This window comes from Chenopodium album, chromosome 1 (genome assembly GCF_948465745.1).
Source record: "Chenopodium album chromosome 1, dcCheAlbu1.1, whole genome shotgun sequence".
NCBI classification, from domain to species: Eukaryota; Viridiplantae; Streptophyta; class Magnoliopsida; order Caryophyllales; family Amaranthaceae; genus Chenopodium; species Chenopodium album.
Window position 1 is genome coordinate 83,296,154 of NC_137834.1, and position 69,448 is coordinate 83,365,601.

The window sequence follows — 69,448 nt, forward strand, 5'->3', positions numbered from 1 at the left end:
TAATCAACCCAAAATTAAACCCAGAAAAACGAGAACAAATCGAATTAAAATACAAAACTCATTAAATTCGGATAATTATACCCACAAAAATCGAATTAAAATCCAAAAATTGATTAAATAAACCCAGAAAAATCGATTAAAATCCAAAACAATTACTTAAACCCTAAATTCAATCCAACATAATCGATTAAAATCGAATTAAACTTATAAATTAAACCATAACCTTGTATAAATTATACCAAAAAAAAAAACACATGCATGTAATTAAAAAAAACCCAAAAACACATGCATGTAATTAAAATTGATTAATCAACCCAAAATTAAACCCATAAAAAACGAGAACAAATCGAATTAAAATACAAAACCCCATTAAATTCGGATAATTATACCCACAAAAATCGAATTAAAATCCAAAAATCGATTAATTAAACCCAGAAAAATTGATTAAAATCCAAAATTGATTACTTTAAACCCTAAATTAAATCCAACAAAATCGATTAAAATCAAATTAAATCCTAACCTCGTATAAATTATACCCAGAAATTGTTGTTGTTGCGGTGGTGTTGTTGCGGAGATGCTCGAAGAGAAAGAGAAGAGATTGGGAATGAAGGAGATCTAGAGGAGAGAGAAGGGAGAGCAGAGGAGAAAGAAGAGGCGGAGTGAGAGGAGAGAGAAGAGGCGGAGTGATTTAGGGTTATAAGTAATGGCCGGTTTTTTTTTTAAAAAATAATTAAAGGCCCGGTTCACAAAGGCACCGGTTCAAACCGGTGGCCTTTATGATTTTGGCACCGGTTTGAAGTGAACCGGTGCCTTTTACTCTGGTTCAGCTTCCCACCAATTTTGTAGGCCATTTTTGGCACCGGTTTGGACTGAACCGGTGCCAATTAGGGGGTGCCTTTTTGATATTTTCTACTAGTGTATAGTTCAGTTCAGCTTAGTTTAGTTCCGTTCAGCTCCAATCAGTTCAGTTCAGTTCAGTTCTTAGCTCCAATCAGCTCAGTTCAGTTTATTTCAGCTCCAATTAGTTCAGTTCAGCTCAGTTCAGTAAATGTGAACAGACCCTAAGTCTACTAACATAACGTTAGTTGGCAATTTCTGACATGACATGACATGGTATAAACGAGAATCAATTACAACTAACCCAAGCACAAAACTTTAAGTTTTTAATTTTAAATATACGGAGTATTTACTTAAATCAAGGATCACATCATCACACAATATGGAGTAGTGAGTACTGAGTAGAAGATTAGAGGATGCTTAGTAATCAGATAAATGTTGTAAAGTTTTTTTTTTTTTTTTTTGAGCAGAATAAATGTTGTAAAGTTGTTAATTGTTGATGCTTCGTTCTTTGTTTGTGTGGGTGAATTTCAATGGGGTGGTGGCAATCCATGAATTTCCAATGCTACAGCTAATTAATTATCACATTTGCAACTTAACACCTTTTTTTTTTTTTTTTTTTTTTATTTATTTTATTTTTATTTTTATTTTTTTACTTGGGAAGTCGTAATCTGGCCACTAATTACTTCCTCTCCGGGAATATGTACGTCTTTTTTTTTCCCTCAAGATTAAAAGGATAAAATTGAGTATTTGTAACAAGTAGTCCCATCTGTCCCTTTTTTATATTCTTTTATGCGCATTTTTAACGGAAATTAGTAAACACGAATAAGAATAGTTAAAGTACATTGAAAAAGTAAATTGACATTGGATGTGCAAAAAAGTAGAGAGATAAAGTAATAAAAGTACATGGAAAAACAAAATTTACATAAGAAATTTAAATTTGCACAAGTATGAATTGTTGCAAATTGAAGGGAATTTTGGTAAAAAAATTAATATTAATGGTTGTTGGAAAAAGCAATGAGGTAAACATTTTGAGACTAAAATTTGCCCATAATAGACTATCAACCAATATAATTTAAAGGAAAATGCTATACATAGCCCTTAGGGCTACATATAAGCATTAAAAATACTCTTGAAAATTGTTTAAATTTAGAAAAACATGACAAATTCACACTAATTACACTGATCTATGCGTGTTTTTGTCATGAATTCCTAATTTTATACAATTTTCAAGAGTGTTTTTAATGCTTATATATAGCCCTAAGGGCTATGTATAGCATTACCCTAATTTAAATTTCTAACTTAATACCATTTCAACCAATATAATTTATCCTTATCTAATGCCCCGGGGCGCTCGTTAGCAAGATCGTTTAAATAATTAGGAGTATCTATAGTTTGAGATCAAAATGAGCCTAGCTCTAACTCAATAGAGTAGTACATTAAATAACCTATGAGTCTTATACGGAGTATAAAAATAAAGTACTCCGTATACAAAGCTTTCGAATTGTAATGAAATTAGTGTATATTCTGTTCTTAAATCTTAACCCTAAACAATTAACTATTCTTGATATATTTATGAGGCGTAATTTTTTATTATTTTATTATTTTTTTCTTAAAATTATAATGAAAGAAGGCATAAATAGAGTTCACAACTTAGATTTATGGAGTACTTCTTATCTTGAATCTAGAAAGGAATTTTATGCTCCATTAACAACTTGGTTGTTTTTGCTAATTATCTTTTGGAATTTTAAACTCTTTCCAAAAATAAAAATAAAAATAAAAATAAAATAGTTGAGGGTTATTTCATGCTATATTTATATGTATTCGTACAAAAAAATAGAAATTAAATTTTTTCATACAAACCAATCAAGCTCAAGCTAGACAGTGTACATGTATTTAAGCTTGATCGAAATATTCTTCATTTAAACCAAGCTAAAGCTAGTTTAGTAGTTTCATAGTTTGTCAATGTATCAACAAGGCCAATTTTACAAACATAGAGTATGTTTGCAATGTTTAAGGATTAAGACATTATTATTAATTCAGCTAAAATAAGTTAATGTTTACAATTTGGTCCATTATTATTTCAATTCAATTGATTTAAATCAATCCTAAATAAATTTAAATAACTTATTTAAAGAGTTTTATTAAGAAATCCCCCAATGAATCTACTTAAGTTGACATGCATTAGTAGTCAGTCTATCCAGTATCCACTATCTCCCCATTTGCACACTTCCAATTTCCAAACGACTTTATTGATTTATCATTGTATAAGGAATTAAGTATCATAGTCATAACATGTTGGCTAGGTTAAAGGAACAAACACAACACAACTACACAAGCCTTTAATTTGTAAATACACTAACCGCGACTATGCATTAGATAAGCTAAAACTTTAACAACTATAAGAAGTACGTAGTAGCTCAAACTTTGATCTTAAAGATAGATGATTAGATGGTAGAATATATATTACATAGATGATAATTAAACTTCTCCAGCAAAGGAAGGAAAATAAAGTACTAATTAAACATAAATGAAGATAAGAAAATAAATCAAAGTCGAAAACAACCAAGGCCTAATTAATATTATTTCTTTCGGAGATTACGAAAATAGGTAGAAGGATCCTTCTCAAAATCGTCCCTGAATATCTTCTTCCCGGGTTGGCCGGGTGCCTTCATGGTTCTCCCATATGGACCTAACATAGCTAACAATTCAAGTAACATCACAATAACAGATAGCACTTTCATAGTAGTGGACAACATTTTTTCTCTCTTAAGATTTTTTATTTAAAAGTTTTCTGCTTGTAGTGTAAGAGGGGTATGAACTATGAAGTAGTTGTATAAATAGGCGCCTACTGAGAAGTCTAATGGACTATTTACTCCCACTCATTATTTTGTATAGTGAATGTACATTGATAATTACGGAGTAATTAATTAGGTAATTTAGTCTATGATTTCCAAAGCTAATACAGAGTAATCTGTTTTTACTTTGGTTCTCGGAACCACTAATTGTTGCCTCGTTCTTCAGTATTATGGAGTATCATAATATCAACAAGTCAATTTTTTATTTTTTTTTATTTAAGAAAGTATATAGTCACTTTATACTTTCTTAAAAAAAAAATAAGTCACTTTATCCATACAAGCTAAGAAACAAACAAAAATTCGTGCATGTGAATATAAATATATCAAGCTTGATTCTCTATTTATTTATTTACTCCGTATTTATTTATTTACTCGTAATTATTTATTTATTTATTTATTTTTCTAGATGGTAGTTTTATTTTTATTTTGGAAAAGTGAAATTTATCACCCAAAACTTCCTCTCACTTTATATAGGATAAAATTTCTATTAATTTGCCTAGAAAACTTACTCCCTCCGTCCCCGAAAGAACGACTCATTTGGCCTAATTTTAGTCCAAAAAAGAATGACTCATTTGCATTAAAATCCCCACCAATTTGCAATAATATTTGTGCAAAATTAGCTTCTCCATATAAAATTTTGTTTCTCTATGTACTTTTATTACTTTCTCTCTCTACTTTTTTACAAACCCCATGTAAATTTATCTTTCCAATATACTTTTATTTCTTTTTATTTAACTTTCTTAATACCCGCGAAATCAACCCAAATGAGTCATTCTTTCGGGGACGTAGGGAGTAATAGTTATTTAATATTAGGAAAATTTTTAAATTACCATCGAAAAATGTAACCATTTTCGAACTAAACACCTGTTTAATTTTTTATTTTAAATTACCACCCCTTAAATTAAATAAATGCTCAGATTACCACTCATTTCAAAAATGCGGTGGATTTTCCGTATGTGGGCCCACCTAACTAACTTCCCTCCTATTTTTTTTTTCTTTTTTTCTCTCGATTTAATTCTTTAACTGATATATTTCTTTCAACCAAAAAATCTTGCGTGGACCTGGTCCATAATAATATTATTGTGGACCTGAGATTTATACATACGTAGCTGGCATTATATTCAACATAGTGTCCTTAATTTTAATATAGTAACCTTATTTTTAACATAGTAACCTTTTTAAAAACTTGTGCGACCTTTAATGTTATTATGAAATTAAAGTACGACATTATGTTGATAGTAACTTAATTTTAACATAGAGGTGTTTATTATTCATATTGACCATTGAATTAAAAATTTCATTAAAAAAATTAATTAACCTCTTATAGCTTATGACACAGTACCTTTTATTTCAACATAATAACCTTTATTTTAATATAGTGACTTTTTTTTTTATTAACAAAACAATCATATTGTCTCTAATATTGGTGGTCCACAATAAATTAGTGTAAACCAGGTTCATTTAAGAATTTGTATCTTTCAACCTATCATCATTTCCTTCATTGAGTTCAACACACCAATTTAATTTCATTTCTAAAACCCCAAATTTTACAACTTCAGACAAAAAACCAACATATAACCACCATTACACTCTCACTGCACCCTTCTCATTCATTTTCACAATTAGGTAAAGTCTATTATTTCCAAAGCTAATACAGAGTAATATGTTTTTACAACTGAAATAGCTAACAGACTCTTTGGTTCTCGGAACCACTAACTGTTGCCTCGCTCTTCAGTATTATCATATCAATCTATAGTCACATTTTTTTTTTAGGAAGTATATATCCACTTTGTTCCGTATAAAATTTCTATTAATTTTCCTAGAAAACTTAATATTTACGAGTATTTAATATTATGACCATAAATTTACATTTTTTCATAACATTTTGGAAAAATGAAAAAGAAAAATTCAACCTTTGAGTGGTCAGACATTAAAAATCCAACCTTTCATTAATCTCATAAAAATCCAAACTTTATACTCCACCTTCTTTGACAGGTCCATTTGACCTTTAAGGTTAATTTTTTTTTTTTTTTTTTTTAAATTCTCACTTTCCTTCTCGCTCCTCTTTACACCACCACCTCTGCCACCACTTACCCCACCCTACCCAAACCCAAAACCGAAATCCTCTTCCTCCTCCTCCTCCTCCACCCTCCCTCCTCTCAAACCAACGCCCAACCACAAGCAGTCCCACGTAGTCTCACAGAGTCTTCCCAAACGACGTAGCCCCCCGAAAACCTCCCTGTTTCAAATCACGCAGCCTCACGGGTTTCAGGCAGTGGTCGAGGTGGAGAAAGAGTCGGTCTGGGAAAGAGTCTAGGGTCGGTTTAGGGTTGCCGCCGATTGGGGTATGATAATGGTGGAAGTTGGGGTAGGCAGCTGGGTTCGTGGAGGTCAAGGCTTGCGTTTGGGGTCAGTTTAGGGTCGCTGTCGATTGGGATTTGGTAAGGGCTAGGTTTCATGTAGGGAGGTTTTCGGGGGTTAGGGGATTTGACGGTGGGTGAGATGTGTGGCTAGCGTTGAGCGCAAGGGAAGGGGAGTTGCATGCCGGGGAGGGAGGGGAGGTTGCACGCAGAGGAGGGAGGGGGAGAGGGAGTGGTGTCAGGGGAAGGTGGGAGTGGTGGCAGGGGAAGGTGGTGGTGGTGGTGGTGGAAAAGGGGTTTTGAATTTTTTTTGTTTTGAATTTTTGTTTTAATTTTTTAAATAATCTAAAAAACAATTGACCTATTAGTAGCTGACATGTGACATATAACTTACAAAAACCGGTCATCAACAGGTGATAGACCTGTCAAAGAAGGTGGGGTATAAAGGTTGGATTTTTATAAGATTAATGGAAGGTTGGTTTTTTATTGTCAGACCGCGCAAATGTTGGATTTTTAGTTTCTATTTTTCCTAAAATTTTATATTTCAATTACTATTACACCCGTCAATTCCTAACCCAAATTCGAATTATTACTACTCCACCTGTCTCCAAAACTTTGACTCTTTTGGATTGATTTCGCGGTTATTAAGAAACTTAAATAAAAAGAAATAAAAACATATTGAAAAGATAAATTTACACGGGGTTTGTAAAAAAGTAGAGAGATAAAGTATTAAACATGAAAAAACAAAATTTTATATGGAAAAGTTAATTTTGTACAAATATTGTTGTAAATTGGTGGGTATTTTAATGCAAGGTCGATCATTTTGGGACTTAAATTAGGCCAAAAGGGTTGAAGTTTTGGGGACGGAGGAAGTAAGAGAGAATCCAATTTGGTCGACCTGACCCGACCCAAATGACTTGAAATTGACCCGTTTATCATAATTTGTAATTATCTAAACCACTTGAACAAAACGATCCAAACAAACCAAAATATGACCCAAACCTGACCTATTGACAGGTCTAATCTATTAACTATTACTAAAACAAAACATGCTGACATCACTAGAGAACACTTGTCAATTTCTTATGAAATTTTTTCCCGCCAAAGCTATTTTTGACATCATCATTTTTTACTCTATTTTTTTTTCTCCTATGTTCTGAAACAAAACCATTACAATATGTCTTTCAAAATTAATAAATAGGATTATGATTAAGGGCCTGTTCATATTTACTTATTTTCAGTTCAGTTCAGTTCAGCTCCAATCAGTTTAGTTCAGCTCTAGTCAGTTCAGTTCAGTTTAGTTCAGTTCAGTTCAGTTCAGTTTAGTTTATGCATTTTAATTTTTCAGTTCAGCTCCAATCAGTTCAGTTCAGCTCAGTTCAGTAAATATGAATAGACCCTAAACCATTTCGAATAAAGAATATTGACAACTATTTTAAACAAATAAAATTTAGGAAAATTTGATAATTACCACCAACTATTGTTGTCAAAATTGAAAATACCACCTCAAGTTTTTTTAAAAAAAATTTTACCACCTAGTTTTTTCCAAAAGTTTTCAAATTCCCACCTTTTGTGCGACATGACGTCATCATGCCGATTTCCCTCTTTCTTCCCACGATTTCCTTCCAATTTCATCTTTAAATTTGATTTCAAATACAAAAAATTCGCAAATTAGGTTATAATTGCTACAATCTAACCTACAACGAATTGAATTAAGTAGTTTAATTAGGGTTTGGGTAATCAATTTGGGGGTTTTGCTCAATTCAAAAAATTAGGGTTTATGAATTGATTAATTGGACAATTAAACATGTAATTGGGGGAAAAACATAATTTAAACTTGTAATTGGGGCGAAAACACTAACATTGTAGTGGTGATTAATGAATTCATAAACCCTAATTTTACATGTAATTGGGGCGATAACATTAACATTTTATGAATTACATGTTTAATTGCCCATTTAAATTATGTTTTTACCCTAATTACATGTTTAATTGTCAAGTTATTCATCCAATTAATGAATTCCTAAACCCTAATTTTTCGAATTTAGCAAAGCCCCCAAATTAATTACTCAAACCCTAATTAAACTACTCTATTCAGTTCGTTGTAGGTTAGATTGTAGAAATTATAACCTAATTTGCGATATTTTTGTATTTGAAATCAAATTTGAGAGATGAAATTGAAAGAAGGGAGTAGAAGAACAGGGGAAATCGAGGGAAGAAAGAGGGAAAACGAAAGTGTGGGTCCCATGATGACGTCATGCGGCAAAAAGGTGGGAATTTGAAACTTTTGGAAAAAACAAGGTGGTAAAATTAAAAAAAAAAAACTTAAGGTGGTATTTTCAATTTTGGCAACAATAGTTGGTGGTAATTATCAAATTTTCCTAAAATTTATTTAAAGGGATTAATCTAGTTACTATTACTACGTAGTATTTCAATTTTAAATAAAGAAAATATAAATTGTATTTACCTACCAGCTGATATTATTCGCACCCTAATGACGTGGCCTAATTTAACCGCCAAACTCTATCCACTCTATTAATAGCCCCTTTTTTCCGCCAAACTTATACTCCGTAATACCAAGAATTTTTAAGCAATTAACTGAAGGCACAACCGTCCGATCATCTATTAACCATGCAATCTTAACCGTCCATTACTTTTCTTGATCCACTATATTTATCTGACACTTTTATAAATTTCTGATTCCTTTTCTCTCTCCTCTTAACCATGTATTCTTCTCCTCGATCAGATTTCTCGAAACAAATTTTCTTTCTTCAAATTATTCAATTAATCGTGCTTCAAATTAATCAATAAATCGTTCTTCAAATTCATTGATTAATTCTTCGATGATTTATTTGGTTCGCGTCTATTCCCGATTATTTCTTCACTTTTTGCAGATTTGATTGATTTCGGAGGTATTAATTTATTATCTGATCTTATCTATTTAATTATAATTAATTTGCAGAAATTATGATTTCTTGAAATTATTGGAGTTTTCTCTTGATTTTGGTAGAATTTTATGATCGTTTGGCGTTGGAGATTTGAATCTGATTCGAATAAGTTGTCTCTGCCTTTCTTTGAATCGATTTTTCTGTTTGATTGTTGTTGTTCAAGCATATCTATTTAGAATAAGATCGCTGAATTTTCCAGATTATAAAAGATTTTATTGCAAAATTGCTTAATCGTATGACTTTAACGTTATATTTCTTTTGTTTAATTTGATTGAAATTTACGAATATTTAGGTTAATATTTCTGTTTGGATATGAATATATCTCTGTGAATTTAGGCTATATTGTCTGTTTGGATTTGATTATGTCGCTATTATTTCAAGAATTTGATTGCTGCATATATCTCTCTTTATTGTTGGAAAACTTGAAATTGGTTATTGTTTTCGTTCTATTGATTCTCTATTAGTATGTGGTGAATATTAATTTTTGAAATTGAAATTTAAAGATCATGTATGTAAATGATTTCATGCGATTCAAGAAGCTTGATTCATCTTTGCTTGTTTGGTTAGACGAATTTATGTGTTTAGCTTGGGCGTGTTGATTTCTAGTTTGATTGAAAATCTTACAGTCGCTTGATTTTTATTATATTGCTGGTTGGAACCAGGACTCTTGCAGTGCTCTGATGTGTGGACTAGACGACTAGTGGTTTGGTCTTGCTTGATTGTCGGATGTTCTGCGCGATTCAGCGAGCTGATAGGGCCATAGAAGATGATGGCTGCGCTGCTGTTTGGCTCTCCCAATTTTATGGTGTGTACATATAATATGTACTGTGTTATTGGTGAGTTTATTATATGTGGATGAGAAAGTGGCATTATTAGGGTTAGTGTGTTGGGGAGAACGGAGTGTTTTCCTTGTTGTTGTGAATTGATCTTGTTAGTCGACCTTTGCCATGTCGGGTGCGCTTGCTTGGCAGGTCACAATGTCAATAAAAGATCGTTTTTGTGGTTTTGTTGGGAGATGGCACGGGGTTTTTCCCGGCTCTCCCAACGGTGTGTGCGTGTGTTGTTTCTGTTTTTCTTTATTTGTCTCCCTTTCCCTGCACCCATTGCGCTTGAATCATCAACTCCATCGCATCGATCAAATCCACAATCAAATGATTGCGTTGGACAACATATATGGCCAATATCCAATTTTGCCAAGGTATAATTATCAAATTCTATATTTATCGAAATTCTTTCTAATTTCCCTCTTTTATTACTTAATACGACTAAATTGCAATGCAATCTGCAAAGGTTAAGTTGGTGTCATTATTCACATCAAAGCGTCTTACAATTGGTGTCTTCGAAATTGTTTGCATGCACAGAACCTTGCTCTTTGAAACTTTGCATATTAGGGCTTCTAGGCCTCCTACAATTGTCTTGTACAGAGTATATTTTGAGAAATTCTGCTTATTTAGAACTTAATTTATTTTGAGACTGTCGAGCATGTAGAACATCTCTTCATTAACTTACCCATACAAACTTACTCCATAACTTCCATGAACATTCACCCATACAAACTTACTCCATAACTTCCATGAACATTCTCATGTGGAAAGCTACATTCAGTCCCCATATTTATCCAATGAATAGGCAACCATGTTCTTGAATAAGCTACTCTGATTAAGCAACTCCCACACAATTTGTAGAGGGTATTGCAAATGTGATTACTACTTGCCAATTGCACAGATAGGTCATCCTTGTTTATATGTACTGCACCATCGTATATGTGTACGCTGCACCAATCCTCATATGTCAATATGTGTGTAGTTACCCCATACAGATTATAATTTTTTCAAAACCATATTGTTTGGGGTTGTTTGGCAATCTCCCAACCATGCAAGTATTTAGTTTTACAGCTTCATGCCACTGCAATCCTTGAAGTAGATTCTAGGTTTATTTATCATACATTCTGTTCAGGCAACTTGATGTTCAATTTTATTCAAACAATCTATTACCAACGAGCAATTTTTGATTTTTTTTTAGAATTAAAATTCCGTGTTGCTTTTGTTTTGCATTTTACATTACTTTGAACCGCGAACAATAGTGGTGAGTCTTGCAAGTGTTTAATTATTGATGTAATAGAAATTGTGTCATTCTCCTTGTACATTTTTGTATTAGAATTTCGGTTTTATTCATTTTAGGTGCCAGACTGTTGATACTCTAATGATATGTGGCCAAGTTGCTGCTCTGATTTTGAGGATCGGATCCCATCTGCACGTCTACAACTGTTGCCGCTCGTTAGTTTTGCATGGATGGTTATCCTAGCAATGAGGCACTGTCAAATATGCTCGTTAGAAAGCTTTGATATTTATGATTACAGTACTTGTTCACAGTTGAATGTAAATTGAATATGTTCTCAACGCCAAAGGAATCAAGAATAGTTGAAGTGTTGATGCTTGATATGTTTTGCGAATATCACAACTTCAACGATTCAATGCTGAGTTGCTGTTTTCAAAGTGAGATGTGCACCTATTAATAATATTTCTTGGTTGTTTGTTAACTATTTCTCTAAGATATGTTTTCCCTGCCTTACCTTTATTTATTCAATTTATAATAGTATGATTAATAGATTATAAATTGCTTAGTTTGTCTTTTTCTATTTTTTGGTTTATTACTTGAATAATTATTAAATTTGAAGTTCCTTTGTGTTACACTTCCTGGGAGTAGAAGATGATACTCATCGCAATCAGTTTGATTATTGTGTGATTATTTGATCTTTGTCTTTTGTTTTGCTTATTCAGTCTGTCTGTCTCACAGAGTGTTCAGTGTTCAGCTTAGTAAATTATTGGATATGGATGGTTGGAGAGGATGAGGGCTTGAAACAAAGACTTTTCGGCTATTTTGTGTGTTGAGCTGCGTTGTTAGCCTGTGATTTTTTTTTTTTTTTGGAGCTGTAGTATAGTCTTGTTATGAGAAAAAGCATGATGCCCCGGCCCCGTTAAAAATTCATGTTATGTGAGGTGAATCATGATCTATAAGCTCTAAATGGAAAGAGCGCCCAAATTATGTTTGGGGGGTTGGTGGTTCAAATCCATCTAGATCCATTCTTTCAACTCATACAATTGATTCTTTGATTATATGGCAGAGAGAGAGTATGAATTAGTGTTTATATTGACGTTTTGTGTTACGACTTACTACTTTGGGCTATAAAGTTTATTCCAATTTTAATCATCACCTTGAGACATTGTTTGAGTACAAAACTATTGTAGATTATTTATTCATAAGTAGCTTGAATATTGGTTTAAATATTTTATTATTTATTTAAAAAGGTGAAAATTCTTTATTCGAAAAATGTGCATATTATTAGCATGATTTGTTTAATATGTTTTAGTAATAGTTATAGATGTAGTTTTCAAAACAAACCTAATAGTGTTGGTTTTTTTATTTTTAAACCCTGTAGTTACAACTTTGAACAATTACTCTCGTCCTTATAGACAAAATCAGTTTTAAGTTATCAAGTTTGTTATCCAATTATGCCCACACAAAAGAGTTTTTAAGTTTGATAAATCAAAGAATTAATTTTAATAGTAAAAGCTATGCAATATTTTTGGATCTGATAAACTCCAAGGGAAAGATCTCATATTTTTTTTACCTTTATTATCAAGTGTAAACTTATTAATTTAGACTTAAAATGTTTCATACAGTGCTTAACAGAAATCAGTACTGCACAACTGCATTCAGAAGGCCTGGCCTAATATATTGTATATACAAGTATGTACTTGTACAATATTTCGAAGCTATATTATTTCCTATGTCCTGAAGATGCCATGAGGACACCAACAGCCACAACAAACATCAACAACATGCTAACTAGCAATGTATATGTTTTTCTTGAAGAATTTCTGTACTCGCCGAATAATAGTATGGCCCAAAAGGTGCTCACCAGAGGAAGTGCCTGATAAATACCATCCAAAAAATTATACAAGTGCATCAGTAAAATAATTGAATAGGAAGAAGAAAAAAATGAATAAAATGACTTGTTATATTTGTAAGGGCAGTGATTGAAATTTAACATACCTCAACAGAATCAGCTGCAGCATAACCAGCAGCCTGACCACCCATGAACTGTAGGCCATTCCCAAAACCACAGAGAAGCCCTGCAAGTAAAGCCCAACCCCTTCCTTTCGAGTCTGCCAGGTAGGCCTTAAACGATGATTTTGGCAATTTTAAGATAGGGCGGTATAGGAATATGATGTTAAGAACAACAGAAACCACGAAACTAGAGACCGTGAAGTAGAAGAAAGCAGTGTAAACCACCAAATGGGGAACTCCTTTCTTTAGGAGATGGAACTGGTCATTTGTTGCTATATTCAATGCTGGAGAGAATAGAGAGATGCACACTCCGGAAAAGAAAGTTATAGCAAGTCCAAGCCATATGCTTCTATCAAAAACCTACAAATTATTAAAAGATTACTGATTAACTGATGTATCTTACATAAGCACTACATGAAGGCAGAGTTTAAATCATGATGGTACTAACAGTTTCACAATCTCAAATCATATATACGAAGTATAGATATCAAATTGTACTTAGGTGCTAGTAAGTAGGAGTTGTAACTACTGTGATGTAACATATTATATGATTTTGTACTACCATAGGAAATATTATAGGTCATTCCTAAAAATTTGTTGCAGTTGTTGAAGTAGAATACCTTTATGGATCTCTTATTCTCTAGTTCGACGAGGAATTCTGCAGTCCCAAATTGTGCCTCTACCTTAGATTCTTTCCCCTTTTCGGGATCCATTGAAGCACCCTTGTAACTGTCAAAGTTGATTTTGTTACAGAATTGCATTAGAAGGCAAACCCACCAATTTCAATCCATTTTATAATTCTTCTAAGAAAAGAAGTGAAAATTACTCTGCTTTGTCTTCAAAACCAGTTGACAGATGCCTCAGTTTCTTTTTGTTATCAGAGGCATTAGATGAGTGAACAAATGAGCCTAAAATAACAGCAATCAGAAAACACGCTACACCGGGGAAAAGAACTGCAGCCTTGTTAATTTTCTCATCTAGGAAATAGTTCAATGTGGTTCCTGTAAAGAAAGATTGCAAACCATAGTAAGCATCTTGAATTTACAGCAAAAGGAAACTACCTATTACAACAGTAAAGCTACAAACTACTACCTCTACCACTGATAACCCTACTAATGCCCAAGCATATTGCGTGGATAGATTTCCGATACTGAGGACTACTCCACCCGCCATTGCGAATAACACACACGGCCAGTTATCCTGCAACAAGCTAAGCACCTTTACTATATATGAACGCAAGTAAATGTTACCAAAAGATTGTTAATTGTTGTACTAATATACATAGTATTACACCAATAATATTCTTACATTAAAGAAAATTCTCTTGTTTAAACAATAATATAAAGAAAGAGAAGAGGTGACCTGAGAAAGTTGGGTGAAGAAATTAGGCATGCCAGGCTTAGCATCACCAATCTGACCAAGAGTAAGAGCAATGATCACAGCAGCTAAAAGATTGGCAATGGAGTAATCAAGATAACTATGTTGAGGAAGACGGCCACGCCTTTCGAGTAAGGCTAAAATAGCTGTCCATGTCCCCAAGAACAACAAGGCTATTAACATACATACTATTGCTCCTTCTTTGCTCTCTACTACAAGCATCTTTCTATTTAAATATATACAAATATATACAAGTATTAAGAAGAATGTTTACAAGAATTTACTTTTAACTAAAATTTGATGAGAAAAATTACTTCCCAAATATTAAAGTTTCAGACTTTTAAAAATTTCAGCTGTTTCTGTAATTCCTAACGAAATAGTGATATTTTTTTATATACTTGATGTAATACAAGTATATAGTAGTGTGACATAAGATGTTGGACTTCGGCTATGTTGATGTTAATTAGGTTTTTGATTCGTTATACGGTTATAGGATTACTTGATGATCAAGGACATAAGAAGGATGCATAAAAGTTTTTTTTTTTTTTTTTTTTTTTTTTTAAGGTATGATAGAATACCTACCGTTAAATTTCCTTGGCTCCCAATTAAGGTAATCCTACAAATTACTTAGAATTTGATTACTAGTATGATGAATAGGCATGTCCAATGTGGTTATCTTTTCGGGCTCAACACAATTATGAGGAGGCCTATTATACATCTACACTTCAAGCCCAACAGGCTCTCGTGTGAGAGAGATAACATATTCTTGTCTTTTTGGGTGTCAACCATTAGTAGTCAAACTTTCATCCAACATGTTTTAATCTCTTATACTCATAATGAAAAAAAGCAAAAGAGAACCAAAACAACAACAACAACAACAACAAAAAAAAAAAATAAAAAAAAAAAAATAAAACGGGTGCAGAAGCAGCTGTAGTTCTTAGGGCAGGGAAGGAGCCAAATAGAAAATAAGTAACCTTTTTATTTATCAAAATGTTACAGTTGGTGTTCAACATAATCTGCACTTCTGTGTATAAAATGCCTAATATCCAAATTTATTCAACGCTTAATCATTTCCTATGTCCTGAAGATGCCATCAGGATACCAACAGCTATAATGAACATCAGCAGCATGCTAACTAGTAATACATATGTTCTTTTTGAAGATTTTCTGTACTCGCCGAATAGTAGTATGGCCCAAAAGGTGCTAACCAGAGGAAGTGCCTGATAATTACCATACAAAAATTTATTTAAGTTAATTTCATGTATTCAGAATTAATCCAAGGATTTGTACGCGCTGTGGATGAGATCTGACATACCTGAACTGCATCAGCTGCAGCATAACCAGCAGCCTGGCCTCCCATGAACTGAAGGCCATTCCCAAAACCACAGAGAAACCCTGCAAGTAAGGCCCAACCCCTTCCTTCCGAGTCTGCCAAGTACGCCTTAAACGATGACTTGGGCAAGCTCAAGATAGGATAGTATAGGAATATGATGTTCAGAACTATGGCAACCACGAAACAACAGGCCGAGAAGTAGAAGAAAGCAGTGTAAACCATCAAATGAGGGATCCCTTTCTGTAGGAGATGGAACTGGTCATTTGTTGCTAGGTTGAAAGCTGGAGAGAACATAGAGAAGCAGATCCCCGAAAAGAAAGTTATAGTGAGTCCAAGCCAAATGCCCTTATCAAACACCTACAAATACATGATGTAATTGAGTTCAAATATGATAGATAACTGATGTATCAAATATAACACAAGCACTGAAAGAAGGCTTTTAGGAAGTGTGATACTAATTGTTACACATACATAATCTAATCTATTATCGATATAGTATATGCTAATCGAGTGTATCAAGCCACTCAAAATACCTTTATAGATCTCTTATTCTCAAGTTCTATGAGGTACTCTGCTGTTCCGAACTGTGCCACTTCCTTAGTTTGTCTTCCCTTTTCAGGATCCACTGAAGCACCCTTATTACTGTCAAAAGTGATTTTGCTGATAAAAATGTCTCAGTTTAAAACTAAGCTATTCATATAAGAACAGAAGTGAATCATACCCTGCCTTGTCTTCGAAACCACTTGACAAATAACTCAGCTTTTTCTTGTTATCAGAGGCATTAGATGAATGAACAAGTGAACCCAAAATGACAGCAATCAGGAAACATGCAACACCCGGGAAAAGAATGTCAGCCTTGTTAATCTTGTCATCGAGAAAGTAGTTTAGTGTGGTGCCTGTAACAATCGAAAGCACACCATCATAGTGAGCCTCTAAGAAAAAAGTCTTGTATCATTGTAAAAAGAAGAAAAACATACCAATTACGACAGTAATGCTAGAACCGACCACCTCTACAACTGATAACCCGACTAATGCCCAAGCATATTGTGTAGATAAATTTCCGATAGACAGGACTACTCCACCCACCATTGCAAATAACACACAAGGCCAATTGTCCTGCTACAACGAACACTTTAGAAGTCCATAAATGACTACTAGTTCTAAAAAATCGGAATAGATTATAAAATAGGATCAACCTGATGAAGTTGGGTGAGGAAATTAGGCATGCCAGGCTTAGCATCCCCCATCTGACCAAGAGTAAGGGCAATGATCACAGCAGCCAGGAGATTGGTTATGGAGTAATCAAGATAAGTATGTTGAGGAAGCCTGCCTCGCCTTTCGAGGAAGGCTAACACAGCAGGCCATGTCCCTAGGAACAGCAATGATAAGAGCATACATGCTATTGCTCCTCCTTTGCTTTCCACCACAAACATTTCTTAATATTATTTTCTGATCAAATATGACTGAACTTTGTTCCTTTACTCCTGAACATCACATTACAAAAAAAAAAAAAAAAAATGATCATACAGAATTAAATAGAAAGCTCTTTCATTAAGATTTAAATTCATGCAAAACGAATTACTATACAATATTCAATCTTTATACATGAATAATAATACTTTAAACACACACTCTTGAATGCTGTCATATTTATTTATTTTTTGTAAAAGCATGGTAAAATTCTAATTTCCTAGGCCTAACAAGAGGGTAAATATACAGGAAATTTCGTAACAAAAACACATGTAGTAATTAAATAAACAAACTTGAGATTATTGTATAATTTTTTTTGTAAGTAAAACTTAACATGGAATATAAGTACTTCATTTAGGAAGTAAGCTTACCAAATACTCCGATATGATATGTTGACAATGGAGCAAAAAGAAGTTTAAATGAATAGTTTATTGGTTTCTTACTAGTTACTACTCCATATTATGAGCATATAATAGTGGGTAGGTTGAGTGATATTTGTAATTTGTCATTAGTATTGAAGTTTTTTTTTTTTTTTTTTTTTCTCTTTTTTGACAAGATTTTTTCTCCATAACTTTTGCATTACTTACAAACAGTAATATAAATACTTCCTTTTTTTTCACTTGACCTGTTTCATTTATCACACTTGGCAATGTATAAAGTTAATCATTAATATCTCCGATTTTTTTGTAATAAAATATAATTTTTTGTTTTAGTGTTTAAAGATGAGCATCAATCCCAATATTTCTTGGAATCGGGATGAAAGATCTAACCACTTGAGATAATCCTCACTCTTTATAAGTATATATTATAACAATTAAATTATATGATAAGATTTATTAAGACAATTTAAATAAGATTCTAATTGACTAGTTTTTTTTTTTTTTTTTTTTTTTTTTGTATAAATCACAAAAGAAAGTCAAAGGTACAAATATGAATAGTTTAAAAGTCAAATTAGGTCAAGTAAAAAAATAGTAGAATTTTTTTTTTCTTACCACATGCATGTTATTATGTTACTCATTTTCATTTCTGAATACTTTAACACTTTTCATTTTTTTTGTGTATTTCTAAAAGTTTTGAGCATTTTCCCTTTATTTCATCTCTAACAAATCCGTATTATTACCTTTATGTTACAACCAACAACACACTCACCATTATTCTTTACTTTGTGCAAATAGTAAATGTTAAGATTTAGTGAAAATGAAAGTTTACATATAGTGTTAAAGATATAAAATTGTTACTTTGATCCCTAAAGTAAGAATATTTAAAGACATATGGAGTGTTATGTTATTGGTCTGAATCAATTACATAATACTAAAAGCGAATCTGACATGACACTTGTCATGTTCTGATTAAAAATTTTCCCGCCACTTTTTTCTTTCCTTTTTTTTTCTTCCTTTTTGTACAAAATCTTCATTAATATCAATTTATATAATATGTAATATTTGACCTTCAATTTGGCATTCATATTCGTAATATATTCTATGCATATTTTTTTTATAATTTTTTATAATAGGTATTTTTCTATAATAAACAAACATATAAGGTAATATATTAAATTAGAATAATGTACTAATCCCGTACTTCGTATCATTCTACAATGTATTTTTTCCTTGAAAGTTCTTTTTTTGTGCTCCAACCAGGATTAGACACTTTAGCTTTTACTATAATTTTTTGATTTATTTATAATAATAACGCTACAATTCAATAACTATAAACATAAATATAAAACAAAAATTAAAAAGCCTTAATTATTAATTGTCATAAAATTTAAGTCAATTAAATTTGTATAAAATATTTTTCCGGTAATATACTATAAAATATTATGCCGGTCAAAACATGCCAACAAAATAGGGAAATATGGGGTATATAATTACATTGCACGGGTTATAATTAACATAAATTTTATTCTCATATAAAACAGTATAATCATTAAATTTGAGTGTTTTTTTTTAATGTTCAATAATCAATAACTTTTGATAACAACATAATATTAATTCAAGTTAATTTTTTTTTGAAGAGAAATTCAAGTATTTGTTTTAATTTTTTTTTATATATACAAATATATTAATGTTATAGTAACATTGTAATTCATAATTTGATTAAGTAAAACCGTGCATTGCACGGGACCTTAAACTAGTTTGTATTATGATCAAAGGCGTAATTGACAAATGTACCGATCAAATTATTTCAGTTTTGAAAATTACAAGATGCACTTGTTCAATTATGCTTATAGAATCTTGGGATGTGTTGACTATGGAATTTTTTTGTTTTTTCTGGTGCAATGACTATGGAATCTTTTGAAAGGTAGAATTCTATTTACCTTTCATCTACATTTACAATATATGATTAGTCAATTTAAGAAGTCCTCAAGATGCTTCTCAATTATAAAGTTAAGAAACAATTTTGTAAAACCACCTTATCATCATCCTATTTTTTTTTTAATTTTTTTTTTCACCAATATCAACTCAAATTTAAATTACTTTTTTTTTTTTTTTTACAAAATATTTACTTGTAATTAGATGGCTCTCTGCTTAATTTTTTGAGCAATCAAGACAAATTAGTAGAGTAAAAATGTTTCACTACAAAAATTTGGCCTTTTAGCAACAGGTGAAATCCGTTGCTAATTGCTAAAAATCCGTCGCTGGACATAGCTAGCTACGGATTAATCAACGGAATCACTCCGTTGGTAAAAACCTTGTCGCTAAATGAATTTAGAGACGGAAAAAAAATCTGTCGCTCGCAATATTACTGTTAGTAGGAGTCGAACCCGTGACCTCAATGTCAAATATTGAAACTCTTACCAACTATACCAAATATTATTTGTTTACTTTTACGCACATAATTGATAATAAATGAAAGAAATATTAGAGACGGAATTTAAAATCCATCTCTAGTTTAGAAACGAGAATTTCGAATCCGTCTCTAATTTAGAGACGGATTAAAAAATCAGTTTCCAGTTTAGAGACGGATTGAAAATCCGTTTCTAGTTTAGAGATGAAACTAACTTACATAATTCGTCTCTAATGTAATATTTTAAATAATTAGTTTAAAAAATTATCTAGAGACGGAATAAAAAATCCGTTGCTCATATTAGCAACGGAAAAAAAAAAATCCCGTCTCTAACTTAGCAACGGAAAAAAATCCGTCTCTAAATTTAGCAACGGAAAAAAATCCGTTGCTAGATTCATCAACGGAAAAAAAATCCGTTTCTAATTTAGAGACGGATTTTCAATTCCGTTGCTAATTTAGCGATGGAATTTTTAATTCCGTTTCTAAATTAGAAACGGATTTTTAAATTCCGTCTCTAAATTAATTTAGAGTCGGATTTTTTGATTCCGTCTCTAATTTAGAAACGGATAAAATTCCGTCGCTAGAATTCCGTTTCTATATGGACATTTTTTTGTAGTGTTTCATCTATTTTCAAAAGGGACTTTTTGACTTTTACAACAAAAAAAAATCACGAAATTGTTTTTTACTACAAATAATTTTAAAAGTTGTATTTTACCACCAAAAAAATTTCTAAAAATTGTTTTTTACCATCTACCGTCAAGAAAACCGTTAAATTTAACGGTTAAAATAAAAACTATTCGATTTTTGTGCACAAAACATGTTGTTCATAGGTTTAGGGGGGCATTTTGGGGTTTACGGGACCAATTTGAAGTCAGAATGGACAAAAAATAATCAGAAAGACCTCATTTTGCGTGCTTAACATAAAGTTTTTGACGGCAGGTGGTAAAAAACAATTTTTAATTTTTTGTTTGGTGGTGCAATAAAATTTTTAAAAATTTTGGTATTATAAAACAATTTCGTGATTTTTTTTTTTTTTTTTTGGTGGTAAAAGTCAAAAAATCCTTTGAAAGGATCATACTCTACTTTATTTTTTTAACAAAAAAATTGCATAATGTACCAGAACACTTGGCATAACCTGTAGTATGATGAAAATTGTCAATTTGATTGATGTTAGTGTTAAAAGAATTTTGACCGGTATATATTTTTGTCGCCAACAAAAACCTGACCAATTCCATTGGTTTGCCAGCTCTAATTTGGATCACTTTGTAGTATAGAACAAATTCTAAAAGATGGTTGAAAGATTAATAAAAACTACAATTCAGTCATAATTTTTAGAGGAATTTTTATGATGTATGGATGCATGCTTTTGATCATCCGGATAACTTGAATTTAAAACATCTATGTGACTACGTAGAAAGCTGCTCCCTCCGTTTTTTTCCCATATTCGTATTTTATTTGATTAAATTATTATGAACAGAGTTAATAAGATATAAGAGAGAAAAATAGTGAGACCTAAGATAAGTTTTGTGAGAGTAAAGTTACGGTTTCTATATTAGTTAGTACGTATGGGGCAGTACATAAACGACACCTGAATTAAATAAAGAAGGACAAAAGGAGGGATTACGTAAAGGAATACACAAAGACCCAAGTTAGACAGTAGACATAGTGGGATACAACAAAAATAAATTGTATTAGATCCTGCATTTTTAATCTAATAAGCTAAAGTTTATATTTTTTTTGCTTCACACTTTTTAATTAAGTTATTTTAAAGATGGCAGTGGGTTGGGCCGGGCCGACGGCACTGCACGAGCATGAAAAAAGCACGGCATGACACGGTACTGTGCGTGTGGGCTGTGGGCCGATCCTGGTCGTCTTTATTTGGGAGAAGCATAATAAATCACGACACGACCGCGCTGAAGGATTTATGTCTTCGTCATGTGCAATTACTAGATATATAAATGAATCAAATTATGGAGATAACTAAGTTCGTACATCTGGATTGTCATTATATCATAACTAGAGATACTAACGATCTTTGGACTAGTAAAATAGGGCAAATCTAAATTGGACATAACCTATAAGGTCACACAAAGGGCCTAGATCGAGCACGAGAGGATGAGGCCCATGATGGGCCTCATCCCCTAGCATGGTCGACCATATGGAGGAATAAGGAGGGTTTTGGGCTTCGTGACTTAGTCTAATTCTAATGAGATTATAAATAGACTAAGTGCCTAGGGTTTTCAGCAATTGCAATTCAGTGATCAGTTGATCAAAACCCTAATTAGCAAACACGAGTCCAACCCCTCTCAAACTCTCTCTCTCTCTCTCTCTCTCTCTCTCTCTCTCTCTCTCTCTCTTTCGTCTCTCTCCTCCCCTCAGCGCCGGTGGTGTGTTGGTGGTGTTTTAATTAGCAAACACGAGCCCAACCCCTCTCAAACTCTCTCTCTCTCACGTCTCTCTCCTTCCCTCGGCGCCGGTGGTGTGTTGGTGGTGGTCGGTTGTCCATTAAAGGTGGTGATTGTGGTTTTCCACTTCACTCGACCAATCTAGTATTGGTGGACGGCTCATTCGAATCTCGTGGACTAAGTAGAGGAGCAAAGCTTGGGGCGGCTCTGTTCTCTCCCTAATTTGCTTGTCGAATAGCTACGTGGAATTTACGCTTTAAAGGTATGATCATATGTCTTGTGTGTTATGCATGTGATCTTGGGATTAGGTGTTTAATGAATATGATTCATGTTTTTCCGCATTATAGTACCTATAAACTCCTACACGCGCGTGCTAAAATCAATGCAATTTTGCTTAGGCATGCAAGTCTGGCACAGCCCGACACGATGGCACGTGGCTTGGGCGGGCCGTGCATGGGCCAACCTTTTGAAAACTTCGGCCCGACATGGCACGATACGAAACTCGTGGGCTGAATCATGGGCCGGACCTAACTAAATCCCAAAGTATGTGCGCCAGCACGAGGCATAGCCCGATACGGCCTAGGCCATCTTTATTATACACTTGTATAATTCAAATTTCATTTTCCATGAAAATAACTACTTGAACACCAAGTCACCAACCAATGGTTAAGAATAACAGAAAAAGTAGCTAGTAGAATAAAACAAGACCTTTATTATTCATATTTCATTTTCCATTTTTCTTCATCATTGTGGAACAGCTAAAGATTTTCTTGTTTAGGGAACAATAATAAATACCAGATTATTCTTTCCACAATTATCGCTGGAATATGAACAAGTATCATTTTCAAAAACATCTCCATTAGGGGTGCATGGTGAAATTTTGTAACAATTCAGGAGTATATGGTGAATTTGAAATTTTTAAGGGGTTTATTATGAATAAACAAAAAACTTAAAGAGTATAAGGTAAAAAAACCTATAATCATTATAATTTTTGAATAACCATGCATATGACAAGAATATATAACCTTAATAGACTAAACCAAATACATAAGTAACGCAAAAAAATTTAAATTAAATTAGAGTAACTATCTAAAACTCTAAAAGTCAAGGTTGGATTAGTTTAGTTTGGTTACAATCCCAAAAGAGCTGAAGGTGGGCACTGGCACATTGATTGAAAAGTGCAAGATGAAGTAAATTTGAAGAATTGTATGGAACCCATATACTATTATTTTCCCTAAGAGAGTATCATTCATGCCAAGTCTGTTGACGTTTTATGTAGTCAAACTCTCCTCCAACATAACTTAATTAATTTAACACACTGATGATTTATAAAGTTAATATCGTATGATTTTAACTGTTTTGCATGATTTTATCCCTAGGAATGACTTGTATGTTTATAAAGAATATATAACATTTTTATTTATCCAAATGTTTAAGACAGTGTTCAATAACATTAATCAGCACTTTTGTGTATAAAAACGCCTAACACCTAAATTCCTTCGAAGCTAAATAAATCATTTCCTATGTCCTGAAGATGCCATCAGGATACCAACTGCTACAACGAACATCAACAACATGCTAACTAGTAATATATATGTTCTTCTTGAAGATTTTCTGTACTCGCCGAATAGTAGTACAGCCCAAAAGGTGCTAACCAGAGGAAGTGCCTGGTAATAACATCCAAAAATTTATACAAGTTAGTGTAATGTATTTAGAGTTAATCCATGGATTTGTACGCGCTGTAGATGAAATCTGACATACCTGAACTGCATCAGCTGCAGCATAACCTGCAGCCTGACCTCCCATGAACTGAAGACCATTCCCAAAACCACAGAGAAGCCCTGCAAGTAAGGCCCACCCTCTTCCTTTCGAGTCTGCTATGTAGGCCTTAATCGATGACTTGGGCAAGTTCAATATAGGGTGGTATAGGAATGTGATGTTCAGAACGATGGCAACCACGAAACAACAGACTGAGAAGTAAAAGAAAGCAGTGTAAACCACCAAATGAGGGACTCCTTTCTTTAGGAGATGGAACTGGTCATTTGTTGCTAGGTTGAAAGCAGGAGAGAATAGAGAGAAGCAGATCCCGGAAAAGAAAGTTATAGCGAGTCCAAGCCAAATGCTCCTATCAAACACCTGCATATGATGGAATTGAACGATTTCAATGATAAATAATCAACAAATGTATGATACTAAACACCGGAACCATTCAATAAAATTTATAATTGCTAGTCAAATATTACATGTAATTAAAGTCTGCTAGTCAGCTTTTAACTAGTAACTATCAAATTTGATGATGTTTGATAAGTATAACTAGTACCTTTATGGATCTCTTGTCCTCTAATTCAATGAGATATTCTGCAGTGCCAAACTGTGCCGGTACCTTGACTTCTTTTCCGTTTTCAGGATCCTTTGAAGCACCCTTATTCCTGTTAAATTTCGACTGTGTTAATAACATTGTGTATGAATGGAAACCAAGCTACTGACTACTGTTACTGTATGATGAAAAAAGCAGGACAAGAAAAGAAGTGAGATATACACTACTTTGTCTTCATAACCACTTGACAAATGACTGAGCTTTTTCTTGTTATCTGATGCATTAGATGAGTGAACAAGTGATCCCAAAATGACAGCAATCAAAAAACACGCGACACCAGGGAAAAGTATGTAAGCCTTGTTAATTTTGTCATCCAGAAAATAGTTTAGTGTAGTTCCTGTAAGTATCGAAAGCAGACAGTAGAGAACATCTCAGTAACAAACATCCTCAACTTGTAAAATGGAAAGATTGAGCTCAGAACAGAAGGAAAATACCTATTACAACAGTAATGCTAGCAGAGACCACCTCTACTACTGATAAACCTACTAATGCCCAAGCATATTGTGTGGACAGATTTCCGATACTGAGGACTACTCCACCAACCATTGCGAATAACACTGAGGGCCAGTTATCCTGCAACAAATAGCCTTAAAAATGTTTTAAATCATCACTAGTTCTGTAAAAAATACACAGACTATTTATCAGTTAATTGCATAAGGTTATGTTTCTACTGATTCTACTGTCTGATGCATCAGTTAGTCAAATTCTTAAATTAAAAGTCGTATTACATCTTATTTGATGAAAGGAAAGAACCAAAAAAAATTAAAGAATTCCTCCCATCAAATCTTCTAATGAATAAATGTGCATTCCTTCTCGAAATTAATTACAAGCTTGCAACATATTGACTTAGCAATGTTCTCCAGAGAAATCATGATTTTGTTTTGTCATGAATATCGTAAATTAATTCAAAGTACGGAGTATCAATTTTGAAAAGCCATCAAATGTTTATTAGTAACCATAAAGGGCTACATATATCATTATCCAAATTTTAATGGTCATTATGTTGCGATTCATCCTTTACAAAGGCACAAAGCACAAGTATTCAACTCATTTTGATCTCCTCATTTGTCATATATCACAAAAAAGAGCAAATATCTTGCTTATAAACAAACAGAAGTTACAGAACAAGGTCATGTACAAGTATAACCATTCAATTTTCAAATAACATCTAAAAAATTGCATCAATTTATATTAAAATGAGCAGAATAAAACAAGTTAGGTGACCTGATAAAGTTGGGTGATGAAATTAGGCATTCCTGGTTTGGCATCCCCCATCTGACCAAGAGTAAGGGCAATGATCACAGCAGCCAGGAGATTGGTTATGGAGTAATCAAGATAAGTATGTTGAGGAAGCCGGCCTCGCCTTTCGAGGAAGGCTAATACAGCAGGCCATGTCCCCAAGAACAGCAATGAAAAGAGCATACATGCTATTGCCCCTCCTTTGCTCTCTACTAGAAACATCTTTAACCCACTTACAATTATCTTCTGATCAAATACTAGTAAACTTGCTTCCTTAAACTCCTCCTGATCATCATATTACACATTTATAGTCATTAATCATCAGAAAATTATAAGCACATACACTTTACAATTAAAAATTTAATCTTTTTCTATTTAGAATCAACAAAATTCAATCTTGAAATCCTTGATAAAACACACAATGATCCAGAGTGCTTTTTTTTTTTTTTTTTTTTTTTTTGAGCATTGTATAATAATTCAAAATTCCCAGATCTAAGAAAAGAAGGAAAAAAAAGATATACACACAAATTTCCAAAAAAAAATCATGAAATTCAGCAAGCAAAACAAAAATAAATAATATAAATTCTATGATAAGAACTCAATCTTATGAAACTTACCATTTTGAGAAAAAATGAAAAAAATAATTATTCAGTAATAGGAAACAAGCATTATAATTAGAAAATGATAACCCCACAAAAAAGAAAGATGACATGATACATTTCATAGAAAACAAACATCAATCAATTCACAACAAAATTAAATATCCAATGAAAACAAACAAAATTATATAATTAATACTTTGTACTATAATTTAAACAAGAAAGCTTACCCAAAATTGATGTGATATTGATTGAAACAGAGTATTATTTACTAAACCATTTTTATTTTTCTTTTTTGTGATGATGATAATAATGGAGTTTTGGATATAAAATTTGACTAAAATAGTTTTACTACTGCTGTATATAGTGGGTAGGTGGATTGTAAATTGGTGATTTTAAAAGAAATTTAGTTTGGAGAAGTAATTTTGTAATTGGATGATCATTGCTATGTAATGGGGATCCGTTGACTTTGGAATTTGACTGCATGGAATCTTTTGAAAAGGTAGAATCTTTTTGTTTCCTTATATTTACTGATTCTCAGTATTATTAGTAACAGCCCACTTATTATGAGTCAATTTAAGTGGGCATTTATGAGTTTTTGGCTATTATTGTAAGATTTCACAACATGCCTTTCAATTATTTGGTCCCACTTGCTTAGACAATCTTGAATAATTGTTGCATACTTGCAATGGTGGACCCAACGTTGTTCATATATGAAGTTTTATGGTTCCGCGGTAAAAACTTTGACAATTTTTTTTTCTTTTCATTAGAATCAATTAACTAAATTAAATTATCTTATGCAATGTTCGATAACTCCAAAAATCTGAACCCATGAATCCATAATTGTAACCTATATTATATGAGTCCATCACAAAATCATCCTTTACAAAATCCAATTTTTGGATCGATGGATGACGGTGACTCAACACCCATAAAATCCTAGATCCGTCACAGTATACTTGTATATGCAAGTGTGTGCAAGTAATTTATGGTCAGCGGCTAGATTTGATGAAAACGTCTCATATTTGATTACGTATTTGATTTGAAATAGCTAAAAGTAGAAGTAGAACATTATTTGAAATTACATGATGAATTAATAAAACTTTGAAACGGATATATCTAGCATACAAAGGCTTTATCATAATATGCTAATTGACAATGACATCAATTATAACAAACTCAAAGTCTGATAAACAAAACTCACAATAAATGTGGAGTAGCATAAATTGACATGACTCACTTATGTTCCGTTTTTTTTACTTTAATTGCGAGTTTTAAAAAGTGGATGTTCGAAGTGGCACGTCACATATAATCCTATCACTTGCAATACGTAACTAACAAATTAAATAGAAAAACCAAAATAAAACAAAATGCAGTTTCAATTCAAGTATATTATGGGACTATGGCCCTTCTTTCACCAAAAAAAAGGTAAAGAAAAACAATATACATGTATTTCATTATTATAAGCTAAGCATACAAAGGGAACATGTATTTGCATCAAAACCAATGGATTTTAGAGTTACCAAGGAGTTTATGCAAATTACTTCAGTATTCCTCTAATTTTCAAACAACTACTACTTTCAAAGTAAACCTTTGGCAATTCTTAGCTACTTCCAACCAATCTATCCACCATTTTCCTTGGCAAGAAACTAAGTAAGAAAACATTTAAACAAATTTCATCTAAACTTGTTACACATTCCCATACTAAACACTGAAGAACCGCCAATGAATCATTATTTGTGCATCATCTTATTCAGTATACTCTAGACTGCAACAATTTAGGACATTGTCTGATGCCAGATTATGACTTTCTGTGCCCAGATGATGCCATGAGGATTGCAACCGTGATGATGAACATTGACAGCATGCTAAATAGTAGTGTGTATGTTTTCCTTGAGGATTTCCTGTATTCTCCAAAAGCTACTACACCCCAAAAGGTGCTCACCAATGGAAGTGCCTGATAATTGACACACAAACAATCAAAGAAATTGTTAATACAAAATCGTAATTAGTATGAGGCAATAACAAGAAATCAGTAATCCTGTCTGATCTGCATCACTAGCCTTTGACTGACCTGAACTGCATCAGCTGCAGCATATCCTGCAGCCTGACCTCCCATGAACTGCAGACCATTTCCGAAACCACATAACAAACCAGCCAAAAGGGCCCAACCTCGACCATTCCAGTCCTTAAAGTAAGCCTCAAATGATGACTTTGGCGAGCCAAGGATAGGGCGAAATAGAAAGATGGCATTCAAGATGAGTGCAATAGCAAAAGAGGAGACAGAGAAGTAGAAAAAAGCGGTATATACAACCAAATGAGGCACCCCTTTCTTCAATCTGTGAAACTGATCATTGGTTGCCACATTGAACAGAGGAGAGAAAAAGGAGTAACAAATTCCAGAAAAAAAAGTTAATGCTAAACCAATCCAAATACTCCGGCCAAACACCTGCAAACGGATCAAACAACAAGTGAGTTAACTGAAGCATTAGCTGTTAGAAATTTAGGCTAAATCATCATCAAAAACTACCACAATCAAGACTAATTAATTTAAGCCACTGACCTTAATGGATCTTTTTTCTTCGAGTTGAATGAGGAACTTAGCAGTCCCAAACTCCGGCTCCTTTGTACTTCCATTTGCCTTTTCAAGGTCCATAGGAACTGAAAGCAAAGAGGAAGTTGAGATATTCTATTCCTAGTCCTAGCTAGTCTAGTGGCATCCATATATGCACTATATGTAACACAAATTATCCTAACTTGTCAACCTTTATGAGCAGAAGATGCTCCATCTGAGGCTGAAATGTCGGATTTCCTGTCAAAAGTCGGAGTGGATGACATCACAAGTCTGAAATATTGTTTCATGTACACAATTCGACAAATTGTTACTACTAGTACACTACTATACCTCATAGCAAATGAGCGAATGTATAAAGTTTCATACTTCTTAAATATTGTCCCAAGTAATTCCTAATGGAATTGAATGAGTTCTTTATCATAGTGCAGACAATATATACCTTTCCTCTTCATCGAGTTTACTATCCATATTTTTAAGTTTTGCAGTATTATCAGCATTATTAGATTTGTGAACACCCGAACCCAGGAAGACTGCAATCAAAAAACACCCTACTCCAGGGAACAGGATTTCTGCCTTGTTTATTCTGTCATCCAGGAAATAGTTTACTGTGGTTCCTGTTAATTTACAGGACAATTTATTAATTTCAGTTGTTCCAATACTAGACTAAGGGAGTAGAATGGATATAATAATACGAACCTAAGACAACGGTGATGCTAGCACTAACAACCTCGACAACTGATAATCCAGCTAAAGCCATAGCATACTGTATAGATAAATTTCCTACACTAAGAGCAACTCCACCAGCCATTGCAAAACACGCCGAGGGCCAATTATCTGGTAGCTGTCACATTATTATATACAAGATTAAAACATCTAAAAATATGTGCTGGCAAACGTGCCTAAATGAAATGTGTCAAATAATATGAACCAGTACTGTAAGATCCAATGATCATAGACACAGTTGCTATATGAAAACAGGTTTCTGTTGCATATATTTTTGGAAACTCTTATTATAACACAAAAATGTGACCAAGTTAAAAAGCAAAAGAAAGTTTGTTACCTCAAACAATTGAGTTAAGAAATTAGGCATGTCTGGTTTGCTCTCTCCAATCTCACCTAAAGTAAGTGCTATAAAGATAGCAGCTAAGAGATTGGTGATAGCATAATCAAGGTAAGTATGCTGAGGAAGACGGCCACGCCTTTCGAGGTAAGCCAGTATAGCAGGCCATGTCCCTAGGAAGAACAAAGAGAGTAGCATGCAAAATATAGCTCCTATTTTGCTCTCTACCAGATACATCTTCAATAATCTCACCTGCACAAAATATATTTTTTAAGTCATGAAAAAAACAATATAATGCAACTTAGAAAATTCTTCATGAAATCCTTTTATTTGCCTGACTTTATGCACCAAAAATATCGTTTTGACTTTTATTTTTTTCTAAGGATAAGATCATTATTTTGAATATGGAAGATTTGAAGGTATAATAGATAAACATTAGCTACCATTTAGTCCATTTTTGTAGATCTTCATCCTATAACAACAATAATAGATACAATACATTGAATCAACTGATCTTGCTTTTATTACATGGATTACTCAATTTGGATAAGTTGATCTATCTTCTAATTTGTCTACCCTATCTTAGAATTAATAATCAATGCATATAATACCAAATATAACAATAACAATAATCAACATTAATAATATAATAATAGTCGCGTCACTATAATAATAATAATAATAATAATAATAATAATGGGTATTTTAGTAAAATCATAGACATAACAAAATTTACAACCTCCCTAAGTTTTTGAATTCCAGACACAAATGAAAGCTTCACAGTTTTTTCTACATAAAGAACAAACTAATTTCTGACTCAAATTCGACACGTATGAAATTGATGAAGATAACAACGGATTAAGAATTACTAAACTTACCAATAATTAAGATTATAAATCCCCAAAAATAAAATGTTCTTAAAAACATATGGTCAAAACCCCAGATTCAATAAGATTAAGATAAGCTTATCTAAAAAAAATAAAAAGAGGAGAGAGAAAATGTTGCATACCAATAAAATTTGTTGAAGAACAAGATTGAATCAATGCTTAAAGGAAGAACACAACAATGAATCAATAAAAAGTACGTAACTTTGTTTCTGAAATGGTGAGATTCTATAAATGTAGTTAAAACAGTAGAGAATCAGGAATAAAACCTTAAAATTAGCAAAAACACCCAGAATCTAGATCTTTTTTGAGGTATGCTAATTGGCAACTTTGGCTATTTGTAAATCAATTTATATATAAATGGGTTTTTTTGTCTTCATTTAAAAGGGTGTGACAAAATAAATGAGGTTGTATGTTTTGAAAAGTATAATTTTATAATTATATTATGAGTTGTTATGATTGGTTAGTTTGGCTTGAATTATGGACAGTTTTACACGTTTTAAGAAACAGTACTTGCTTAAGTAATTTATAATACAACATAAGTACATAATAAAGTGTGATTAGTCGTTGATGATTTGCTTAATTTTTCAAAGTCAAACTTTGATAATATGATCATTGGTACGTCATTTTGAAGCGATGTTTAGAAAAAGGGGATGGTTGTTTTAAACAAAAAGAAATAGGGGCATTCCGAGAATTGAACTCGGGACCTCTCGCACCCTAAGCGAGAATCATACCACTAGACCAAATGCCCATTTGATGGTAATTTATAACTGGTTATTTTTATCTACCTTTGTTTTTCATTCAAATATTATAAATTTGAGAAAATAATTTTTAAAAAAATGAGAAAGAAATAAAGTAGACTTGGTATTTATGTTTCTTACAAGCTTTTTCATTGATTTACAGTAGATAACACAAGGAAAATGACACACTTAAGTACTTTACAGAGTGTCAAAATTTGAGGATAAAGAAGAGAGAATGTGCAAAACATATGAAAGAAAGGTACAATACCCCTTATCATTTTATGTTCCTCCTGTTTATCATTACTAGCCTATGCATATCACTCTATTCGTATGAAACTGTCAAACCACCCTTGAAAAAATTATAGCAAAAAGAACAAAAGAACATTTTGAAGTTTTAGATTCGCGTATGAGCAAAGCAATCCGGAAACTAGAGATCCATATCCCTTCGATAGTTAATTTGATGCATGATCCAATTGGTCGATAAGCTCTGCTGCACCCAGGTGAATCTGACCACACTGATGGTCTGCTTGCTTAAAAAGCTTCTTTCCTTGGCATTTTAGCCACGCTTTCCAGGAAGTTTCCCAGCAACTTCTGGTCGAAAACCATGTTTGGAATCTGCAGAGCAAACAATGAGTAAAATTTCATATATAATTAAGGCAAAGTAAAGTGATCTTTAGCTGGTATAATTAGACTACCTTATCTCCAAAATACATTTTGGTATTATTTGCTATCGCTTCAATAAATCTGAGCTCAAGATACTGGGGTGTTAGCTTCAAAGTGTTAGCTTCAGCCTCTTTTACCAATCTGGGAAAGCAGACATCAATATCAGTATCAACATTAGTGGTACTTTGTAAAATTAAAATCATGAGTGGCATAACTGACATGGCATGGGAATTTCACCCCCTCGGCAAATGTTCCGAGGGCTTCCTGGAGTAGAGAGATTCACCTGTAGTAGTAAGCATCAGCCATGCTCTTTTCCCGAGCTAAATTCATCTCATTATCAATTTGTTGCTGGCTTCTGGCACTTTCCTTTTCCATCAGCTTTTGCTCCATGATGATCTTGCTCACAAATGAGTTCTTTTCTGCCTCAGAAATAGCAATTTTTTTCTGTGTCTCTGCCTCCTTCTCAGCAACCTTTTGTTTCTCAATAGCTATTAAAGCCTGAGCGACAGGAGAGATTAAAATTTAAAATAATAAAATGCATGAAACACAAAGAGCTAATACGATATAGCAAAAATAAACCATCCATTGCAAATCAGGGAGGAAAATTAAAAATTTGCAACAAATTTAAGATCCCTCTAAAGTTTAACCAAGGAAAAACTTGACAAACAAAAGAACAGCTACAATTCTTCAATCATGATGACTCTTATAAGTTTAAAAAACACTTTTTCTGCTCCTAAGCAAGGGACCAAACTATCATAAAATCTGCCTACAAATAAATCTGCATCATATTTTACCCAATCCCAATATAACAGAAAATTTCATTCCAGCGATGAAGTCATAAACAGATCCAGTTGATGTACCTTTGTCCTTTCTTCCTCCATCTGTTCATAATTATGCCTTATACTCTCCGGAATGGTAGGTTTTGTGACGCGGACACTGATGATCTCAACACCAGGAGCGTAACGAGTACAGTCACCCTGGAGAGCATCTTTCATCCTCTCATCAATCTGCATAAGATTAACAGTGTGTCAAAAAAATGCAGACTTTCAGCTGAACTTACAAGTATAGGTAAAGAATTACATATAGAATCAATTGAAAACAGAAATTTGACAAGCAAGGAGATGTATCAAAATTGTGAATTCCACAAACATCATTGAAATAGGAACAAGCATAGCAGAAGAGAAGTGATGGGTCAAGAGTTGGCACTTCTAGCTTGCAGCTTACATATAAGTTGGTTGTTTTTTAATGAATAAATCTAGGTTCTAGGAAGTGGATGACCCCAAGATACTTCATGCATTTTCTGTGTTTACATTTCTTCAACTGCAGCTTTCCTAAAAAGCATCACGGCTATGTTTTTATGGTAAGAATTTCTCCACATTTAGTTCAGGTGCTAGCAAAATAAAACCTCTCTAATGATTCCAATGAGTTAAGGCCTTATGTCCATCGACCTCCAAAATACTCATCATTAGCAATCTCCTTAATGTATGGTCATTCTTGTTGTTATATATATATAGCTTGGGAAAGCGATTTAAACAGAAAGACAAGAGGCCCTCTTCCCAAAACCTCTCTAATGGTTCCAATCGATTAAGGCCTTAATTTTGAAGCAGTACAGCTACTTTCAAATTTTACAAAATAGTAGTTATTATATAGCACCAAAAACATCAGAAGCGTCATTCTTGTAATTACGTTGCTCACCTGATCAAACATATCAATATAAACTTGTTGAAGAGCATGGGAACTACAGAATTGATTGATCTCATGATGAATTTTGTCATATATCCATGTCTTATCATAGTGCACACCATAATTCAGAAGAGTATCATATACAGCGTCCTTGTTCAGCCTGTTGACAACCTGAACATAATATTATAACTAAGTTCCACATAATATACAGCAATACAACTCAACTTGAAAAGGCAAAAATCAGTAACACCAATTGATTTGGAGCAATGATACTAATGCAAAGAACCTCCAAGTAATTAAGCATACCTCTATCCTGTTGAAGTTGATCATAACACCTCCTTTTGTGCCACATGGAATATTTCTAACCTACAAAGTACAACTTGAAAAGTCAATACAATTATATATTCTTTTTGTGCCACCTTTTGATATCAAATACTTGCACCATTCCATAATATCGTGCCAATTTCATTTTCCTCGTTTTTGAAGATGTAGCTTTGACCATCAATATCTTTAATTATGTGTTAACAAAAACTATTAAAAAAATAAAAAATAAAAAAAATTAAAAAAAAATTAAAAAAAAAAAACTGATATTATAAAATTACATATTAAGACGAATCTAACAATATGACACATGAGAATTGTTCGCCAAAGGTTTTAAGGTATGTCCATGAAATGGAAATGGACACTATTTTATGGGATAGAGGTGGTAGCAAATTCGACTGGAAAATAAGAAAGCATAAGCACGCTGCTCAATCAAGACAGACAAAAGACCAACGAGGACTCGTAGAACTACCTGGTCAGTCTGAAGCGTCACTTGTATAGGTTCATAATGAGTAATTATAGGCAGCTTCCAGTGAAAACCTGTTTCAAATTAATCAGATGTTTTGCACAAAACATTAATGGAAAACATAAAATGTAACAAAAAACGCAAATTCACACCAGGATCAGTAATTGTTTTGAGCAGGGCACCCCCTCTCCAGTAAACACCAACATGACCTTCAGGCACTTGGTGCAAGATCGTCAAGCTGATCTTGTTTGTTGACGTAGAAGAAAGCACAACCTGCCAAGTTTCCACAGCATATCATACAAATTACTATTCCAAACAAACACAAGACAATCCCACACAAGTGCGTAGTATGATATTTTTCAATAAAACCATGTCCCTAAGTAAACCTAACTGAAACCCGACCATGGCCGATCAATTTCCTTGATGAACACAATAAAAACAATCAAGATTTTGCTACTGTATATATACTTGTAATATCCAATTAAATCTCTGATTGTTGTTGCTTTAGTAAATTTTAATACCCAATTAATGAATTCCTCATTTTCTTCCTTTGAACATGATCAAAAAACTAATGATCATTATATTTGGTGCAATTATACTGAAAAATTTTACTCATTAGCAAACACAAGAAATCATTGAAGATTTTCAAAAGAATGATTAAAACAATTACTATTGGCTCACTTTAACCAAATTTAACTTTGCACCTCATAAAAAGATAAATAGAATAATTAATAAATAAGCATCTAAACTCGATTACCTTTATATATCTGGTCAATCTTATGAAGCAAAGAATTTATTCAAAAAATAACCCTAGAAATTGAAATTGTAGAAAAGAAAAAAATACAAAGAATTTCATGGATTTGATCACTCAATCAATAGATTAATTGATCAAATAAACCTAACATGGCGAAATGAAATCAAATTGAAGCCACATTTCATCAATTTCAACAAATTATAATCGAAGAATTAACACTGGAACAGATTTAAACTCGAACAATTGAAATGCACAGAATGTGATCGATAAAAGTCCGCAGAGAAAAACTAAAGTAAACGATGATTAAAGAGAGAGAAAGTACCGCAGTGAAGGCAGCAACGATGAAGAAGAGCAGAGGTAAGATGCCGGAGAGACCGCCGCCGCCGGAAGCACCACCGGCGGGAGGCTGAGGTGGGCGTTGCTGCGGTGTTTGCTGCTGTTGTTGCTGCAGTAAAGGGTCCATGTGTTAATTGGTTTTTGGTGTATTTCTTGGCAACTTCCTTGAATTGGTTACTTGTTAGGAACACTCACAAAGTCACGATTTCTACCACTCAACTTTGAGTCTATTTATACTTTATTTCTATATATATATATATATATATGCTGACCAAAGACTCAACTTTGTGTGTGTTACGGAGTAAGACGAGTGCTTGTACTCCGTAACAACTATGAAAGTTACAAACAATTCCAATAAAATACTCGGGATGTATGAAATTTGGTTATGAATTACGATAATGGTAATGAATTTAAGTGTTCTAAGCGCATTGTGAATGTGGTGAATTAAGAAGTAAAGCTTGAGTCACTATTTTCATGATCCACTTTTAGAATAATGCAAATTGATTCATGTAACATTATATTTTTAAAGTTGTTTATTTATTTGGTTTGAGACGTGAAAATTTTTATCACTCTCCCAAACTAGCATCTTACTCCTTTTTCAGTTTTTTGTGACATACAAAGTATGTAGCAACAAAACTAACGAGAGTAAGGCCCCATTCTTTTCACCTTAATTTTACTGAACTGAAATTATTTTTACTTAACTGAAATTATTTTTGCTGACCTTAAATTATTTTTACTGAACTTAAATTAATTTTACTAAACTGAAATTATTTTTGCTGAACTGAAATTATTTTTACTGATTTTCTATTATAATTCTTCTTTAAGAAAACTGAATTTTACTAAACTGAAATTATTTTTACTGAACTAAAATTAATTTTACTGAACTGAACTTATTTTTACTGAACTAAAATTATTTTTAGTTAATATTATATTTGTAATAAGGAAAAATCCTTGCCTATTCTTTGCCCTGTATTCTCTCTGCCAGCTGCACTGTGTGTGTGTTGTCATAGTGTTGTAGGAATATTTGTATACCGTTAGTTGCAGCCTTGTTTTCAGTGCAATGATTAGGTGTAGGTAATTCTGTAATTTGTCCTGTAGTGACTATTTATTGTCTTAGGTTGCTTTCTTTGTAAGCTCAATAGAGCAGATATTTTTCCTAACCTAATATCACCTCTTCCTCCTTCCTTCTCTACTCTCTTTCTCTCTTAATCTGCTGTCCTCTTGCATCAGGCATATTTAACTCTTCATGGTATCAGAGCCATTGGTGCAAAATCAGGACATTTAAAATCATTAAATTTGCTCTCTATATTTCAGTCATCAGATCCATAAAGCTTTTATCTTTTTCTCTTTCTTTTTTTCTCAAAAATCGAAGCTTTACATAATGGCAACTGATGCAAACAGTGTGCTTTATTTTGGGCACTGTCATTCGTTCTACATATGCAAACAGTGTGCTTTATTTCATGCAACTGATGGTTCTTATTCCATCTCAGTGGACAAGCTTACTGGAGCCAGTGACTACAGATCCTGGAGGAGATCCATGGAGATTGCACTCACATCAAAAAAGAAGATTGGCTTTGTTTTGGGCACTGTCATTCGTTCTACATATGCTGCAGATGCTGTCAAGGCATATCAATGGGACACTTGCAACTCTATGGTAATATCTTGGATTCATGCTTGTCTTTCATATACAATTAAAAAATCTGTGCTTTTATGTCAATACTGCTAGAGAAACATGGGTACAGCTTGAAAAGAGATTTTCTATGGCAAATGGGTCTAGAAAATATAAGTTAAACAAAGATCTTTATCAACTGAAACAGAATAGTAACACTATTAATGAATATTACACTGCTATGTCTAGTCTGTAGGAAGAATTGGATTCAATGAGTGCCTTGCCTATTATTAGTGAAATATCTGCTGAGGTGAGAGCTTTGCTAAACACAGTAGCTAGGAACCAGGAAGAAAGTCGCTTGTTTCAGTTCTTAAATGGCCTAGATGATCACTATGGTGCCATGAGAAGTCAAATGCTCATGCTCACCCCTCTCCCTACAGTAGAGTCTGCTTGCTCTATGCTGCAGCAAGAAGAAAGTCAAAGGGAAGTTCTGATATCTAAAGATGAATCAGACATCTCTGCTATGTATGGCAGACAATTTCCAGCAAAACCAACTCTTATCTGCTCTCACTGTGGTGGAAAAGGTCATACCCAAAATAAGTGCTGGTATATCTATGGTTTTCCTAAGAAACAGGATAAGCCAAGATTGAATCCTGTCAATACAGGTAATAAGGAAAAATCCTTTAATCAATCTTGGAACAACAACAACAACAAATTCAAGCCAAAATTGGCTGCTCCAGCTCAGTTTCCAGTCATAGAAGGAAGGAACATAACCCTCACCTCTTAGCAGTTTGAACAGCTGTTGAAACACATGCCAACTTCCAGTGCAACAAAGGGAAGTGAAACTGATGAAGAAATAGAAAACAGTTTCTCAGGCATGGTGTCCTGTAATCATGCAGAATCTGTCCTAAATGGGTGGATAATTGACTCAGGGGCTTCAGATCATATGACATATGATCTGAGTAAGTTTACAGACCCTAAAATAGTTGATGCTCTTCCCAAAATAACTCTTCCTACAGGTGACTCAGCCTCAATATCTCACACTGGTAATGTTAGCTTGTGTAACTCATTGAATCTGCACAATGTGCTGTGTGTGCCTAAATTCATATACAATCTCTTATCTGTGCCAAAATTGACCAAAGATTCACAGTGTGAGGTGAATTTCTGTGGAACACATTGTGTAATTAGAGATGCTGTTTCAAAGAAAATAAGAGGAATTGGGAAAGCCAAAAATGGGCTGTATTACTTGGTTAATGAACCTCTGGGAGCTGACTTGATGTCTCAAGCACAGAACACTCATAATTATTTGGCAGCTCAGAGTGATACAGGTCCTGTTCCCTTCGCTGTCTGGCATCATAGATTGGGGCATGCTTCTGTGAAAAAACTGCAGTATATTCCTTGTGTGAAGAAAACTATCAAGGAAAATAGCCAGATTTGTGTAACCTGTCCAATGGCAAAATTTACAAAATTGCCATATCAGTTGAGTGAGTCTCATGCTGCTGAACCCTTTGAGCTCATTCACATGGATATCTGGGGTCCTTACAAGGTGTGTACCAGAGAGAAGTATAGGTACTTTCTCACTATAATTGATGACTACTCCAGAAATACTTGGGTGCACTTGCTCAGCACAAATCTGACTCATTGAAACAACTGAAAGCTTTCTCAGCTTATGCACAGACTTATTTCAACTCAAAAATAAAATATTTGAGATCAGACAATGCTTTGGAGTTCCATGACAAACCTTGTCAAGGATTTTTTGCTGAGTTGGGGATAATACATCAAACATCCTGTGTGGATAGACCACAGCAGAATGCAAGAGCTGAAAGAAAACACAGACACATCCTTGAAATATCTAGAGCAATTAGATTTCAAGGTGGATTATCATTGTCTTACTGGGGTGACTGTGTCATGACTGCTGTCCACATTATTAACAGACTTCCTACCCCAGTTCTGCAAAATAAAACACCATTTGAAATGCTGTTCAAAATCCCACCTAAATATGATCATCTGAAAGTTTTTGGCTGTCTGGCATTTGCTGCTAACCCTTCATTGATCAAAGACAAACTTGAACCCAGAGGCATTTCATGTGTGTTTCTAGGATACCCAGCTACACAAAAAGGTTACAGACTCCTTGACTTGAAAACAAAGAAAATTTTTGTGTCAAGAGATGTAACATTTCATGAAACCATATTTCCTTTCCAAATTCAATCTCTTGAAAAATATATGACACCTTTTCCCAGTTTTCTAAACCAAAACCAAACCACAAATTTTCCTGTAAATCCTCATGATGATGAGTGTGATCATACAGTTGCAGAAAATGACACAAACAGTGCTGAAACACAGCAACTCTCACTTCACACTGATCAGAACACCACCCAACCTGAACCAGCAGCAGAACTAGTCACTGAACCTCAAACTGATCCTGATAGTCTGATACTGAACACAATTTGAGACACAGCACAAGAATCTCTAAACCACCATCCTGGTGGAAAGATTATGTGCAGCCTCAGAAGAAAAGAAATTAGGAAATTTCAAACCTTGCAACTCAGCAAATAAATGCTGAATTTCATTGTTTCTTGACTACACTTACTGCTCATAATGATCCTACACATTTTAAACATGCTGTGAATGAAGAACATTGGGTAAAGGCAATGAATGAAGAGTTGGAACAATGTGAAAGGAATGGCACATGGATTGCTACCACCCTTCCACAAGGAAAAAAGGTGATTGGTCACAAATGGATTTATAAAACAAAATATAAATCCAATGGTGACATAGAGAGACACAAGGCAAGAATTGTTGTGCTGGGAAATAGGCAAAAATATGGGCTAGATTATGGAGAAACATTTGCTCCAGTTACCAAGATGACAACAGTCAGAACTCTATTGGCTGTGGCTTCCTTAAACAACTGGATAACAACACAGATGGATGTGACCAATGCTTTCTTACATGGTGACTTGGAAGAGGATGTGTACATGTCATTACCTCAAGGGTATACTGGATATGGGAGCAGAATAACAGTTGGTGCAGATGGCACAAATACAAAAAACAGCAATCTAGTTTGCAAACTAGTGAAGTCCTTGTATGGACTTAAACAAGCTCCTAGACAATGGTTCTCAAAATTGTCAACAACATTGATATCTTTTGGTTACAGACAATCAAAATCTGATTACAGCCTGTTCATCAAAGAAAACAACAGTTCAACCACTGCTATTTTGGTTTATGTTGATGATCTTTTGATCACAGGAAATGACAAGGAAGAAATTCAAGTTCTAAAATCTCTTCTCTCTTCTCACTTTCATATGAAAGACCTTGGAAAATTGAGGTACTTTCTTGGATTGGAAGTTGATCATTCTGATAAAGGAATATTTATCTCTCAGAGAAAATATACCATGGATTTGCTGAAAGATAAGGGTATGCTGCAAGTCAAAGCACTCAAGTTACCCATGGACACCCACTTGAAGCTCAGTGCAGACAAAGGCACTCCCCTTCCTAATCATGTAGTGTACCAGCACTTACTGGGAAAACTGATCTATCTCACAGTTACAAGACCAGACATTGCTTTCACAGTGCAAATCCTGAGTCAATTCATGCATTCTCCAACTGCAACCCATTTGCAGGCTGCAAAGAGGTTGCTGAGATATCTAGCTGGGACTGTAAACCAAGGGATTCTTCTAGCTTCTTCTTCTGCTGCTAAGCTGGTAGCCTACTCAGACAGTGATTGGGCAAGTTGTCCAAACACTAGAAGATCAACCACAGGATACTGTATGTTGCTAGGCAATTCTCCCATATCTTGGAAAGCCAAGAAACAGTCAGTTGTAGTAAAGTCAACTGCAGAAGCAGAGTACAGGGCCAATGACATTGACTGCTTGTGAAGTAACATGGCTCAAAGCTCTTTTGAAGGACTTAGGCATCTGCTCTGTGGCACCTATTCTTCTGAGAAGTGACAGTCAGGCAGCCATTGCCATTGCAGCAAATCCTGTATTACATGAGAGAACAAAACATGTGGAGATTGACTGCCATCATGTCAGGGATATGGTTAACAATGGCTCTATCATTACTCAACATGTGGCATCAAAAGATCAACTTGCAGACATTCTCACTAAGATACTCACTGTGAAGCAGCACAATGACATTCTTCTCAAGCTGGGCGTTCAAGCTTCACCCCACACTCAGCTTGAGGGGGGGGGGGTAATAAGGAAAAATCCTTGCCTATTCTTTGCCCTGTATTCTCTATGCCAGCTGCACTGTACGTGTGTGTGCTGTCATAGTGCTGTAGGAATATTTGTATACCATTAGTTGCAGCCTTGTTTTCAGTGCAATGATTAGGTGTAGGTAATTCTGTAATTTGTTCTGTAGTGACTATTTATTGTCTAAGGCTGCTTTCTTTGTAAGCTCAATAGAGCAGATATTTTTCCTAACCTAATATCACCTCTTCCTCCTTCCTTCTCTACTCTCTTTCTCTCTCAATCTGCTGTCCTCTTGCATCAGGCATATTTAACTCTTCAATTTGTAAGGTGAAGAGAACAAGGCCTAAGAACGAGAAGAAAACGATACGTATAAGAACAACTTTAACAAATGAACAATGTTTCTTACTTGCATGTTAGATACTTAGATTATTTATTGTTAGGTTTGTGTATATAAAAATAAAAATAAAAATAAACCTCAGAAGAAGATGTTGCAACTTCTTTTTTTTTTTCCTGTTGGTTACACTTTTCGTTTTTTTTTTTTTTTTTTTTTTTTTTTTTTTTTTGTAGTTACACTTTTGCTTTAGCACTATGAACTTATATTCCCATCTTAACAAATTTACAATTGTATAGCTTATTTCATTCAAATAAATGTCTCTTTCACGAGCAATATCTAATTATCTTCTACATTAACAAAACCTTTATTTTCATCATGATTAAGGTTACTTTGAGAGGGATATGGTCTTTTTATAAACATTTTGGGGGTTACTTTGGAATAGTTGTAATATTAGTACATTACGTATGCAATTGTTGACATCACAACTATTAAATGGTATGATGATATATGCTTCGTAGTTTATCCAAGTACGGAGTAATTGTTTACTTGGTCAGCACCTACCTAGCAATATAATATAAGCTTGTCTTCTTCGGGTCAACATGGAAAATTTATGTAAATTGTGTTGTGTATGCTCTTTCTTTGTTTAAAAAAAAGTGTATGCCAAACAATAATTAAAAGCCAAAGGCATTTGATTGATTGTCTTTTTGCACTACAATAATAAAATGCAACATGGGTTCTTGTAAATTATAAAGTAATTTCTCCATCTCATTATTGAATTGTCTATATCCCCATAATGTATCATTGAAAGTTTAAAACCATGTAATGTAAATTTATTATAATAGATAGATGTCATGAATGTTATATTCATTTATTTTTCTACTCTTAGCATTTTATATGTAGTCCTAAGTACTACATTTTATACGTAGTCCTAAGTACTAAGTATATCTTGTCAAAAAAAAAAAAAAAAAAAGTACTAAGTATATAATTTTCCTTTTTTTTTCCATAAAACGAACAAATATGCTAAATTTATGTGTATACGTCCTTCAAAAGCTATGGACCATCATATAATAATATAATAGGACACATTTTTTTTTTCATTCCTTTCTTTTTATCAAGCTAAGATAGTAAGATTTACCATGATATTATAAGAGCATTAGTTGGATAAATAAAAATAAATTAAATTAAATTAAATTAAAAAAAAAAAAAAAAAAAAAAAAAAAAAAAAAAAAAAAACAGATGCACAATGCAAACAAATTAAAGTCATGTGCTCCATACCCTAAAATTGATATGGCTTGCTAAACCGTTGCAGTAGGTTTAAATGTAAACGAACCACTATGCAAACTAGTACGTTAATCTGAACTAAACTGAGTCGAATTGATTAAGTTGAAGTGAATGCAAATGAGTAATTTGAAATGAACTACTCTATATTATTTTTCATTTAAGTGACTTGAACAGAAATTATTGAATTCATAGTGAATTGAATTGAACTTGTAGTGAATTAAATTGAATTGATACCCTAATAATAATGGTGTAAAATCAAAATTTAATCAAAGTATATTTATTTTTTTATTTTTGAAGGGAAGCCATGATATTATGTCTCAAAGAATAGAGTCTAACTATATCCTCATGTGATATATTCTTAGGATGATATTAACATAATTATTGATATATATATACCAAAGGAATAATGAAAACTGCAAGTTTGCAAGTCTCCCACTAAACTATGAGCACCTTGATCTTAATTAATTTGTTGCACCCGTACTGTTTAATTATATTAAATGACTTTTTTAATTTCCTTAATTGAAATGATTATATTGATTTATCCTTGAAAATTATAGTCGTATTAAATTAAAAATAATAAGTAAAGACTTGTTATCTGGACCTAAGTTTCAGTATGATCTGAGATTCTGAGCAACCAGTAATATATTTGTTTTATTAACAGGCAAATTAAAGCACATAAACATAGTTCCCCTAGCAAAGCCCACCTTTTATCATTGGGCTCGTAATTCCTACATATCGTTGCCCAAGTACAGACATCCAATTTAGCAAAGTCTTAATCCAACCATCCCAGATTTCATGAAATATGAATCAAGTATAGCACATGATCCTTAAAAACGGTATAGGAAGTATGTATAGTTTGGGTCATCTCATTATTAGAGGCAGATTAATGTTGGGACTTGGGAATTTATATCAACTACCAATATATATATTTCAAGCGATACAAAAGTCTAATTCAACACGAGTATTATAGTACTAAGCACGCATACACGTCACATTTTGTACTTATGACCAAGTAATTACACAAAAGTCTCATTCAACACGAATATTATAGTATCTAAGCACACATACACGTCACATCTTGTACTTATGACGAAATAATTACCCAAAAGTCTCATTCAATATGAGTAGTATATTATCTATGCACACATACAAGTCACAAATTGTAATGTACGCTAAAGCCTAACTATTCAAACAGCTCACAAGTTGATCATTAGTGTCATCAACACTGCAGATCTCCACAACTAGAGAGTCCCACTTCTCAGGATCAAATCTCATGCTCTATTCTCCATCTCTTCCAACACGATGACTATAAAGAATTACTAATTACAAAAAAAATACTCTAGCTTTTTGTACATAGAAATAACTGTCTAGAAAACTTGACAAAGAATTAGTGTACTGACTTTACTGTGCGTGTTCAATGTTCATAATCCAAGCCTTGCATTGCGGTGTTAATCTGCGCTATAACCTGCAAGGACGTATCGTCTGGATAGCGTGTTCTGAACCTCCCATTCCAATTATATTGATGCACAACTCTTCTAGCCAAACGCGCGGTTGTCAAATCCACAACATCAAGCACGTTGGCCTTCCTTATCTCCATTAAAAACAGCGTTCGAATTCGCGCCTTAACGTAATCATGCCTTTGAAGATGCATTTCCCTTAGGTGGGCGTCGTTGAGACCAAGAAAATCGTTCTCGACATTTGCCAGGTTGGGTTCTTGCGACGACTGTAGAATAGCGTTTAGTAGCTGTAACTTCTCTTCAGCGACTTGACGTCTCTGCTGATTGTTTCCTTCTTCACCAACACTTCTCTCCCACGCGGCAAACGCCTCCAATAGGCGGCCCTGTCTCTGCCGAAAAGTCTCTTCCAGTTGTTGAAAATTAGGAGGTGGGTTTCCTGCCATTTTTATGCTAGATGGAAAACGGCTTCAATGATGGCGAAAACAGAGTATTCGAACTAACAGAGATATTTAGGATTCTAGATGATAGGGTTTCTTTACTTTCTTCAATTGCTGGGTTTTTGAGGATTCTTGGATGTAAAAGATTAGTGAATTACTAACCTGATTTTAGATTTCCCCCAATTGTCAAAAACCCTAACAATTTTAAACGAGCTTCGACCTGTTAATGTTTCTCTTTCTTCTTCTATCTCTCTGCTTCTAATTCTTCGAAACCTTTTTTTTTTTTTTTTGAAACAAACGTCTCTTTTTTCGAACCTTCTATTTTCTTTTCTCTCTTTTTGTTTTTTTTTATTTTTGGTTTTGTTGGTTATTTATGTGAATTGATTATTACTGGTCAAACTAATTTCTGGTTAAAATGGTTATGTACTTATGTATGTGAATAGTTTGATTAGTTTCTGGTTATAGTGGTTATGTATGTGAATAGTTTGATTAATTTCTGGTTATAGCATGTGATTTTTTTTATTTTATTATTATTAATTTTAATTTTATTTTATTTTAATTCACTACAGAAATGTAGATGGAGAAGTCACTATAATTTGTGTTGTATGAATTTTTTTTAACATTTCATTGAAACCCACAACCCCGAAACCCACCACCACAAACCCAGACCCACAATCGCCGAACCACCACAACCCACCCTGAAACCCCCAACCCACGAACCCAGACCCACAACCCCGAAACCCACCACCACGAGACCACCCCCCAAAATTCGAACCCACGAAACCCAAACCCAGAACCACCTAACCCTGAAATTCGACCCACCAAGCACCAAACCCAGAAATTCGACCCACCAAATGCACAAGGAACCCAGAAAAAGTTAGATTTAGAAGAGGAAGAGAAAGAAAATGAAGGTGTCGACAAGGAAGAAGACGACGGCGGTGATTTCCAACGTTAGTAGCGATCGGTGGTGGTGGTGGTTGTTGCCAAAGAAGGTGATGGTGGTGGTGGTGGTGGTGATGAAGAAGAATTTAGATGGGAGGTGATTAAATCAATGTTAGGGTTTAAGTTAAAAAGATAAAATCAGTAATTTAATTAGGGTGTTTAGGAAAAAAAGCAAGGGTAATGTTGTAATATCACACAAAAAACTTACTATAAAAGAAAAGAAATAAATTTGTTGCAAGTAATGTGTACCAGCCATTTTTAGTAATTGTTGCGAGTAATTCGTAATGGAGGAGCATATAATGGAAAACTCTAGGCGCATAGTCCCTATGTATTAAGGATGCAAATAGGATGACATTTTTGTAAATAATGGGAATCTGAAGGTGAAAAATATGATGACAAAAATACCACTACTTGCATAATAGTATATAAAAATACTATTCAAATAACTTATACTTTAATGGTACATTATACATATATAGTAGTACACAAAAATGTACTACTATACTAAAATAAAAGAGAAAATGTACCACCGAAGTCCAAATTGTCTTCCTATGTGCATGCCAAATACATAGGCCCTATGCGCCTAGATGCACTCGCATATAATTTCTGGCGGACCTACGGAGTCACAACTCACAAGGGGTAGCACGTGCTTTCTCCTTAACGGCAACTGCTTTCTCTTTCTTCGCATTTGCTTTATTCCCTAAAACCCCTCTTTGCCTCTTTCTCTCTCTTCTCCCCTTTCTCCTTCCTCCGAACTCTTATTGTACTCCAGTCTCCAGATCCGGCGACCGGAGACCGGAGACCGGCGAACGGCGACCGGCGACGGCTGGTCATCTCCTATTCTCCTTTGTGTTTTGTTGAAGACTTGAAGTTCCTCTTCTCAAGTTCTCTACTCCTCAAGTTCCCTGCTCAGTGCTCAGTCACCAAGTCACGAGTCTCACGACCCAAGTTCTTCTCGGCGACCTGAAGGAGTGACGTTTTTTAGGGGGTGCTCACTGTTCTCGGCCTCCAAGGCTCCAATTAAGGTTCCCTTCTTTCCTTTCTCTTTTGTTTCAATGTTTCAATAAGGTTCTGTTTTTTTGTTGGTTAGAATTTGAGTATGAAATTATTGAATTGAAATATTGAATTGATTAATTTAATTGAAGATTTCAAGTATAATGCTGTTGTTTGCCTGTTTATATAATAATTGAATTGACCAAATTTGCTATATGTTGAATTGTTGATCAATTTAACTTGCTGATTTATGATTTCATGAATTGAATTTGTTAATTGTTATGTTGATGAATTATATGTGCTAATTGCCTATTGCCTAGTTGAAGTTCTATTTTTTTTTTTTTTTTTTTTTTTTCTAATTCAATTGAAGTTGTAATGATGATTGAACTTGCAAATATGATAATAATGATATATGTTCTGATAAAACATAATAATGCTACAAATTTCAGAAATCTAATTCAATGAAGAGATCCCGAGAAAGAAGTATTTCCAGTTTTTTTTTCAAAAAGAACACAAAGAGAACCACCTGATAACCATCCTTCCAACCATCAAAACCCACCAAATTATGAAAATCCCCCTTTGGCCCTTTGTTTCATCAAAATCCACCAAATAGCATGGGATATGGTTTGTTAAATGACACTTTAGTTACTTATTTGGAGAAAGATTTGTTCTTGAATGTAAGTCTTGATGCAGTTGTAAATCGATGTCATCTTAGCTTATTGTTGATTTGAACTTTGATCGTACGCTACTGTTGACAGTGCTCTACAAACTGAGGCATGGACTTTACTAAGGAGAAAAACTGCGCTTGTCAAACTTGCTGTGAATTTATTCACCCTGCACTTAATGTGTCCAACATTAAGAACCTCATTCCTCTTGTTCTTAATACTAAAAATAGTTTTTACAGTCGTTGGTCTACCCTTTTCCGTGTCACGGCCCGTGCCTACAATGTTCTTGATCACATCGACTCCACCATTCCTACTCCTTCACACATTATTATTAGTGACCGTGACACCACTCTTTGGGCCCGACTTGATGCTGTCGTCCTCACTTGGATTTACGCCACTATCTCCACCGATTTACTCATCACTCTTCTTGATAATAATTATACTACTGCCATGGATGCTTGGACATGCCTCCGAGATATGTTTCAACCTAACACTACTACCACCATTCACAAGTGCTATAAGAGAAGAGTACGTTGCTTGTGTCTTAAGTAACATTTAGTTCTTTCTTTTAATACAACTTTAATTTCTATATGTTTTTTTGGCAGAGGAACAACAAAAATCTTGAAGGTGGTCAAGTGGATTTGATTAGCAACTTACCTGATGATATACTAGTATACTTGCTATCTTTTGTAGGGATTAAAGCAGCAGCAAGAACTAGCCTTCTTTCGAAAAGGTGGAGACATGTATGGACTTATATCACGGACCTAGATTTCGAAGATCCTCCAAGGCTAGCCATTGCAATGACTAAGCCATATGAGAATTCCGAAGTGGGTAATTATGCTGATTGGGTTAACCAGGTTATCAGAGCAAATCAAGCTCCGTATCTTAACACCTTCAGAATGCATTTTCCTATTCCTATCGATGATAACATATTTGCTTCTAATATTGATAAGTGGCTTGAATTCGCCTCAACTAAAAGGGTTCGAAATCTGGAGTTGCACATGGAAACTATTCCTACGATCCCTTTTTTTAAGAACTCCACTTTTGTCTTGAATACTAGTCTTGTATCTCTTCACTTGACAAAGGTGGCTGTAGATGGACCTCTGCTTCAATGGGTTTTATCTAATTGTCTTAAACTTCGCCGCCTTTTGCTTCACTCGTGTCTGACCACCGATGATGTTTTTGCTTCTTCCAAACGCCAAAAACTTGTTATTTCATCCCTTACACTCGAACACTTGGAGATTTTTTCTAGCACCCGCCTTCTCAATGCTGAGTCATTGCACATTGTTGCTCCAAATCTTGTTACTCTTTTATTTTCTGAGTCTCGTACTGTTGATGTGGAGTATGTTAGCGTTTCATCACTTGTGGATGCTGCTTTTGGAGGAAAATATTCTACTAAACTTACTAGCAACGGGAGTATTCTATCCGGTTTATCTTCCCAACTTAAGAAACTCTCGCTGCATTGGTCCATGGTTAGTATTATTATTGTGTGTTATAATCAATATATACTTAGTAATTAAGTTGCTAATCGGGTATAATTGTATAAAACATGGCTATGGCGGTATGGCCTATGGGTCTGTACATGTTTTGTGCGCATCAAACTGTCAAAATCTAACTTTGGACATATGATGTAACATGAAGATTCCTAGTAGTATTTGTTTATTAGTGTGCAAATGTGCATGATATTAGTATAACCACACTTGTTTTTATCCAATTTTGTAGGTACCACCCTTTCAAGCTTGTAAATTTCCATCCTTTGATAATGTTAAGGTTTTGGAGTTATCTTTCATTAACGATCATGGTAGATACCTTTTAGTATCGACATTATCCCTGATTACAGCATGCCCTCAGTTGCATACATTCAAGTTAAAGGTTAGTACATCTGTACAAACTTTTACTGAGTACAAATTTTGATTACTATCTATATATGCTCTTTATGGGTTTAAATACCTTTATACATGATGTACAAATTGGATAGTTTGGTTTAAGCCAGTTGATAACTCCAAATACAATGTTTGGTATAGGCCATTAGAAGTAGCCTATAGTGCACTTCTACATAGAATCAAAGAGCTCGCGCAAACAGCAGGCTCTCTGCAATCGATCACTCTCCAAAACAGATTTTGTATGTCAAGAATGTGTCTTTAGCTTTTCTTTGCAAGCAGTATTGACGTGAATCTTTTGTTTGCAGATAATGCTTTGGAGGCAGGATGACTACACAAGGTTAATACCAATTAATGTTGCTCAAACTAATGCAATTCGTACCCTCCTGAGACTTGAGGCGCTAGAATTTGTTGGATATGCAGGGTATGAATATGCTGGTGCTCTTGCGTATCAACTCACTCAACATGCTCCCATGCTTAAGAAGTTTATACTTGATCCTCGTAAACCCGAGCATGGAGATCTAAGCATTTGGTATGGGAATAATAAAAGGGATAACATGGAAATTGGCAGAAGTATGGCAAAACTGCTTGCCAAACGAATTAAATCAAGTGTTGATGTGGTGATTTTATGATGTTTATAGTTTATGCAGCTTCTTGTTCTCATATATTACTGTTGGAAGATTTTATTATATTAAGGATTTTGATCATGTGGATCATGTGGGTATTATCCTAATATTTATTGGAAGTACATTAAATTGGGAAATTCCCTGTTTTGAGAAACGAAATATGTTTTTCATGGGGTATTTTCGTGAATAAATCAACAACTTTTTCATTATTATGGGTTCCACAATTGAATAAAGTTTGTTGGTTTATTTACGAAAGTGTCATGTGAGAAACAAATTTTGATCAGTATATTAATCGAAACTAAATTCCCAGTTCTTTAGACCTCAAAAAGCATCATTTCCATCGGAAATTTGATCGCTCAACAAGCAAGATTAGGAGTTGTGAGTTCATTCTGAAATGTTACCAGAACTATATGTAACTATATAAGCAGCATACAGTACTACAGAGAATGGCAGTAAGAGTTGACACTTCAGCAAACTTTTCAGGCATAATCACTTCAACTGTAAAAGCTAGCGCCTTTTGATTTAAGGGATGCAGTGATTACTTAGTATGCAAAGTTGTACAAGACATTCTGGATAGATGTTTATACAAACCAATCTCATCAGAAATTACCAAAAGTGAGTTAAACCAAATCATGACCTAAAGACTCCAGCTGAATAAGGTGTTTCAGTGATTTGTCCTCTGCAATCACTTTTTCATATTTGCAGCTTCTTCCTCATCCACTGCAAGCTCTCTGTTAAGCACATTCCGGCTTTCCTTGAGTCGTGGGTGGGGGAAATGGAGGGGGGTGGGGTCTCTGGCGCGGGGGATGGACGTGGTCGCCGGCGCCGGCCACTGGCAGTGGTTGTGGACTTGTGGGGAAGGGTGTGCCTGGTTTTATATATATATATATATATAATTTGTTTATTTAATATAATTATATTTAAATACTTAATTTTGGATAAATCAAGTTGTGACACGTGTAAATTAAATTAATAAAAAAAATTGCCTCTTTAATTGGAAATTGGTCACTCGAGACCATTTTGAGCGTATTGAGTATAAATGTCAGATTAATTACAAATTACCCAAAGATGGGATTATTTCGGGTAATTTTTCATAAAATTTAATTGTTTCAGTTAATTAGATATGAACTCAATTTGTCAAAAATTTCTCATATTTAATAAATCTTTCTCCTCTTCATCAGAATGAAAAAAAAAAGTTCTTAATCCTCAAATTAAAGATTGATTTATCATTGCTCGTACAATCGCTCTAGTCAATATGGGTGATGTAACAAAATACTACTGAGTACCTCAATTTCGTCTTATCAACTTTGAAAAGTTACACGTACTCATTAACAAAATTTGTTTGTGAGTGTTAAATGAAGACAGAAAGATAAAGATGCATGTAATGAGAAGAGGCATAAAGAGAAATGACAACTTAAAAAGAATGAAAACCTTTGTGTTACAAATAAGGAGTAAAACATTCATTTATTTTACAAATGTTGCAAATAGTATGAACACAAATTTTTATGTGGGTGGCTGCATAATGTAGTCAGGATTAGTCACTCAAGGTTACTAAGGGTCTGTTCTCATACGATTATTTTCAATTAAGCTCCTAATATCCTTCTCTTATAAAATATTCATTTTAGTTCAATTCAGATCTAATAAATTTAATTCATTTCAGCTCTAAAGTTCTGTTCAATTCATATCAGTTCAGTCAATGAGAACATGCCCTAAGTCGTTTAAATATTTCTCAATCAGACAGGGGTTAGTCGATCAACTAGAGATTACCCAAATCACTATATAGTGTGTGTCAATTTGCGGCACCAGGCAGACCCGCCGAGAAAAAAAAGAAAAAAAAAAAAAGACACTACTTATGCGTAGTTGCTACCCCTACAAAGTTGAAAGCATAGAACAGGAGTAAAGCTTACCACTTGGCTAACTCATATCCGTTAGGCGTTAGCCACTACTCATCTTCAGCATTACCCTTCAATTTTGACGCCGGCGCCGGTGATCACCCAATGTTAACTCTTACACCAACCTACAGCTTTCCATTTTCAGCAAAACCCTTGAATATTAGGACCCATTTTAAGGTTTGTGCAAATGGGTTCCCTTCATTTTTACCCAAACAAGTTGATAATATCAAAGATTCATTTGCTCGGAATTTGGCTCAAAGAATTGAGAGGTTACCTGTTCAGGTTCTTCCTTTAATCCCCATTGGAGTTTTTTTGTTGCAATTTTACAATTATATTTCAATTTCACTTCATTTGTTGAATGAACTACTTTATGTAGTATTAATTCATGCTTTTGTAAAGTTTAAGTTTGATTTTGATGGAAAAAAATAGTGTATGTTGCTGATTTTTGAACTAATTTGCTTGATATACTTAACCTTGAATCAACCCCACCTTGCATTACATAAATTTTCAATGTATTAATGTGGTGTCCTGTTTCTTATATGACAATTATATCATTTGTACTTGACTGCTTGCTTAGGAGATGATAAGAAGTGAGGATTGTAGTAGAATAGAGTGGTTGATTCGGGTTCGAGTCGTGTTTAGGCTTTGGAAGAAGTGATTGTCTTACTAGGGGTAAGAGAGGAGCCCTTTCAGGATACAATTATGCTCTCTAATGAAATTGTGGTTGTCTAATTCAGAATAATCTCCTACAACCCAATTCGGGGTACCACATATTAATATACTCTCTCCAATTCTCCGTACTAGAATAATTGACACGCTGGACTTTTTTCACTTTTCATGTATTAACTTTGACTATAGTTGTAATGACTTCTTGATGTGCAGGTGTACTGCCCATATTAGATTTCGATTTTCTGTTATTCAAAATATCTTGAGGATGTCATTGATCTTGGGGGCAAACCTGTTTATTATAGTCATTGAAAGAGATTAGAAAAGAAGTAAATTGGCATTTGAAGGAATCAATAGAAAAAGTGGGAAGGCAAGCAATTTTTAGATTTTAGAGCTTCCCCCTCCTTATTTATGCTTACTGTGGAGTGTTCCTGAATAATTTGACCTTCCCTGATAAAGTAAATAAATTTTGTCATGTATAGTGAGTTACCTCATCCTGGAAAGCATATTGATGATAATACCCTATAGTACCAAGGCATTACACACCTATACTAATGTTTATGACCCATACATATTACGTTTTATGAAACTGAAAGTTGTGTATTGACTACTTTTTGAATAGAAAGGCTACCTTATGTTGAGGTAAAGAGTTACTCTTGCTATTAGCATGGTCATTGTTGCATATCTTGCAACTTAGAAGGTTTTCTGTTCTTTTTAAAGAATAAATAGAAACAAACTATGTTAAGAGTTTATTAGTGAAATTCTTTGGATATATCCATCAGTTGGCATGATCACTCACACATCTTAAACCAATGTCCATTTACTAACGAGTGCAACTTTGATGTTATTTCAGTTAACATCTTCAGAGACTTCAATCATGAGTAGTTGTGTAAGGCCAATGATGCAAGGAAAGACTGATCCAATTGTTCTCCTTCATGGTTTTGATAGGTAATCATTATTTTTCCCCAGACTGTTGATTTGTAAGCAGTTTTCCATAGCTTCTCCATAGTTCATTGCATTCATTCTTCAGTTCTTGTTTAGAATGGAGATACACGTACCCATTACTGGAGGAGGCTGGCTTGGAAAGCTGGGCTATTGACATTCTAGGTTGGGGGTTTTCTGATTTAGGTATGCCATTGCGTTTGCTTTGTACACATACAATTATGGATACTCTTGTTGCTCTTCTCTTCATATTTCCCCTCTTCCTCCATTGAGTAAGTTATGTTCTTCATTTCAACTTTTTTTTGTGGTTTTAGAAAGGCTTCCACGGTGTGATGTTGTATCCAAGCGCAATCATTTGTACCAGGTATTAGAACCTTCTTTATCTTAATTTGTTGTTTGTTGTCCTCTGTTTCTTTTTATAATGATAAGAATTTGAACAGTGTTGCTGAGTGTCTCAAGTGATTCATTATTAATGGAATTGTTGGTTTCCACATTTTTCTTCTATATGGAGGCTACTTTCAAATTGTCATTCCTCTGTGACCTCTTTGTGTCTCTTGCCTGTCACAGTTCTGGAAATCCTACATCAAAAGACCCATGATACTTGTTGGACCAAGTCTTGGGGCTGCTGTTGCAATTGACCTTGCAGTTAACCATCCAGAAGCTGTAAGTAGTTCCGCACCTTCATCTCAGATATACGTCGTATGGTATAAACTATAAAGATACATGGCTACAATTGGAATTTTACGCATTTTTTCTTCTAATGCATCAGGTCAGCAAACTAATTTTGATTGATGCAAGTGTATATACAGAAGGTACTGGGGAAATGGCCAACCTTCCACGTCTATTTGCTTATGCTGGTGTGAGTGCTAATCCTAATAGAAAGTGGACCCCTTCCCCCATCAATATAATGTTTATCTCCTTTTGTATAATTGTATAGTAAGCTCTTTTGTGTCTTTGCTTTCACTGTTTCAAAGTATGTTGTAGGTCACTTTAAACTTCCATACTTTTTCGGTTGGCTAAATATTTCCCATGTATAATACTGAATTCGGATGCAATTGTCTAACTATTTTGTTTGAATAGGTTGCTTTACTGAAAAGTGTGCCCCTACGACTTTACGTAAATCTTATAGCCTTTAATGATGTATCCTTCAGTACCAGTGTGGACTGGATGAATGTAAGAATACTCGTGTACAACTTAGACTCTTTAAATTGATGGGGTGTTTTCGGATTTAATTTTTTTGATATTATGTAATTGAACAGATTGGTCGTTTGCATTGCCTATTCCCTTGGTGGGAGGATGCAACTGTTGCTTTCATGACAAGTGGAGGTTATAATGTTGTTCCCCTAATAAAGCAGGTACATGAAAGATGCTTGTTTTTATGGCTTCACAACTAACTGTAATATTGAGTTACATTGCTCTACACGCTTTTTAGAAAGTTCTTTGGGATATTGACTGATCTCTTGTGTGAATAATTCCGGTTTGAACAATGCTGAATCAGAATATGGCACACTATGTTACTCGGACTCTTTTATTTACCTCACGTGTCTGTGTCGACACGACTCGTGTCGGACACCGACACTGACACTTGGACACTTCATTTTTAACTAAAAACAAAACTTTTTTCAAAAAAATGGGCGAGTCCAATACTTGGACACCCGTGTCTAATTTGACACTTCATCCGAGTCCAAGTAACATAGATGGCACAAGTGAAGTGATATGAGTACAATTTCTGTAGGATAAACTGTCATCAATGTGCCTCTGACATAACTAAATTACAGTTGACCAGGAGAGCCGGGGAGGGAGGGGGAGTATTTTTTTTGCTTCATGCAGTCAAAAGGTGTTGAACTGGTGGCATGCAGATGAATTAACTCCTTTAGTGGAATAAATTACATGTTTGCCTCTTAGATAGTCGTTCTGGTGTACCATAATTGAATATAGAAGTTTCTATTTGGTGGACAAAAAAGTTTAAATTCAAATTGTTGCTCTGGTGCGGGTGCTAATCCTGTTAGAATCTGATGTGATAAGAACTGCCAAATTGTTTTGTAATTGATTTGGAAGAGGTTTATTAATCAATGCTGTTTCTCTATGGTAGTTGTGTATAATGTCATACAGTATAGCTTAGCTAGAGTAGTTATGTTATTTTATTGGTTCAGATCACATTTTCAGTAGATGAGAAATTTTAGCCACTTTATTTTCCTGGGATGACATGAGCCCATGATGCAACCAAGTTGACATGAAAAACCATGAGCTCCGTTTCTAAAACTACGTCAACTTGTATCTATTGTTTTAATTATTTGTAGGTTTTAGCTATTGTTACTGTAGTTTTGTTAGAAAGGATGATTGATGAATGATGATAGTGAATAGGTTATATTATTAAGGACATGGAACGTGAAAACTTATAAAAAAAATTACAATTACGTTTCTATAACTCACTTTCACAGGTAAAACAGCAGACACTTATAATATGGGGCGAGGATGACAAGATTATCAGCTACAAGCTAGCATTGGTGAGCATGTCATGTATATCTTATAGTTACATACTTACAGTCAGCTAGCTATTCCATGACCTGTGTCTTTGATACTGAGTTTTATAGAATTAGATTCAATTATATGTGTATCCATATTTGTCCCTTAAATAACTCCCACCTCTCTGCCTCTTCAGAACTCTTTGTGAGTGACTTCTATGAACCAATTATTTTGTATGCGCACCTGTATACAAGGGAACTAAATGGATTGCAAATTTTCTTGTCCTTTGTTTGGTTTTGGGTGTAATCTTTCATAAACATGACTCCAAAGATGATTCTGACAAATATTTGGAACTTGGTGGATAACTTGCAGAAACTGCACGGTGAGCTGCAGGATGCAAAATTGCGTCAAATACCAGATTGTGGCCATATCCCTCATGTAGAAAAACCCAACTCAGTTGCTGACTTGATCATCAAATTTGCTCAACAGAACTGTGGTACATTGTCAAGAGTTTGATTTATGTGGGCATGTTCTTGTGACATTGTCCTTTTCTGGAAAGTCCAGCTCTCGTTCATGATCTAAGGAGGTCCCAATGGTTTGCCCTTTTCCAACCTTCAACTTATACACCCCCTCCCTCTTTCCTAATTATAGTGGTTGATTGATTTGAGTGGTATAGATTTGTTGTATACAAATATAGATAATGTATGCTCATATCTTTTTTTTCGTGTAAAGTTCTTCAATGAGAAAATCATTTTCTTTTTACTATGCTTGGGTTTTATCTTGGTTCATCCTCCTCTATTACTCTTTAAACAATCAGCATTCTGTCTCCATCATAATCTGCCTTAGCTCCTTGCCTGTTTGCCCTTTTGTAAACAATGCGTCTTCCTCTTCGAGGGTTATCGTGGCCCTTCGAGGGTTATCGTGGCCCTTCATCTAGTTTAATGTATGGTTTGGAATTCGGTTATCATTTTTATGATTGTAACTCCCCAGCTTTGTAGGTCAAGAAATATCAGGGTTTCAGTGTTGCCTAATTATCATTTAATTAATGGCTTTGATTATCAATATCAAAGAAAACCATTTTTATGGTCGAAAAGGAGACTTGGAGTCTGTCTTTATCAATTGTCACTCCAAAATAATGAAGTTAGACAATAGGGCAATGCTCAATTTATAAACTTGATTGCAAGCAAATTAATGCTAATTATGGCATTAATTTATATGGCTGTGAAGTTGATTAACAGAATCCACAAATTCAAGAAGTTGAATCTAAGATTTAAGTCATCTTTCTATAGCACTGTATCAATTTGGGTTTTTTGGGGGGATTTTTCAACTATAATAGTAAGTTTTAAGTATAAAATGGTTTGCACAAGTACATTACAAGTAGATAACCAAAGCAAAAGCAAGATTCGTGGAGTTGGTGGGGAAGTCACCTTGTGACCTTTGAGGTCACAAGTTCGATCCCCACCAACTACAATAGATTAGGAGTAGGGGGATTTCCTTAACTCCCCCCTCTACCTGTAGAGCTGGACTGGCTTAACATGTGAGAGATACTTGTTTTAGTAAAAACAATGAGAACCTAAGAAGCTTTTTAGTCAAATGGGCTGAAGATGGGGCTCCGATCCCTTAAATTTTTCCTATGAAAATAAATCTAATATTATCATTAAATAAACACCAAAATATTATTTTAGGTACAAAAGTTATTACTGAATAATTTAATTTTTAATGAAAATTAGTAAATATCGTGGATGACACTTAAGCTAGTTAATGATAAAGTAAAATGTATGCTTTGAAATTTCGTGGGAAACAAGTTAACAACAAGATCTTGATATAAGATCAAAGTTTGTTAAGTGTTTAACCATTAACTTATGTGGGTGGCATGGGAAAAGATGTACCCCCCAAAGAAAGAGGGAGGAATGGGCTTCAGGAATATGAGTTTGTTCAATAATGCTCTATTGGCAAAGCAAGGTTGGCGAATTCTCACTAATGAAAACTCCCTGATGGCGAAGATTTTAAAAGGGAAATACTTCCCAAATTCGTCCTTTTTGGATGCTGCAGTCAGCCCTGCTGCAAGCTACACTTGGAAATCCATTTGCAATGCTAGGTGGGTGCTCAGAAAAGGAGTAAGGAAGATTATTGGAAGTGGTGCCTCTGTTGATATCTGGTCTGCCAGACTTTCGAGTGGATAGTGTTAATAGAACAAGTGATCAGGGCCCTTATATGGTGGATGAGTTGCTGATCGAGGGAAGTTGGGATATTGGGGCTCTTGAGAGCCTGTTTTCAAGAGTGGAGATTGATGCTATAAGGAAAATTCCGACTTTGATGTATAACACTGATGACTGTTGGACCTGGATGCTTGCAAAGAGTGGTGATTTTTCTGTTCGAAGCGCCTATAATCATCTTCTAAGTGAGTTGAAACAGAACAGTGCCTCAACTTCCAACCCTCCTACAGATTTTAAGTGGAATAATGTATGGATTAATGATATTCCTCGAAAAATTAAAATCTTTGCGTGGAAGGCTTTAAAGGGTGAACTACCTGTGCGAGCAGCTTTGATTAAAAAAGGTATGTCTATCGACCCTATTTGTCCTATGTGTGGTGCTGATGAAGAAACAGTTTTTCATTTGCTTGTGAAATGCCCTTGGGCAAGTATTACGTGGATGCAATCTCCTCTTAGAATTGATGTGACTAATATAAGTGGGGGCAATTTTGCGCACTGGTGCTCTAACATTGCTAAGACTCGAAATGGGAAGAGGTGGTGGAGTATTTTTTGGTGTATTCTCTGGGAAATCTGGCATAGCAGAAATATGTGGGTTTTTTATAAGAAGAAATGGGAACGCGGAGGGATAATTCACAAAGCAATGCAAATTGTGAGTGAAGGTGAGAAGGCAATGGAAGGAGAAGGAAGAGCTAAGGGTGATAGGGAGGAGTGCTCAAGATGGAAAAAGCCGTGTTCTGGTACCTACAAAATAAACTCTGATGCTACTTTCCTAGAAGTGGGTGTGATTGGTCTAGGAGGAGTGGTAAGGGATAGGGAGGGTGATGTAGTTTTGGCTACGTGCAGTAAGGTGAGGGGGGAAAAGGATGTTGATGTTGCTGAGGCTTTAGCTCTGAGGCATGCTTTACGGGTCTCTATGGATGCGGGGTATAGAAATGTAATACTTGAGACGGATAGCCAGAGACTGTTTCTTGCTTTGGAGAAGGGGAAAGTGGACTCTTCATCAATGGGATTAATCATAAAGGACATCTTCCTTATGGCTGCTAGCTGCTCTGAATGCTCTTACTCGTGGGTGAGAAGAACAGGAAACCAAGTGGCTCACCATCTTGCTCGTTTGAGTAATAGTTATGATGATTATCGTGTTTGGTTAGAAGATTTTCCTGATTTAATTCAGGCCTATGTACTCTTTGATATTAGTCATTAATAAATTGTTTGCGTTGTCCGTCAAAAAAAAAAAAAAAAAAAAAAAAAAGTGTTTAACCATTAAAAAAGAAATTTACCCTTACAAAATTAAAGAAAGAATACCTATACATACAGTAATAAGAATCGATGGATTTGGCCGTGGGTTGTGCTTCAAGCCCTACCCATAAATATGTATCATGGTTGTGCCATGATCTTGTGTTCAATTAGCCCAACCCATAGGTTAACTATATCATGTTGTGCCATGATCTGTTCAATGATTACATACCTAAGCTAATTTTCATTTAATTTTTTTGTGTTAAAGTAGATTGAATCTCTATCATAACTTGTGATTTTAACTCATAAATTATAGGTCATGTCGTGCTGTGATCTTGTGTTCAACCACTGTTTATTAAGGAAATTTTAATTTTTTTTTTATTTTTTTTTAATTTTTTTTTAATTTTTTTTTGTGATGTCTGATAACTTAAACTGTTTCCAACAACACGTAGCACAAGCATAATCCACGACTTGCCCCATACAATAACATGTCGTGCCGTAAATTGGTTTGGCCTTGTGATTAGTGGTGTCTTTAAATATAGGTAGCAGCTAACAATTCTACATTAAAACTATATGACATAAAGTGTCATTTTTGACACAAATTAGTTGTAGTATCTGACTTTGCAATATATATGAGGCATGAGCTTGTCATTTATCTTGTTAATTACACCTATCTAAAAAATTTCCTCAGGATTAGAATTAGTCGGTAACCTGATGAATTGATAATCGCTACTCCATCCGTTTTAAAATACTTGCTCCACTTTTCTTTTTCGACCATTTTTATACTTGCTCCATTTCCTTATTTGAAAAACTTTTACAATATTTAATTAATTTCTCTCATCAAGTGGGGTAGTGATAGACCACTACTAGGTATGGGCTCGTTGGGCCCATATCAGGGGCAAAAATGTAATTTCACGTAAAACTTACCCATGTTGTAAAAATGCAGTCTCTCTCCTCTCAATAACAGTATATAAATTATGAATAACAGTATAAAAACCAAGAATAACAGTATACAAACCGATAATAACAGTATAGAAATTAATAATAATTGAGCACCGACAAAAAACTACCGACGTCAATTTCGACCGAACTCAGCGACTTCCAGCATAGAACTCACCGTTTTTAATGGCTAGAGCCATAAGTTTGTGTCTCTTGTTTTTGGGTTATGTTTTTTTGGGTGGTTTCCGGTGATTTTTAATGGAGGTAGTTGCGTGTTTTTGGATTTCGACCAAGGTAGTAGCTGGTGGGGTGGGCTTCTTGTTGTCGGAGGTGAAGGTGTGGTGGGCGGAGGTTTGGCCGGCAATGGAAGCTATCCCTATCCATGGAGGTGGGGAAAAGGGTTTAAGGAAGGAAGAAGATGAAGAGGAAAGGGAAAAAAAAAAAGGAAAAAGAAAAAAAATATTGTGGTATTGGGTAGTATTACCATACCATGGTAGTGGGTAATACTTACTCCATCAAGTGAACCTAACAATATTAATTCCATATTTTCTCTCCTTCAATTCTCTCCAATACTTTTTTATTTTTACAATTTTTAATTTTTTCACCAACCCCACTGCCTTCGTATTTTATTAGTATCTCTAATTTCTCCTAAAACTTCGCACATGGAGATCGAAATTGAGCAAATATTTAAAAACGGAGGGAGTACATCACAATAGAGATGTTCATAGTGCACCAAACCCTTTTTTCCGATTTGATGCGGTGTGCGTTGCGCTTTGGGTTTTCAAAATTTATGAAACCAAACCAAAACTTTAGGGCATCTGTTTTGGTTTTCAGTTTTCTGTCTTTGTTTTAAAACCAAAAAAAGGAAACAAGAAAAAGGTGTTTCCACTTTTATGTTGTCAGTTTTCAAAATTATCATAATTTTAATAAGTTTATATAATTTTTGATTCATTATGAGACTCATATCATATACTTTTAGAAAACAAAAAACCAAAAAACAGAAAAACACAGCAATGCCAAACGAACCCTTATGTATTTATAAACCGGACCATATACACCGTTATTAGAGACCCTAGTTAGTAGATAAAGATATTAAGTTAGAAGACATGCATTGAAGTAAAGTCAAGCGACAGTCAAGTGAATGAATGGGTAAGTGATACAGAAGGAAAAAAAATGAGTGGTTGGTCAACCAAGAACGGTTTTTATATCTGAACGATTTACAGGAGAATTAAAAAGAGCCAAAATTATTGAAATCACCTAGTGAAATTGAATCTGCAAAATCGACAAATTTTAAAGGACATAACTACATAAAAACTCTATAAATAACAGTTGAGGATCTCATAGAAAAGAGATCAAATACGAATTAAACAACAATTACTCTTTCGTAGTTCTCAGCTCTTAGCTTTAACCAACACTTACTAGATTAGTTTAGCATAGTTTAGACATCTCATGTATTGAGACCGTATAAATCATATTATATGGTTGAATTTTGCACTATTCATTAAACATACTTAGACCAATTTTTTTTGAATTGTACAAGAGAACAAATATAGTTTTGTGGGTACTTGTTGAAATCGCATTAATGAATAGATTATTAATATCCAATTGTTGTAATTTATATTTGATGATAATTAAAAATAATATTAATTAAAGTTTTGCATTGAAATACATAAAATATCACTGTGAGACACTTTAAAAAAACAGAGGAAGGACCTGTTCTCATACGATTATTTTTAGTTCAGTTCAGTTCAGCTCAGCTCATTTCAATCAACGAGAGATAGGCCCGAAATATTTAATGTCTATACTAAACCGAAAAAGTACTTGGTATTGCACACGTTAAAGTGATGCATTTGAAAAACGGAGGTTGGTAGAGAAGCGGTTCACTCTAAAAAGAACCCAAGAAGTACGTAGAATTTTGAACGGACAAAATAATAAATATGTAAACTTTTGGTACTTGCTTCTAGTTTTGATAAAGCTCCTCTGCCACCATTGCAATTTTCCCAGTGAGTTGTCAACTAATTTCTGAACTTCATTCATTTTTTAATTATAAAATATCTTCCATTTTCGTTTTCATACAAATTTAATACTTGTATTAAATCAAATTAATTCTTGTTAGAATAAAACACTGCAACAGATACCAAACCAAAGTTTCAATTCTAATTATTAGTGTTAATTATGCTATAAATTCTAATTTCTTTGGGAATTTTAGAGGGGTCTATAAATATAATTTCACTGAGAAATTTACAAAGAAAAATTAAATAAAAATGGTAGCAGTAACAGTAAGTAGCTATTCAACAATGCAATACATGAAAGGATTCAGCAACAACAGAAGAAGAAGTTTGAAAGTGAATTCAGATCAAGAATTTCCAGCATTTCTTCCTAAACAAATCCAGAAAATTAAAGACCCTTTTGCTAGAAATTTGGCTTTCAGAATTGAACGTTTACCTGTTCAGGTTCTTCTTTCTCCAATCTTATTTTATAAGTTTTTATTTTTAGTTTGTAATTTTCAATTTATAATGTTTTTCGTGAATTTCTGGGGGATTTTTGTGTTAATTTATTCAAAATCTGAAGTGGGTTTTGAAACTGCATTTGCATGTATTTGTAATCCTGTAAATTGGTTTGAATCCGTTGTTTTGAATCAGGATATTAAAAATACACTTAATTTTTATACAGTATTAACATTTAATTATGTTCTGTTTTGACTAATTTCTTTACCAATGGTAATAATTTCCAATTTTAATCTATTTGCTTGTATATAATTGATAATCCTAGTCTCTACTCTCTAGTAAGTCTGGATGAGCACTCGAGCAGTGGTAGAGGTGGCAAACGGGTCGTTCAAATGAGGTTAATTTGGGTAATGTTGTTAGGGTTTGGTTTAGGTAGACTCAAGTTCTGGTAATCTAGTTTTGAGTTGAATTCAATACATTTTTGCAAGGTCTTATTAATAGATCAGAGTCCTCACTAATACTAACAGGGGGGAATAAGAGCATTGAAGTAGGGCTGCAATTCACTAATGAGCCAATTTAGTTGAGTTTTAGCTTATACTCCGTACTTCGTAAGAATTATAAGTGTTCAAGTTAGCTTTGGTAGCGGTTGTGAAGTTCTACATTCTTGTTTGAACTTGGATTGTTAGGATTCGAATTTGTACGTGCTTGTTTCAAATGGTAAACAAAATTGTGATCAAATTGAATTTACTACCTCTGAATGCTTATCTGCAACTTTTGGGTATTATTTGTGAGATATAAAATATTCCAAAGTTGCATATAACCATTAATGGAGGTAGTATTAAACGAGTCTAGAGATACATTTTGAAGTAGGTGGTTTTCTTAAAGATCATATTCATCCCATTTTTGTAATTTAGATTTATTTATTTATTTAAAGTAATTCAATTTGATTTAATTACGGAGTAGTGTTTAAATGAAATTGATACACATTTTTGGCATTTAAGAAATCTTTAATGATTATAATGTCACTTAATGTCTTAAATGCCTAATTGATGTTAACTCTTCACCTAAAAATTAATATTCAATAAAAATAATTTTAGTTCTGTGAAAATAAGTTTAGTTCAATTATAATAAGAAACTCTAAAGAAGATAATATAATAGAGAATTAGTAAAAGTAATTTTAGATATGTAAACTTAATTTCACTTTTGTAAAAATAATTTAAGTTCAGTAAAAAAAAATTTAAGTTCAACAAAATTAATTCCATTTCAATAAAAATAATTTTATTTCGGCAAAAATAAACTAAAGTGAACAAGGCCTTAGTTTATTTATAATGACAAATTGGCTAGCAAAAGCTGACATGACACGTCAACACGACACGACATGATGTGGCAGGTTAATGTCAAGAGTTCCAGGCACAACACAATTATTGAATGGGTTAGGATAGTGTTGAGTTCCATAACCTAATTTAGTAATTTACTTCGAACATGAACATGAGCACAAAACGAGATGTTTGCCAACGGTAAAATTGACAATTTCATGTCAATAGTTGTAGTTTGCCTTAATTCGGTCACTAAGGGCCAGTTCACTTCAGCTTAGCTCCAATCAATTCAGTTCAGTTCTTAATTTCCTTCTCACATAAAAATATAAAATATTCAATTTAGCTCCGCTTAGCTCCAATCAGCTCAGCTCAATAAATCAAAACAGGCCCTTGTGAAGTGACCGTTTATTTATTTTCATGATCAACTTGTTTCTATTTATTAGAAGCTCATTGTTTATGAGTAAAATATGTTCATAAAATAAGCTTGTTTGATCAAACATAAAAAAAGAAAGACAAAAAAATCATACATGGGAATTCCACTTGATTAACAAAAAATTATTCTTTCATTAGCCATTCATGAACACTGTAGCTTATGAAAAGAACTTAGCTTGAACATACTTTTGATCTTGGTTGAAAAATTCTTGCTTAAGCTTGCCTAAGTTAAAGAGGAACGTGAGCATAAAACATGGCAGTTTCAATACAGCTCGACTCATTTACACCTGTAGCTCTCCCCTTTGCATTTTGTTGGGTTTCTTTGGACAATTGGACTCATTATCATGGAAGACCTTAAAGAGAGACGATGATGAAGAAGGAGGAAATGGCGGTCTTTTCAAAACACTAGAGTTTATAGTTTGAACCCCTGATGGAATTTAGTGTCTTTTACACTTGTCTTGACGTGTTTATTACACTGTAATCAAAGATAAGTGGCTACAAATATAGATTGAAAAGGGGAAGAGTCCCATTCTCTGACTTGTTAGAATTCAGTGTAATAGTGTATAATCGGCTACATTGACCTCAAGTGAATTAAGGAAAATTAACACGTTTTCCCTTTGTTGCTACTGCAGGTTTCATTCTCTGACACCTGCATTATGAGTAGTTGCATTAGGCCATCTATGCAAGGAAATACAAACCCAGTTGTTCTCCTACACGGGTTTGATAGGTGAGGCTCTTTAGGTGATATGTGCTGGTATTGTGCGTGTTAGATTTTGTCGCTTAATTTCTACATCATTCATAAATTTCCAGTTCTTGTTTAGAGTGGAGATGTGTGTATCCATTACTTGAAGAAGCTGGTGCGGAGTGTTGGGCTGTTGACATTCTTGGTTGGGGATTTTCTGACTTAGGTATGTGTAATGGATTCAAGATTGATTGATTTTGCTCACACAAAGAAGACAGAAAATAGAGAAAAAGACTCAAACTTTCATTAATGATAATACTAAGCTTTTTACAAATCTAGTAGTTTTAGGCTATCACTCTCCAAATTAGTGATAGTTAACTTGAGGCTACTATTCTCCAAGGTAGTGACTTTAGGTCACAAGTCTCCTAAAACTTTCGCACCATTTGCCTGCCTAGCTAGTCCTTTTTCATCTCTCGCTGTTATTCTAGAATGAGCTTTTGTCTATGTGCACAGGTGGCGGCTCTCTATCTATTTATGCTAAATCTAATGACTATTAAAAGTACTCCATCCGTTCCTAAATTAAAAGCCTCTTTCTCTTTACTATGTGAGTAATAAATGCTAGAAAGAGGCTTTGTATTAAGGGACTGAGGGAGTATTAAATTAGACTACCCATAACGAGGCTCCTTAGGTCAATTCATTACAGTATGCTACCTCAATGTACATTACTCGTTGTTATTGTAAGTTTTTAACCTCAATATTGGTGTACCAGAACGGCGTCCACCTTGTGATGTGGTATCTAAGCGTGATCATCTGTATAAGGTAGCCATAATTTTTAAAATCCTCTATCTTGTTTGGTTGAAATGCCACCTTTTCAAGTATTCAGTTGCTTGTTTGGTAATCACAGTTTTGGAAATTGTACATCAAAAGGCCGATGGTACTTGTGGGACCAAGTCTAGGGGCCGCTATTGCAGTTGACTTTGCAGTGAACTATCCTGAGTCTGTGAGTTATACTTCATGAGATCTATGAAACACTTTGAGCAATAAGTCACTAAACTCCTGAAGTCTGAACTATATGTGACTTATTTTTTCAGGTCAGTAAATTGGTTCTGATTGATGCAAGTGTGTATTCAGAAGGTATCGGTGGAATGGCACGATTGCCCACTACACTCGCTAATGCTGGTGTGAGTGCCACTATTTTTTGTACTCATGTATTCTAGATGCTCTTAAGCCTCATTTTACAATATGACTTTTTGATTGTCTTGGAGCAGTTATCATTATTGCAAAGCATTCCGCTACGACTGTATGTGAATAAGTTGGTGTTTAAGAATGTACCCTTTAGCACCAACTTTGATTGGATGAATGTGAGCATCTTTTCATCCTTCTAACAGTTGTGAGGTTTCCCAATGACCTTGATTTTGAGATCTGATCTTTTCTCGTGTAACCTTACAGATAAGCCGATTACATTGCCTTTTACCCTGGTGGAGGTATGCAACACTTAGTTTCATGGCAAGTGGAGGTTACAAGGTTACATCTATGATAAAACAGGTTTGTCAGACATCTGAATAAATCTAAAAGTAGTTCTATAGATGCATGTGTAGGATCAAGCACTCCATTGGAGTGCAATAAGATGAAAGTAAGTAGAATGTAGTCTATTGTGGCATGGTAATGATTTTTTTTTAAAAAAAAAAAAAAAAAAACTACTCGTGCTATTAAAGTGTCGAAAAGGCATGAAAAAACTGGAGCACAATGGCTATAGCATTGTGATTAAATTGACTAAATGAACACCATATCAACTATGTTCGTAAATCATCCAACTACTACTATGGATATATTATGTCAGCTACACCGACAATATATATAACTTCAATACTTTGCATGTATGTCTTCTCCAAGCAGCTTGTCTAAAGACATTTCATATTCATGTACATAAAGAAGTATGCATATTACACTTGACAGGTCAGACATCGGGCACTTATCATCTGGGGAGAGGATGATCAGATCATTCGGTACAAGCTTGCATATGTAAGTCCTTGTTATCTTTCTGAGATATGTACTTTTGAAGTCACAACTGAAGTGTAACATAATTTGCTCTTTTGTACTCGTAACAAGGTCACATACTAATGTAGTAATGTCTCGCTTGCCAAAAAAGGAAGTGAGCATTAATGAATAATAACTGGTGAAAATCTTAATGGGATTTTCTTTCATAAAGAACCCCCGCTTATTAAGAAAAAACTTGTCATTAGATGTCCCTCAATTTGAATGGAGAATTGCATATCATATTCGTGTCATTAAAGTTTACTACTCCGTAACATATATTGGCATCCATTGATCTTTTTTTCGGTGTCAAACCCAGAGGCTGTGTGGTGAACTGCAAAATGCCATTCTGCGCCCGATACCAGATTGTGGACACATCCCTCATGTAGAAAAGCCATCTGATGTCGCAAACTTGATCCTCAAATTTGTTCAAGAAGACAACTGTGGTGTTACCAAGAGTGTGTCCACTAGGCCAGATCCAACCTGTTCTTGTACTTAATCTTGCCCAACTTCAGGGAATATATCTGAATACCAAGGTAATTTTTTACCAATAGCAGTAATTTTTATTTGAATTCAAGTGTAATAGATCATACATATTATCATAGGTATATGAGAATAGTTATAGACTTATAGCAGTTTAATACATCTATGATGTGCTAACTCTTTCGAATGCATCGAGTATAAATTAATTACAGTATCAATTTTTTCCCATAAAAGATATAGACTTCGTAATATTATACGAGTAAATGTGATGAATAATACTCCACTTCGTATTAAGGGTTTGTTATCTTTAGCTTAATTTCAGTTCAGTTTAGCTCCAATCAGTTCACTTAAGTTCAGTTCCTAATTTCCTTCTCTCATAAAATATTCAGTTCAGCTTAGCTCCAATCAGTTCGCTCTGTTCAGTTAATCAGAACAAGCCCTAAATGTTTTAAGTGCCACCTTCCATTACTCGATAAAAGGCATAGTACACTCTGTCTAACCATTGACCAGTGCACCGTGCACGGTTTTGTCAGGCACTCGTAGGAATTTTGAATTACTTGAGTTCTATGGGATATGCATGACGGCATGGATCATCTATTTGTAACGATTCTAATTATCATTTACAAGAATGTGATTTTAGAATTGGAAGCAAAAGATTTGTGTTGTGTTTGAGGTGCTTGGGGTATGGACAGGGGGTGTTCCAAAAAAGTGGCTATTGCACATTTACCAATGTCCGAATTTGGAACTAAGATGTGACTAATTAAAAAGCTAGAGTAGAATAATCATGAAAGCTACATGCTGCCAATCTGCCATACACCCAAAAAAAAAAAAAAAAATGAAGTTTCTTTTAAAATCCAAAAGTATGATTCCTTTTGCAAGTTGTCATCTACAATTTGCTAAATTTCAAATGACAATTATTGCTATATGACTAATTAAGTTAAGTAAGAAAAAAAAGTGCCCCCATCAATCTATTAATCCATTTTTTCCCTGTTTTTACTAGAATGTAAGGCCCTGTTCTCTTCACCTTAAAAAAATAATATTAAGTAAAAATAATTTCAGTTCAGTAAAAATAAGTTTAGTTCAATAAAATTAATTTCAATTCGGTAAAAATAATTTCAGTTCAGTAAAAATAAGTTCAGTTCA

General features: G+C 34.1%; 8 protein-coding genes, 1 long non-coding RNA gene and 1 other non-coding gene across 13 annotated transcripts; 4 read left to right on the plus strand and 6 right to left on the minus strand.

The window, feature by feature from the left end:
• The first annotated feature begins 8,673 nt into the window (after window positions 1–8,673).
• LOC145619388 (uncharacterized) lies at window positions 8,674–10,476 on the plus strand. The gene is made up of 2 exons (XR_014108127.1): window positions 8,674–8,967; window positions 9,666–10,476. It is a non-coding gene; the product is annotated as an uncharacterized LOC145619388 (long non-coding RNA).
• A 2,308-nt stretch (window positions 10,477–12,784) lies between these two features.
• LOC145619450 (ureide permease 1-like) lies at window positions 12,785–14,673 on the minus strand. The gene is made up of 6 exons (XM_081674178.1): window positions 14,437–14,673; window positions 14,136–14,292; window positions 13,901–14,075; window positions 13,695–13,803; window positions 13,060–13,434; window positions 12,785–12,937 (listed from the first exon to the last, which is right to left on the minus strand). The coding sequence occupies exons 1-6, from the start codon at window positions 14,671–14,673 to the stop codon at window positions 12,785–12,787; spliced, it is 1,206 nt and encodes a 401-aa protein (XP_081530304.1).
• An 845-nt stretch (window positions 14,674–15,518) lies between these two features.
• On the minus strand, window positions 15,519–17,759 carry LOC145619537 (ureide permease 2-like). The gene is made up of 7 exons (XM_081674282.1): window positions 17,626–17,759; window positions 16,981–17,268; window positions 16,762–16,900; window positions 16,506–16,680; window positions 16,318–16,426; window positions 15,767–16,141; window positions 15,519–15,671 (listed from the first exon to the last, which is right to left on the minus strand). The coding sequence occupies exons 2-7, from the start codon at window positions 17,215–17,217 to the stop codon at window positions 15,519–15,521; spliced, it is 1,188 nt and encodes a 395-aa protein (XP_081530408.1). The 5' UTR covers window positions 17,218–17,268; window positions 17,626–17,759.
• Window positions 17,760–23,820: 6,061 nt separating this feature from the next.
• LOC145619617 (ureide permease 2-like) lies at window positions 23,821–27,007 on the minus strand. Of its 2 annotated transcripts, none has more exons than XM_081674391.1 (7): window positions 26,895–27,007; window positions 26,051–26,350; window positions 25,261–25,399; window positions 24,989–25,163; window positions 24,770–24,878; window positions 24,211–24,585; window positions 23,821–24,116 (listed from the first exon to the last, which is right to left on the minus strand). In XM_081674391.1, exons 2-7 carry the CDS (start codon window positions 26,285–26,287, stop codon window positions 23,964–23,966), a joined length of 1,188 nt encoding a protein of 395 aa, XP_081530517.1. In that variant the 5' UTR covers window positions 26,288–26,350; window positions 26,895–27,007; the 3' UTR covers window positions 23,821–23,963. The 2 variants fall into 2 exon arrangements, with proteins under 2 accessions (XP_081530517.1, XP_081530472.1); XM_081674346.1 differs by lacking the exon at window positions 26,895–27,007 and adding an exon at window positions 26,683–26,781.
• Window positions 27,008–28,093: 1,086 nt separating this feature from the next.
• On the minus strand, window positions 28,094–31,532 carry LOC145619732 (ureide permease 2-like). 2 transcript variants are annotated; one of them, XM_081674457.1, is made up of 8 exons: window positions 31,309–31,532; window positions 30,300–30,551; window positions 29,936–30,080; window positions 29,679–29,853; window positions 29,430–29,509; window positions 29,228–29,325; window positions 28,739–29,113; window positions 28,094–28,621 (listed from the first exon to the last, which is right to left on the minus strand). In XM_081674457.1, the coding sequence occupies exons 2-8, from the start codon at window positions 30,534–30,536 to the stop codon at window positions 28,466–28,468; spliced, it is 1,266 nt and encodes a 421-aa protein (XP_081530583.1). In that variant the 5' UTR covers window positions 30,537–30,551; window positions 31,309–31,532; the 3' UTR covers window positions 28,094–28,465. The 2 variants fall into 2 exon arrangements, with proteins under 2 accessions (XP_081530583.1, XP_081530630.1); XM_081674504.1 differs by having other exon boundaries at window positions 29,430–29,476; window positions 31,309–31,531.
• Window positions 31,533–31,862: 330 nt separating this feature from the next.
• Window positions 31,863–31,934, minus strand: TRNAP-AGG (transfer RNA proline (anticodon AGG)). The gene has a single exon. It is a non-coding gene; the product is annotated as a tRNA-Pro (tRNA).
• A 96-nt stretch (window positions 31,935–32,030) lies between these two features.
• LOC145619856 (uncharacterized) lies at window positions 32,031–36,352 on the minus strand. The gene is made up of 9 exons (XM_081674577.1): window positions 36,133–36,352; window positions 35,209–35,329; window positions 35,063–35,130; window positions 34,576–34,635; window positions 34,282–34,440; window positions 33,447–33,593; window positions 32,870–33,084; window positions 32,619–32,727; window positions 32,031–32,538 (listed from the first exon to the last, which is right to left on the minus strand). Exons 1-9 carry the CDS (start codon window positions 36,271–36,273, stop codon window positions 32,455–32,457), a joined length of 1,104 nt encoding a protein of 367 aa, XP_081530703.1. The 5' UTR covers window positions 36,274–36,352; the 3' UTR covers window positions 32,031–32,454.
• A 10,674-nt stretch (window positions 36,353–47,026) lies between these two features.
• LOC145619955 (F-box/LRR-repeat protein At3g58900-like) lies at window positions 47,027–50,641 on the plus strand. Of its 2 annotated transcripts, none has more exons than XM_081674653.1 (5): window positions 47,027–47,421; window positions 48,148–48,582; window positions 48,660–49,526; window positions 49,777–49,926; window positions 50,243–50,641. In XM_081674653.1, the coding sequence occupies exons 2-5, from the start codon at window positions 48,166–48,168 to the stop codon at window positions 50,564–50,566; spliced, it is 1,758 nt and encodes a 585-aa protein (XP_081530779.1). In that variant the 5' UTR covers window positions 47,027–47,421; window positions 48,148–48,165; the 3' UTR covers window positions 50,567–50,641. The 2 variants fall into 2 exon arrangements, with proteins under 2 accessions (XP_081530779.1, XP_081530829.1); XM_081674703.1 differs by having other exon boundaries at window positions 47,028–47,421; window positions 48,294–48,582.
• A 1,778-nt stretch (window positions 50,642–52,419) lies between these two features.
• Window positions 52,420–57,314, plus strand: LOC145620117 (alpha/beta hydrolase domain-containing protein VTE7-like). The gene is made up of 10 exons (XM_081674785.1): window positions 52,420–52,734; window positions 53,972–54,066; window positions 54,149–54,246; window positions 54,375–54,424; window positions 54,628–54,723; window positions 54,830–54,919; window positions 55,141–55,233; window positions 55,320–55,415; window positions 56,502–56,567; window positions 56,899–57,314. Exons 1-10 carry the CDS (start codon window positions 52,558–52,560, stop codon window positions 57,040–57,042), a joined length of 1,005 nt encoding a protein of 334 aa, XP_081530911.1. The 5' UTR covers window positions 52,420–52,557; the 3' UTR covers window positions 57,043–57,314.
• Window positions 57,315–62,983: 5,669 nt separating this feature from the next.
• LOC145620202 (alpha/beta hydrolase domain-containing protein VTE7-like) lies at window positions 62,984–68,483 on the plus strand. Its single transcript, XM_081674867.1, has 10 exons — window positions 62,984–63,364; window positions 65,739–65,833; window positions 65,917–66,014; window positions 66,558–66,607; window positions 66,693–66,788; window positions 66,880–66,969; window positions 67,057–67,149; window positions 67,238–67,333; window positions 67,745–67,810; window positions 68,142–68,483. The coding sequence occupies exons 1-10, from the start codon at window positions 63,176–63,178 to the stop codon at window positions 68,319–68,321; spliced, it is 1,053 nt and encodes a 350-aa protein (XP_081530993.1). The 5' UTR covers window positions 62,984–63,175; the 3' UTR covers window positions 68,322–68,483.
• The last annotated feature ends 965 nt before the right edge of the window (window positions 68,484–69,448 follow it).

Coding starts and splice junctions, on each gene's coding strand:
- LOC145619450 (XM_081674178.1), bottom strand. CDS start 14,673: ATGCTTGTAGTAGAGAGCAAAGAAGGAGCAATAGTATGTATGTTAATA. Junction 13,804..13,900: donor GGTTTTGAAGACAAAGCAGA/GTAATTTTCACT, acceptor CAACTTTGACAG/TTACAAGGGTGCTTCAATGG. Junction 13,435..13,694: donor AGAATAAGAGATCCATAAAG/GTATTCTACTTC, acceptor AATAATTTGTAG/GTTTTTGATAGAAGCATATG.
- LOC145619537 (XM_081674282.1), bottom strand. CDS start 17,217: ATGTTTGTGGTGGAAAGCAAAGGAGGAGCAATAGCATGTATGCTCTTA. Junction 16,142..16,317: donor AGAATAAGAGATCTATAAAG/GTATTTTGAGTG, acceptor ATGTATTTGTAG/GTGTTTGATAAGGGCATTTG. Junction 15,672..15,766: donor CTGCAGCTGATGCAGTTCAG/GTATGTCAGATC, acceptor GGTAATTATCAG/GCACTTCCTCTGGTTAGCAC.
- LOC145619617 (XM_081674346.1), bottom strand. Junction 25,400..26,050: donor TCATCACCCAACTTTATCAG/GTCACCTAACTT, acceptor TATTTGTTGCAG/GATAACTGGCCCTCAGTGTT. Junction 24,879..24,988: donor GGTTATGAAGACAAAGTAGT/GTATATCTCACT, acceptor GAAATTTAACAG/GAATAAGGGTGCTTCAAAGG.
- LOC145619732 (XM_081674457.1), bottom strand. CDS start 30,536: ATGTATCTGGTAGAGAGCAAAATAGGAGCTATATTTTGCATGCTACTC. Junction 29,510..29,678: donor AAACTCGATGAAGAGGAAAG/GTATATATTGTC, acceptor ACAATATTTCAG/ACTTGTGATGTCATCCACTC. Junction 28,622..28,738: donor CTGCAGCTGATGCAGTTCAG/GTCAGTCAAAGG, acceptor GTCAATTATCAG/GCACTTCCATTGGTGAGCAC.
- LOC145619856 (XM_081674577.1), bottom strand. CDS start 36,273: ATGGACCCTTTACTGCAGCAACAACAGCAGCAAACACCGCAGCAACGC. Junction 34,636..35,062: donor TGACGCTTCAGACTGACCAG/GTAGTTCTACGA, acceptor TGTACTTTGTAG/GTTAGAAATATTCCATGTGG. Junction 33,594..34,281: donor ATATTGATATGTTTGATCAG/GTGAGCAACGTA, acceptor AATCTTATGCAG/ATTGATGAGAGGATGAAAGA.
- LOC145619955 (XM_081674653.1), top strand. CDS start 48,166: ATGGACTTTACTAAGGAGAAAAACTGCGCTTGTCAAACTTGCTGTGAA. Junction 48,583..48,659: donor ACAAGTGCTATAAGAGAAGA/GTACGTTGCTTG, acceptor TTTTTTTGGCAG/AGGAACAACAAAAATCTTGA. Junction 49,527..49,776: donor TCTCGCTGCATTGGTCCATG/GTTAGTATTATT, acceptor CCAATTTTGTAG/GTACCACCCTTTCAAGCTTG.
- LOC145620117 (XM_081674785.1), top strand. CDS start 52,558: ATGTTAACTCTTACACCAACCTACAGCTTTCCATTTTCAGCAAAACCC. Junction 54,247..54,374: donor TTGGGGGTTTTCTGATTTAG/GTATGCCATTGC, acceptor TTGTGGTTTTAG/AAAGGCTTCCACGGTGTGAT. Junction 55,234..55,319: donor CCAGTGTGGACTGGATGAAT/GTAAGAATACTC, acceptor GTAATTGAACAG/ATTGGTCGTTTGCATTGCCT.
- LOC145620202 (XM_081674867.1), top strand. CDS start 63,176: ATGGTAGCAGTAACAGTAAGTAGCTATTCAACAATGCAATACATGAAA. Junction 66,789..66,879: donor CAGTGAACTATCCTGAGTCT/GTGAGTTATACT, acceptor TTATTTTTTCAG/GTCAGTAAATTGGTTCTGAT. Junction 66,970..67,056: donor CTACACTCGCTAATGCTGGT/GTGAGTGCCACT, acceptor GTCTTGGAGCAG/TTATCATTATTGCAAAGCAT.